This window comes from Spermophilus citellus (genome assembly GCF_964194105.1).
Source record: "Spermophilus citellus genome assembly, chromosome: 1".
Lineage (NCBI taxonomy): Eukaryota > Metazoa > Chordata > Mammalia > Rodentia > Sciuridae > Spermophilus > Spermophilus citellus.
This window is the reverse complement of record NC_138182.1, coordinates 93,184,678-93,256,766: the sequence shown is the minus strand read 5'-3', so window position 1 is coordinate 93,256,766 and position 72,089 is coordinate 93,184,678. Positions and strand designations below refer to the sequence as shown.

The window sequence follows — 72,089 nt, the reverse complement described above, 5'->3', positions numbered from 1 at the left end:
GAAGAAGCCATCAAAAGACTACCAACCAAGAAAAGCCCAGGACTGGATGGGTATACAGCGGAGTTTTACAAAACCTTTAAAGAAGAATTAATACCAATACTTTTCAAGTTATTTCAGGAAATAGAAAAAGAAGGAGCCCTTCCAAATTCATTCTATGAGGCCAACATCACCCTGATTCCGAAACCAGAAAAAGACACCTCAAAGAAAGAAAACTACAGACCAATATCTCTAATGAACCTAGATGCAAAAATCCTCAATAAAATTCTGGCGAATCGAATACAAAAACACATCAAAAAAATAGTGCACCATGATCAAGTAGGATTCATCCCTGGGATGCAAGGATGGTTCAATATACGGAAATCAATAAATGTTATTCACCACATCAATAGACCTAAATATAAGAACCATATGATCATCTCGATAGATGCAGAGAAAGCATTCGACAAAGTACAGCATGCCTTTATGTTCAAAACATTAGAAAAACTAGGGATAACAGGAACTTACCTTGACATTGTAAAAGCTATCTATGCTAAGCCTCAGGCTAGCATCATTCTGAATGGACAAAAGTTGAAGGCATTCCCTCTAAAATCTGGAACAAGACAGGGATGCCCTCTATCTCCACTTCTATTCAATATAGTTCTTGAAACACTGGCCAGAGCAATTAGACAGACGAAAGAAATTAAAGGCATAAAAATTGGAAAAGAAGTACTTAAATTATCACTATTTGCAGATGACATGATTCTATACCTAGAAGACCCAAAAGGGTCTACAAAGAAACTACTAGAACTAATAAATGAATTCAGCAAAGTGGCAGGATATAAAATCAACACGCATATATCAAAGGCATTTCTGTATATCAGTGACAAAACTTCTGAAATAGAAATGAGGAAAAACACTCCATTCACAATATTCTCAAAAAAAATAAAATACTTGGGAATCAACCTAACAAAAGAGGTGAAAGATTTATACAATGAAAACTACAGAACCCTAAAGAGAGAAGTAGAAGAAGATCTTAGAAGATGGAAATTATAACCTGTTCATGGATAGGCAGAACTAACATCATCAAAATGGCGATATTACCAAAAGTTCTCTATAGGTTTATTGCAATGCCAATCAAAATCCCAACGGCATTTCTTGTAGAAATGGATAAAGCAATCATGAAATTCATATGGAAAAATAAAAGACCCAGAATAGCAAAAGCAATTCTAAGCAGAAAGTGTGAATCAGGCGGTATAGCGATACCAGATTTCAAACTATATTACAGAGCAATAGTGACAAAAACAGCATGGTACTGGTACCAAACCAGGCGGGTGGACCAATGGTATAAAATAGAGGACACAGAGACTAATCCACAAAGTTACAACTATCTTATATTTGATAAGGGGGCTATAAGCATGCAATGGAGGAAGGATAGCATCTTCAACAAATGGTGTTGGGAAAACTGGAAATCCATATGCAACAAAATGAAACTGAATCCCTTTCTCTCGCCATGCACAAAAGTTAACTCAAAATGGATGAAGGAGCTTGATATCAAATCAGAAACTCTGCATCTGATAGAAGAAAAAGTTGGCTCCGATCTACAGATTGTGGGGTCGGGCTCCAAATTCCTTAATAGGACACCCATAGCACAAGAGTTAACAACTAGAATCAACAAATGGGACTTAATTAAACTTAAAAGTTTTTTCTCAGCAAAAGAAACAATAAGAGAGGTAAATAGGGAGCCTACATCCTGGGAACAAATTTTTACGCCTCACACTTCAGATAGAGCCCTAATATCCAGAGTATACAAAGAACTCAAAAAATTAGACAATAAGATAACAAATAACCCAATCGACAAATGGGCCAAGGACCTGAACAGACACTTCTCAGAGGAGGATATACAATCAATCAACAAGTACATGAAAAAATGCTCTCCATCTCTAGCAGTCAGAGAAATGCAAATCAAAACCACCCTAAGATACCATCTCACTCCAGTAAGATTGGCAGCCACTATGAAGTCAAACAACAACAAGTGCTGGCGAGGATGTGGAGAAAAGGGTACACTTGTACATTGCTGGTGGGACTGCAAATTGGTGCGGCCAATTTGGAAAGCAGTTTGGAGATTCCTGTGAAAGCTGGGAATGGAACCACCATTTGACCCTGCTATTGTCCTTCTCGGACTATTCCCTGAAGACCTTAAAAGAGCATGCTACAGGGATACTGCCACATCAATGTTCATAGCAGCACAATTCACAATAGCTAGACTGTGGAACCAACACAGATGCCCTTCAATAGATGAATGGATAAAAAAAAATGTGGCATCTATACACAATGGTGTACTATGCAGCAATAAAAAATGACAAAATCATAGAATTTTCAGGGAAATGGATGGCACTAGAGCAGATTATGCTTAGTGAAGCTAGCCAATCCCTAAAAAACAAATACCAAATGTCTTCTTTGATATAATGAGAGCAACTATGAACAGAGCAGGGAGGAAGAGTAGGAAGAAAAGATTAACATTAAACAGAGACATGAGATGGGAGGGAAAGGGAGAGAAAAGGGAAATTGCATGGAAATGAAGGGAGACCCTCATTGCTAAACAAAATTACATATAAGAGGTTATGAGGGGAATGGGAAAATAAACAAAGAGAGAAATGAATTACAGTAGATGGGGTAAAGAGAGAAGTTGGGAGGGGAGGTGAGGGGGGATAGTAGGGGTTAGGAAAGGTAGCAGAATAGAACAATTACTAATAGCGCATTATGTAAAATTGTGGATGTGTAACCGACGTGATTCTGCAATCTGCATTTGGGGTAAAATTGGGGGTTCATAACCCACTTCAATCTAATGTATGAAATATGATATGTCAAGAGCTTTGTAATGTTGTGAACAACCAATAAAAAAAAAAAAGGGCAGCTGTGGGCTGCGAGGGAGGGTCCCACTTCCTGGCTGGGGTGGGGAAATGGCCACCCTGTCCTCCAGCCCTACCCCCTTGTCACAAGCTCACGATGAGCATCTCACTACCCTGTCCTTCAAAAAGGATGAAATAGAGAACTCCTCCTTGTCCAGGCAAGTTTGGGACTGTCATCCACCCATGGCCAGGATTTTTCCCCTTGCCCCTCCCCCTCCAGGTCTCAGGCCTCCTGGGGACAAGCTGCCGACCCCCTAAGGGGTGCATTCTCCATGGTTGGGGTTTCTCCCCTCTTCTTCCTGTCTCCAGTCCTGAGAGGAACTTCTTTGGACAGACCAGACAGGATGCTGGTGTGGGCCCAGGAAGGGTCACTCCCAAGGCCCTTCCCTCTTCTCCCCCACCCCCACAAGGTGGAGATGGAAAGGTACAATCAACTAGGAACATAAAAATGAATAAAAAATGAACTTGAAAATGATGATCTATTAATTAAACAAATCTATAAAAATAGGACATAACTCTGTTCAAATAAATACAAAATAAATAGGCTCCAAGCAGTGTGCTGTGTCACATCAGTGGAATGTGAGCTGGTTTCACCTCACCCCCGTTGGGATGGACACGAATCCCTGGGGGGTCAGCAGACCTCACACAGTCCAGCCACCCACTCCCCATCTTCCTTGGGGATCAAGGAACAGGCCACTGCCTAACCTGCCTCTCCAAGACCCTCCCCAGCAGCACAGGACCAGGGCCTTCAGCCCATCCCTCAGCAGGGCGGATATGGGGCAGAAACTCTGCTCTTGGCAATAAAACATGACTGGGCACTGCCCTCATGCCACAGAGTGGGGACGAGGAGTTCGGTTCTGGTGCCAGTCCTGACAGTCTGGGCCAGCTCAGAGCACAAGACCCAGGCACAGAAGCCCAGGGGACTCCAGGTCCAGCACGAGCTCCCCAGTCATGCTGCAGACCAGGCAGGGTTCAGAAACTCAAGGGGGACCCCCCACCTTCCCGGGCCACGCCCTGTGCTGACACAGCAGCCTCTGCATTTATTTAACACTCCTTGCATTGTTCTCAGTGAGTTTGTATTAGTTCTCCGTGTTTGAGACTTTCTTTTTTTTTCCAGTTTTTTCTTCTTAAATATTTCTTATTTTATTCAATTACATTCTTCACAGAATATGAAAAAAGGATTCCTATACAAGCTCAAAAAAGACCCCAAATAGCCAAAGCAATTTGGATTAAAAAGGGACACAGCCACATCAATGTTTATAGCAGCACAATTCACAATAGCTAAACTGTGGGACCAACCAAGATGCCCTTCAGTAGATGAACAGATTAAAAAAAATGTGGCATATATACACAATGGAATATTACTCAGCAATAAAAGAGAATAAAATCATGGTATTTGCAGGTAAATGGATGGCATTGGAGAAGATAATGCTAAATGAAGTTAGCCAATCCCCCCCAAAAAAACAAATGCTGAATGTTTTCTCTGATATAAGGAGGCTGACTCATAGAGGGGTAGGGAGGGGGAGCATGGGAGGAATAGATAAATTCTAGATAGGGCAGAGGGGTAGAAGAGGAAGGGAGGGGGCCAGGGATTAGCAAGGATGGTGGAATGTGATGGACATCATTATCCAAAGTACATGTATGAAGACACGAATTGGGTGTCAACATACTTTATATACAAATGGAGATATGAAAAATTATGGTATATATGTGTAATAAGGATTGTAATGCATTCCGCTATTGTGTATTAAAAAATAAAATCAATTAAAAAATAAGAATGTGGGAAATATCACAATCTCTCATTTCCAGACACAGCAGAGCCAACCAAACAGCACGTACACAGACCAATGGAACTGAGTTCCAGAACCAAGCCCACATGGACAGCCAAGTGGGTCCCAACAAAGGTGCCAATGACACTGGAGAGAACACAGCCTTATTTTTGACTAGCTGGTGGCTTATTTCTAGGAATCAGTTTCTTTCTTCATGTTGACATTTTTTCCCCCAAACCAGTTGAAGCACTTAGAGAATTTTGGGGGTTATTCCTCGAAGCTGACTGAGGAGTAGGTGGAATCACCTCTTTTTGTTTTACTCCAAAGTGTCCTTTGGGAGATTTTGGTCTCCAAGGATGAAATTCCTACCTGTGAAGTCTCGAATCAGGCAGGTGCTGGTGATAGAACAGTCCAGATTTTGAGCTAAAGGACTGTGACGTCATCAGATCTACTCTGCCAAGGAAACCAGGTCACAGAAATCACCTCCTTAGAGCCCGATGAGGGCTGCCTGCTGCAGACCAGGAGAGTGCAGGGCTGCTGGTCCCACTCCCCGTGGCTCTGGAGCACCATGACATCCTAGGAGCACAGCTTGGAGGGCTACAGAAACAGTGGCCTCATCCTCCATCTAGAGCCCAGAGGTTGACACAACACCTGAGCTCACCTGCACTACTTTGGATCCAGAGAAGTGCCTTGTCTGCTTGTGTGTAGTTGAAAAGGTACCTGGGAGGGCTCTGTGGCTTTCTCTGGAACCTTCATGTCCTTCAGTCACCAGGACTGAGGCCACTGCTCAGGTGCAGGTGAGTCTGGCCCATGCTCCAGGGGATGCAGAGGGGGAGGAGAGCTGAGCCAGCACAGGCTGGGGAGGGACCTGCAGACAGACACTTAGGGGTGATGGGCCAGCACAGGCTGGGAAGGGAACTGCAGACCTCAGGGGTGATGGGTAGCACAGGCTGGGGAGGGACCTGCAGACCTCAGGGGTGATGAGCCAGCACAGGCTGGGGAGGGACCTGCAGACTTCAGAGTGATGGGTAGCATAGGCTGGGGAGGGACCTGCAGACAGACACTCAGGAGTGATGGAATGGAGGCCAGAGGTAAACTGCTTGGTGGTCTGAGGCAGAGGGGCTGACACAGGCTGAGGCTGTCCCTGTCTCTGAGGACTGTCCCTACTTGTAAGTGTAAGAGGAACACAGGAAGAAGGAGTCCAGGCCATCGTGAAATCAGCCCCCTGGAGCCCCAGAGCAGGGCTGCTTGGCTGAAGTCTCTCTCATCTTCCCCAGTGGCCTGAAAGAAGAAGGGCTGTGCATGCCAACTGATTTCCACTCTTGGCAATCTCTGCTCCATGCTGAGACTGAGTGTCTACATACTGATGGGTTAGTTCTAGAGCTTTCCCATGGGAAGGTCAAGGGGTAGCAGCTGCTGGGACCTTGCACAACTGTGAGCAGGAGACTATCCAGTCCAGAGAGGCACAGCTGGTGAGTCCCTGTCAGCAGAGTCAGGCACCCACATTCCAGCCCTGGGGATTTGAGAGGGTTGCACAGCAACAGCAGCCCCAGTGCACAGACCTTGGGAAGAGCCACAGTGCCCCCTGCTGCTCACCAGGCAAACATCAGCCTTGGTGGAAATGGTGTCAGGAACATAGCCTGGGAAAGCTGGCCCAAGGATGTCCATGGGCCACACTCCCCTGTTCCATCTCAAAGTCACTCATGTGAGTAAGCAGCCTTTGCCTCTTGGGAACTCCTGGACTCCCAGGAGGTTAGGACATGGGGAATGTGGTCCTCACAGCATGTGAGGAGGTTGTGGGGAAGAGGTGAGAAAGCCAAGGGGGCTCTGGGAGAAAAGATGAAAGGACCTGGGCAGTGGCTTCCTCAGGAAACCAGGAGCAGAGAGAAGAGAAAGTGTGCTTTGCTCACCAGGAATATAAATATAAATATAAACCCCAAAGGCGCATCCTCCAGCCACACCCCACCTGCCTGTTGTTACTGCAGGTAATCCATATCAGTGGATAAATCCACCAGTTAAGTAGCACCTCTCATAATCTAATCATTCACCTCTGAAATTCCTTGCATTACCTTGCACATGAGCTTTGGGGGGAGAGTTCATTTCTAAAACATAACATTCAGCAAATGTCCTCTACTGCCAAGTCTTGACAGATGGGTCACCAGATGCTTGATGAACCAAAGGAGGCCAAATAAATGATCTTATGTTGTTGTAATAAATATTTTAAATAAATATTTTTAAAAATATTTTTTAGTTGTATATGGACACGTCTATTTTTATTTTTATGTGATTCTGAGGATCGAACCCAGTGCCTCATGTATGCTAGGCAAGCGCTCTACCACTGAATTACATCTTCAGCCCATCTTCTTTAGAAAAAGATGTGTGTTCCCCCTTCTGAACAGTGAAGAGGATGTCATAGGTGATCTCTTTGACCAGTCTCTGGTCTGCTTCCCACGGCCCTTTCCTTAACTGAGCCCATCCTTGGCACAACTGCAGAGCCCAGGTTTCCTAAAAATTCTGCTGCTGAGTCAACACAGAGAGAACTCAACCCCTCCCGTTATCCTCTCACTCTTTTTTTTTTTCCCAGAGATTGAATTTTTATTCTTTCAATATCTGGTCAGAAATCCAAATGGTTAGAATTGTTAGATATTTGCTTATTATTAGGGTCACAACTTAACTTACACTAACAAAGCATCAGTTTTTAAATTAATAGTACTATAAATATTATATATTAAAAATCAATGGTACTCTTGCACGTCAGTTTTTCCCCATTTTTTCCTCCAATACCATCATTTTTAAAATTAATTAATTTATTTATTTTAATTAGTATGTATGGCAGCAGAATGCATTTTGATTCATTGTACACAATTGCAGCACAACTTTTCATGTTTCCAGTTGTACACAATGTAGTACCACATGTGCAGTCATCCATGTCCCTAGGGTAATAATGTCCATCTCATTCTACCATCTTTCCTGCACCAATGCCCCCTCCTCATGCTCCCTCCCTTTTGCCCAAAGTTCCTCCATTTTTCCCATGCACCCCTCCCCAATATGGTTCAGCATCTACTTATCAGTGAGTGGCCTTTGGTTTTGGTTTTTGGGGATTGGCTTACTTCGCTTAGAATGATAGTCTCCACCTCCATCCATTTACCTGAAAATGCCATAATTTTATTTTCTTTTAATGCTGAATAATATTCCATTGTGTATATAAATTTCTCATCCTCAACCCTTGGTAGCTTGTCACCCTGCCTGTCTTAAGCAAAGATCATCTTCCCTTGGGCCAACAAGAATCCCCCGACCACTGATATTTCATCCCAGTAATTTTCTATGCACAGAACTGCTCCATGCCCACCTCCCTTGGGCTATAAACCTCACTTATCCTCCCTTATTGAAAGTTGGGCCTGATCTAGCTCCCTGGATGGGATAGTCTTTACACCTCTCAATGGTCCTGAAAAAGGCTTTTAAAATAGTTTTTTTTTTCAAAAAAAAAAAAAAAAACTGGTATCAGTAGGGCTACTTTCCTTTCTGTATGTCCCAGGAGACAAACTCTTTTCTTCTCCAGTTTCTAGAGGCTTTCCACGTTCCTTGGATCATGGGCTCCTTGCTTATCTTCAAAGGGCAGTATTGGTAGGTTATGCTGTCATCTCTGTGCTTCTCAGACTGCAGGTGGGAAATACTTGCTGCTTTGAAGGATTTATGTAGAGAATTTGGGCCAATCTGTTTCATCTAGGATGGTCAATCTCAAGGTCTTCTACCTAAGTCATACCTGCAAAGTCTTTTTCCATAGATAGCAACATATTCACAAGTTTCTAGGAAAACTACCCTGAATGTGCAAATCCCCGACAATTTCAATACACACAAAATTGAGGTTTACTTGGTTTTGAAGGAAAAAGAGGCACAACTATAAAAGAAAAATGTCATACATGGAGAAATGATGGGTATCTGTGAGTCCTGGGGATCCTCTCAAATGCTAACATCTGTGTGACACACACCAAACACTTGAGAATGAGCCAATCACGCAAAGCATTCTTTAAAGAAATGTGTGCACATTTTTTAGTCATAGATTTTCACATATCCATCAATTTTTGATTAATTGTCCCTGTGGAAATTCAACTGCCCATGATAAAGCTACTTGTATTTTGGTTAGAGCTATTGCAGAAGGGTTATCATGGTCCATTGCTCCCAGAACAAATTAGAAGGCATCTCATGGCAATTGTAGGAACATTTTTAGACTCAGTCTGTTGAGAATTAAATTGACTCTGTAAATGCACTTTAAATCAATTTTAATTTTAGCAATGTATAGGTTTTGACTTGTTTTCTTGAAGGAATTTGAAACTTTCAGACTGCCCACTATCTTAAAAAAAAAAAAAAAATCTCTGTTCCACTCAAGATTGACATCGTGAACAAGACATTAAAAAACTTTTAAAACAGAGGCAATACAAAATTTTGTGTGAACATAAAGGATGTGGATCGTGTGCATTAATAATTTACTTGTTACGGAAACACGTGCCAAATGCCTACCACACAGGACTCTGCAGATGTGGGTGAACTGCAAGAATAACACAGTCTAAGGAGGAAGTCAAAAGCTTTGTGAAATGTCAAATGACAACCGAAGTAACTGCCCAGAAGCAGTGGCTGGCGGTGCCCAGAGGCATCTGACTGGACAAAGTGACCCTGTGAAGGGATCCGAGGAGGAAGAATCACACGGACCATCTCTGGACCAGCGGAGGAAGGCGTGCTCACTCAGGCATCGGGTCAGAGAGGAGGTTCCAGCAGAGGTGACAAGCATCTGACTTTCCCTTGGGTGGGTATCTCTGCCACCAAGGGTTGAAAGGCCTGTGGAGCTTTCCTAAGGGCAGCAACTGGTCCACGGTGCTCTCCGCACCCAGGGTCCCCAAGCCTCTTCCCTCAGCAATCCTGGCAATCTTTGAAGACAAGCTCACTGCAGTTCCCCCAGGGGACTTGACTCTCTTCCTCTCCCATCTCTGCTGTGTGGGCCTTCTTGTCCTCCAGCCTCTGCTTGCACTTTGGTCTTTTTGGTCTGCCTTCCTCCCCTACAGATTCATGCCTCTTCATCCCTGAAAGAAAAGCCCAGATATCCCCCTTTTCAAAAAAGTACAATGGCCTTCCTTCACCACATCTCTTGGGAAGTCTCTGGTTTGTTGATTTTATTTCCTGGACCCAAAGCCTCCTTTGGATATTTCTATAGGCATATGTATTGGTATATAGGAAATTTGAATTTTAATGTCTTTCTCCTCTCTTGAGACTGCAACCACACCAACTGTGCAGAAACCAGCATGTATCAGGGCTGGAAGACCAAAAAGGGCAACCTTCACTAGACATAAAATCAGGGATTTTAACTGGCATTTTAGCTTGGCCATTTCCTACATCCTTATGTCCCTGTAGCCTTCAACTCCAACACAGTCCCTTTAGGATGGTAATAAATTACACCATCCACATGGCGTTCCAAACCCCACCCTTGCCAGGGACCACCACACTTTTCCTGGGAGAGGCCTTCTCTATCTCTATGTCCCACCATCCTGTCCAGTGCCACTTGTCACAGACCAAGGAGCTCCACTGGGATGACAAGAGAAAGGCCAGCATACCTCAGTCCACTCACCAGTGGAGGCCTCAGTCCCCACCCACTTGATCTGGGCACAGAGATGCTTCTCAGTGTCACTGTAATGAGTATGACCTGATTCTCATCAGCTCCTTACTGTAAATGTCCAAAATCATGGCCAAATATGTTACCAGAGGTGCAGGTGATTAAGTCAGAGGGCAAAAGATGGTGATGTTGTGAGATCAACCCTTCTAACTGGAAGGAGGACGCCTGTTCACCAGCAGCTTCCTCAGCGCCACCTTCATATCCTTGTTCCTCAGACTGTAGATGAGGGGGTTCACAGTGGGTGGTACTACAGTATAGAATACCGAAACTAGCAAGTCCAGAGTTGATGGAGATTGCGGCAGGGGCCGTAAATAGGCAAAAAAGCCAGAAGAGAGGAATAGAGTCGCCACAAGGAGGTGAGTCAGGCATGTGGAGAAGGCTTTGGACCTGCCCGCTCTGGAAGGCATCCTCAGCACAGTGGAGAAGATGTGAATGTAAGAAATATCCATGAACACAAAGCAGACAAAGTCCAACAGCAGGCTCAGCCCAATGACCGTTAGCTCCCCAATGTTGTAGGAGCAGGCCAGGGCCAGCAGCTGTGGGACATCACAGAAGAACTGGTGAACATCAGGAGACCTACACCTGGGTATGGAGAAGGTAGCCGCTGTGTGCAGGATTGCATTGACACCTCCACTGACCCAGGAGGAGGCTGCCATCTGCATACAAACTCCACGGCTTGTGAGGATCTCATACCTGAGCGGGTGACAGATGGCCACAAAGCGGTCATAGAACATGACTGTGAGTAGGGCTACTTCTGTTGTGGCAAAGAGGAAGAAGAAAAATAACTGGGAAACACACCCAGGGAATGAAATGGTGTTGCAATTTGTCAAAGAGTTTTTAATGGATTTGGGAACAGTGATGGAGATGAGGCACAGATCCAGGAAGGACAAGTTCTTTAGGAAGAAGTACATGGGGGTGTGCAGCCCATGGTCCTTGGTGATGAGGGTGATGAGGAGGAGGTTCCCAAGGAGGGCATCCAGGTAAGCCATCAGGAAGAGCGTAGTGTGCAGGATCTGGAGCTCCCGGATGTTAGAGAAGCCCATGAGGAGGAAGGAGCTCCCAGAGGTGAGGTTGTCCATCTCTCTGGATGTCCCAGCATTTACTATGAAAAATAGAGAGTGTGAGCTCAGGCTTCACCCAAAGGCTTCACTCTTCTGTTTTCCTGATTCACTTCCTCTCACTCATCCGTGCATGGATCAGGAAATGTGAGATGACCTGAAACTGACACCAGCAAGCCTCCATGAGGCTATTTGAGCACCATATCCACACTGTGTGCATGATGGAAGAGGGAGGTCAGCCTAGTCCAAATCATGAGGCTGTCATCCAATCTGCATGAAGGTCTACAATCCACACCTGTCTCAAATGTCACATACTTGACACTAAAATAGAAGAGGCAGGGGCTTTGGAGCCATCAGTTCCAAATACAAATTTTCATTGAGGCACTTATTAACACCGAGACCCCCAAATAAATTATCCAAACATCATTTCCCTCAATTTACAGTGTAAATTTTTCCACCTGGTCTCTGATCCAAGTGAATAATGCACATAAAATATCTAACAGTTTGTGAACAAGAAGGTCTTTAACCCATACTACTTCCATATGGATTCAGCCTTCCTTCATTATGGCAAAGTCAGAAAAAACATTGAAAATGTGAAAACAATAGGAAAAATACTGAGTGTTGCATCTAGTTGCATGTTATTACTTTGAGCTACTTTACAGTGCTGGAGGTTTTAGGATGTTGTCAACTATGAAGATCATTCTTGTTCATAGAAACATAACTGATTCAAATTCTCATGTAGTGCAGTAGGTCGCTGCTCTGTGGACCATGTCATTCACATCCCTCTGTAAACCCCATCCTGCTCCATTTGCCTTGAGTGTGACACTTTGATTTCTCCTCTGAACCACTTGTGGTGTCTTGCCAGTCCCTCCTTATTTAATGAGTTAGACCAAAGTTTGTCCTGCACTTTTTATGGACATACAGTATCTGTGCATATCTTGGGGCACAGTATGAGTGATATGTAATGATGGAGTCAAAGTAACCAGCATTTGCTTCTCTCCAACATGAATCACTTCCATGTGTTGGGTAGGAACATTTAGACTCTTCTCAGTATTTTAAAATATGTTACAGACTGTTGAAGGCTAAGGTCACCCTACTAGACACAGGAAGACAACACCACACGTTCTCACTATTTGTGAAAACTGTAACACTGACCTCATGGAGAGGAGAGTGGAACAGTGTCACTGGAGACAGGGAAGAGTAGGGAGGAGTGGGCCCAAAGAGGCAGGAAGGGCAGGAAGACACAGTCAGGAGGAATTCATTCTGGGTTCCATAGCCTGTGCTAGTTTTATATTCACATAAGAGTCTTGATTTTACTGTCTGTCTGACTGTCTATCTATCTGTCTGTCTATCTATCTATCTATCTATCTATCTATCTATCTATCTATCTATCTATCTTATTCAGCACTTACCTGGATAGCAATTCCTAATATTCAAAGCCACACTTCATGAAAATACTTGATAGATCTTAGGGGACTAATGCATCAGAGACAGACGAGAGAAATGCAAAGATGCTCTTCATTTTTTTTGTCGTGTCATAGTTTACTAAACCCTGCTGCTCGGTAGCACTGGTCTGTTTACTGTAATATCCACACTAATTTCTTGCACATACAGGCCTTCTTATCCTCTCCAAAATCCTCAAAGTGGATGCCCTTGTCTTTCAGGCTACACTGCAGTGAATCCTAGGCAGTTGGGGCACCAATTCCCCCCTTCTGTTCAAAACTGCCTGCTGGCTCTGCTTTCCCCTTTGGGTCAGTCTGGGTGCCACAGCCTTCCAGCTCTCACCTGTCAGTGGAGGTGGGCTGCTTGTCACCAGGCTGAGGGTAGGAAACCCCTGCATGTCACCACCAAGCGCTCTCTTCTGGTTTGCTTTTATGTTCCTTCCCATGTCTAAGAGGAGGAAAGGCCCTCTCCTTCACAGAGTTGTAGTGCAGATTGCACTGGGGACACTGATGCTGTTTTGTAAAGTGAGTTTAACATCCATGTTTCCAAGTGTATTCTGAGGAGCCAACTAGGAAGGATCCCTGTGTGAGGGCTAGCAGCCACTCCAGGGTTCCCCCTAGACCAGTTCCTAACCCAGTGCTTATTCGGTAAAGGCCAACAATGTTTTTCCTGAACAATGCTATTAATTAGTCAAACTAAGCTTTTTGTTTTGTTCTTGATAAAACTTCTGCACTTAAAGACTTTTTCCCCCAATTTTTCCCCTTTTCTTTCTGCAGTTTGAATTTTTGTTATGTAAATAGATACATGAAAATTTAACAAATACCATGGTGCTGACTTTGTATAGGTACTTATGCTCTGTGGGAAGATACTGGCAGCTTGTCTTTGTCTAGATATGATTGGGAATGGTTACACAGCAGTGGAAATATGAAGTGGCATGGTGCTGCATGGGCACCTTACACTTCAGAAAATAAATGAAAATTGCCTTTCAAAATCAATTCCAGTGGAGACAGTGACCCAAACTGCTCTCTTTTCCTAAACAGAATTTTCTGTTTCCTGGGGTATTATCCTGATTTGTCCCTTTGTAAACTCCATATCTCTTAAAAGACCTACCCGCGCTGCCTTCCAGTCCTACCTGTGTTCCTCCTTTAGTCCCCCTATAGCCACATGAAGCTTTGGGTCATGACGTCAGCCTGCCATCCAGCCAGCTGGCATACGCACAGCAAACAAGGTAGCATACAAACAACCCCACTGCCCAAGAAGGGTGGCTTGTCACTCTTGTGTGACATTGACTTGGTTTTTGTTACAAGCTCTTTGCTCAACCTGACCAGTGGTCCCCAGAGTGTGGCTCTTGACCAGCAACACAGCATCCCTTAGAAACTTGCAAGGAAAACAGACATTGCCTCCTGCCTCCCAGATCTACTGAATCAGAAACCCTGGGACAGACCCAGGGCAGGAGTGGTGATGCCCACTCAGACGGACGTGGCACCTGCTGGTGCTGAGGCTTTTACTGGAGACCTTCTCGGTTTTTTTCTTAAAAGTATTTGTACCCATCACTTTCCGCTTTTCTTCTGTCTCCTGAGTAAACACAGACGTACTCTGTCGTTTCCAGCTGTCAAAATAAATTCTCAGCAAGAGCTCCTCTTCCTTCTGGAGACCCAGTCACTTATCTCAAAACTCCTACGCGGGAATTACATTTTAATTCTCCAAAAAGTGATAAAAGAATAATTTCCTGAACAGTACCTGGAATAAGCATGTACCATGGCACCCAGGGGGCCAGGCAAGGGCAGGCAGCAAGTGTGTCATGAGTTGGGAGGAAACAAAGAGGATCTGGTGTAGAGAGCGGAGGAAAGGGGAAGGTCCTTTAAACTCTGCTCCTCTGGGGTATGTGCTGAGGCTGAGGTCTGAGAGGTGTTGGAGGAGGAGGTGGGAGCTGGCGAGGAGGAGCGGAGGCTGAGAGAGGAGTTCTCACCTGTCCTGCCTCAGCAAGGGCATCAGGGCCTGCTGCAGGGCTGCAGAGAGGGGCATCCCTCGCACAGCTGCTGTCCACATTCAGCAACTTGCCAGCTGGGAGTTTGGGGGACAGGGAACCAAGTGAGGATGCTACTTTTAAGAGCACATGAGGGCGCCATCCCAGGAGGTTGGCAGGACAGGGTCACACCAGGTGTGAGAGGGAAAGAGAAAGCACAAAATAAGGAGGAAAAAATGCAGGGAAGGTCAGATGTGCTCTTCAACGGGTGAGGGAGAACAGAGGGCAGAACAGAGAGCTGGCTGCAGAGCCCTGGGGATGAAGTTCTCCCATTTGCTCCCAAACTGGGAGGGAATGAGAGGGACAGTCCCTGCTGGCCTCATGGTGTCTCTGCCTCTTTCTCACTGCCTCCCTCTTCCCAACCTAGCTGTCCCAGACCCAGGGCTGTAGGAGACTCCTGTGCTAATGGGAGACAGAGGAGCAGCCTGCAGAGTGTCCTTGCCTCAGGGAGGGTGAGCAGCAGCTTTGGGTGCACACGTGATTTGTCCGTGCTGCCTTGATTAACGTAACATAAAACAAAACATCACGGCTCCTGCTAAGAGTGTCCTGGCATTGCTGATGTGCAGTTAGAAGGATGCGCTTGGGGAAAGCCCTCCTCTGTCCCTGGAAGCACCCACAGCCTTCCCAGGGCTGGTGCCCCTGGCTTCCCTAGCTGGGCTCCAAGTGGACAGGAAGACCTCACAGTCCCTTTGGAAGCATGTACACACCCATCCATCTTTGATCACTCAACATATTCAGAAAATATTATAATTGTATCAATTCTGAAAGACCAGCTAAAGTGGATTCTAATTGAAACAAAGTGGAGGCTTCTTATATTTTTGGAAGTTTCTGAAAATATTTCTGGGCTCCAAAATAATTTTAATGTCTACTGTTCCCCTCTTCAATATGAATAACTCAGAAATTGGCTCCTAAGGTCCATGTGAGGAGAATGTGTCCAGTTTATGGAGCTCACCCTCCTGGACTCTGAGCTCCCTGTGATGGCTTCTGCTCTTTTCTTCAGAGTAAGGGAACGTGGGAAGGCTGCACTGTGGAAGGCTCGCCAAAGGCAGAACAATTCAGTTGAAGAAATTCACTACTGGGAAACTGAGATCCCGAGTGCTTAACCTCTACCAGCCACAATTGGAGTCTTTCCAAGTGTTACTATAATTTATATCTATGCTAAGATCAACCTGTAATATGCCACTATATAATAAGGTACATATTTTTATAAATATGCAATTTGCAGTGATATTTATACATAATACTTACATCTTTATAACAGGGAGGGAGTGCCTTGCAGGAAACCTGAGCTCTCAGCCCACCTCACATAGCCGGGGCAGGACCTGAATGCAGGTGGCCAGGCTCCACAGGCCTCTCAGTGTCGATAACTTACCTGCCCCCAGATGCCTTCAAGAACAGCTCTTTTTTTCCTGAAATTGAATAGAGAGACACTCTACCACTGAGTTGCTTCCCCCATCCTTTCTGCTTTTGACTTTGAGACAGGGTCTCTGCAATGCCCAGGCCTCCAAATTGCATCCTCCTGCCTCAGCCTCCTGAGTGGAAGGCCACCTGTGTGCCTAGCCATAAAAAAGTTTGAAGAAGTGACCTGGTAACTGGGCTCCTCCGCAGAGTGCCTCTCGTCCTGAAAACAGACTTCACATCCTAGCTTTCTGTTCCTGACCCACATGCAGTATATCAAGCCCAGGGTCTGGCATCTGGTGGTCCCAGGGGTCTCCTCCACTCTGTCTCCCTGTGGGCTGCCAGGAGGTGAGTTTAGCATGTGTTCTGACTTCCCTGCATCACCTGCTGCCTCTCCTGAGCTTCAGGGCAGACCCAAGGAGCACAATCCGGACACATGGGTGCAGCCAGCTCTCATAGAAGTGACTTACATCTGTGGAGAGCAGCCAGGTAGGAGACAGTGTGACCCTGGGGCCTGTTCAGCAGGGGGTGCCACCCCAGGGCCAGGACTGCTACCCACGCTGCTGCTGCTCCACAGGGCAGGTAAATACCAGGGGAATAGAGCCAATTAGCCACCACACTGTCCCTGGTGGGAAAGGGACTCCGCTGGAAGTGCCTCCTTCACTGCCCCAGTGGCAGCAAATCTCCAGACTGGCTACTCAGGCTCCTCACTTAGCTGTCACAATTCTTCATTTTATTGGTCCCTCTTAGTTATGCATGACAGCAGGATTCATGTTGACATAATTATAAAGGCATGGAGTATACTCCGTCCTCACTCCCCTCTCTCCTCCCTCCCCTGCCCCTACCTCTCCTCTGCTGGTCTTTCTGCTCTTTACTTATGGATCTCACTTATAGGTTTACTTATGGGTGTTTGCATGATCATCCATGATCCTCTGTGATATATGTCACTTGTGCTGACTCTCCCGAGAGCTGAGTGTGATGGTGAAGGACAGTGAGTGTCTCCAGGGCTTGATAAATGAGGGTCTCTGATATGATTTCAACCAAAGTTGTCAGAAATTATAATCATTTCCATAGATTCTCAGGAACCATCTCTATTTAATATTCCTTGAGTTTTCTGTATCTGAGCTTTGGTTCGCTGGTATATGAGAGTCTGGCTCTACCTTGCAGTCCTCTCTCCCACACAGTGATAGATACTTTCTCTCCTTCTACAGAGCACGTGTGATCCAATATCCTCATACTGGTTACTGTTTGGAGAAGTCCTACAGACAGGTGGACATAATGCAATCTAGTGTGCCATCAAAAGAGGGAACACTTAGCTCAGGGCATCCACAGTCTTTCTGGATATTTAAAAAACTGAATTTGAATGTGAAAAACAGGTTATAATCATATTTATTTTCCTGAAATGTCTTTTTAATATTTTTGGTCATATCAGGTTTTTAAATCCATCTGAGTGTTAATGCAATTAATATGTTAAAAGTCATAGTACTGAATTCTGTCTACCCACAGAGAACCAGGTTGACCGTACAAAAAGAACACCTTACTGTGCTTTAAGGCTTTAGGTGAAGCCCCAATAGGGTGGGCACTATTGACACAGATGGCAGAGTGTCTGCCTAGTGCCCCTCTGTACCACCCTTGCCATCCTTGCTCCTGGGTGCAATGAAAGCTCCATTTCAGTGAAGTGGATCCATATAGAGGGGGTTAATTGTTTTCTAAACACACAAAAAAATGGTTTTAGATTTATCATATTTTGCCAGAATTATTAATTAAAATAGGGGAAAATTTCTTAGTAAATTACTTGTTTTCCTTAATGTTCTATAAATCACAAGGCTATAATTGAGAAATTTTATTTCTCAACTTATCTTTTCCTTATTTATCTTTTCCCAAGAACTCTTTTCATTTAAAATTACATGATTTTTGTTTTTCTTTTTTCTTTTTTATTTTTTTTAGAGAGAGTGAGAGAGGAGAGAGAGAGAGAGAGAGAGAGAGAGAGAGAGAGAGAGAGAGAGAGAGAATTTTTAATATTTATTTTTTAGTTCTCGGCGGACACAACATCTTTGTTGGTATGTGGTGCTGAGGATTGAACCCGGGCCGCACGCATGCCAGGCGAGTGCACTACTGCTTGAGTCACATCCCCAGCCCCAAAATTACATGATTTTTGTAGCTACATTTCAAATTGTTCATTTGCCAATTAACAACTCTGAAATGTATGTCATCTCAAAAATAGAGGGAACCAGATGCTATATATTTCCATAATTTATTCTTACAAGCCAGATGCCCATCCTTTTCTGCAAATGGGTATACATAGTCCTTAAATAAAGAAAGAGGACTTCGCAGAAATCTTGTGATATGAAAATAAAGCAGCCATCCCCAATTGTTCTGGATGCTGTGTTAGCCGTAGCATCCTGGCACCATTTATTATATATATTTTAAAATATTTATCTTTTTATTACATTATTTAAATATGAACTATTTTAGTATAGCTATGAGGCAATAAGTTGTCTCACACCCACACACACACACACAGACTCACACATACACACACAACCCTGGGATGTGAGGGTAAGCATGACATCGACCCTGTCACCCAGGCCCTTTCCTACATACAGAGGCAAATAATGATTCTGGCTTAATTGATCTGATAACAGGAAAGTGCTCTGGGCCAAACACCAGAGTAATCTGTACTGAATCTTCCAGAAATGAGAAGCCAAACCCAGCTGAATGTCTCTATCCACCTCACTGTGGGACTGCACTATCTCTCTATCCACCTCACTGTGGGACTGCAGTGTCTACGTATGACTTCATCACCATGTTAGCACTTCATGTTTGTGTAGCTAGAGTTCATGAATGAGACGATCCTAGCACAAACACCAAAGATATTTTGAGTGTGTGATTCAGTTTTAGGGCTCTAGACATTGTAAGCAATACTATATTCTAATTTCTACAAACTTTACACTTTCTCAAGTGTCACATGAAACTCATATATATGTGTCAAGATTTATTCTACTGGATATGATGAGAATATGTCCTGACTCATGAAAAAGTAATGATAAAATTTATTTAATGCTAGTTTTGATAGTTTTTGTTGTTGTTGTTGGATCATTTGGATTTTCAAATTTTATGGCCATTCAAACATAAATATATTGCAGTAAGTAGATATATATATTGTTGCATATTAAAATTTGACAATTGGACTGGGGATGTGGCTCAAGCGGTAACGTGCTCACCTGGCATGCCTGGGGTGCTGGGTTCGATCCTCAGCACCACATAAAAATAAAATAAAGATGTTGTGTCCACCGAAAACTGAAAAATAAATATTAAAAAATTCTCTCTCTCTCTCTTTTAAAAAATTTGGCAATGATTTTCAATTTTCAGGACTCATATTTTAATTTATTCATTTAAATTAGTTATATATGATAGTAGAATATACTTATGCAGTTTTATATATGATACATAGATGGGATACAATTTCATTTTTAAGAGTGTACATGTTGCAGAATCATATTGGTCAGGACTCATATTTTTTATGAGCCTAGTGTTTTAATTGGATTGCATTGGTCAAGAATTCCAATGTACATGAAAAATAATGATGTAGTAAGCATCTGAGATTATTTTTAATTTAACAAAAATATTTTCAATGTTATCTAGTCCTCAAAATGTTGTGACTTTATATATATAAAATACATATTTATATGTATTTGTATATGTATACATATATATAAATATTATATATATATATATATATATATATATATATATATATATATAACCATTTTCTTTTGGGTGGGTGCATATATATTGGAGTAGAGAGTAGTTAGCAGTTAGTGCAGAATTTAGCAGCTTTCTTTACAGCATCTAAGAACCTGATCATTTGACTTTTATTTATAGATCTAAAATAGTAAATATGAGTGGATTTTATAATATTCATGTCTCTCTAAATATGTTGGATTATATCTGTGTATCACCACCCATCATATTAATTTTAGATTTTAGAGAATTGCTGATCTTATTTTATTAGAGTCAAGTCTGTGACGTATACTAGAGATTATCCAAAAAACAGACTTCAAAGGATTAATTAATGTGTGATGCTTCCCAACTAGTAAACAAACAGCTTCATGGTAATTTCAGAAGTAAACTCCATTCTTAACTCCATTATGAAGATGTGAATGTGCAGAGGAAAACATGTATTGAAATTTACTATGGATATGCCTGGTTCCAGATATTTGCATTCATTTATTTATTTTGAGAAAAAGAAGAAAGAAGTGTTGCTTTGCTAGCAAAGGAGAAACACAGGAGACTCCTGTCCCAAAGGCTGTGACTCTCTTGATCAGGAGGGACAAGGCATTTCCCAGATATTTGCATTTATTAAGAAGCAAGTCACTGAGAAATTGGGTATTGCCTAATGTTTCCAAAGGGTTACACCAAGATCAAGGTACATGAGTCCAAATAATTAAAGATGCAAGTAGAAATCAATTAATTTGGACACGGAAAAATCACAACCCCCCAAAAACTCCATGAACATGCTGTGTGAAAAGATCAAAATAATATTTTAATCTCTGGTGAAACTTGCATGCTCTCAGGATATGAAATGTACATTTTAAACATATACTTCTTAGCCAGATGTGGTGGCACACCTGTAATCCCAGCTCCCTGGGAGGCTGAGGCAGGGACCATGGTCACACCATGGGAAATGCTGGTGTTACAGTTATCAAGATGTGATGTTCAGGGCAGGTATAAACAGCAAAGTAGGAAAATGCTGGCAAACTTGTAGAATGTGTCTTCAGACTTTGCTTCCATGAGTGGATGGCAGCAGTTTCTCTAAAGTTAATTCAATGTCCTAATAAATTCCATTTCTATGTATTTATAAATAATATGAAAACTGATCCTAAAAAGCTTTGCTTGTATGCAAATATCCACAGCAGCTTTGTAAACAGAGACTAGTGTCCATCCTAGTTTATCCTGGATAAACAAACTGGCAAAACAAACAAAATCAAACTGCCACAACAGACCCAATTTCACAGGCACAGCAGTAAACAAGCCCCAAAGAAAGACAGCATATTCCTGATGCCATTCATCCAGTGCTCCAGGATGGGCTGAGCGTGCTTCTGGGGACAGAAATCAGAACACTGGTCACCTTGGGCCGGGAAAGTTAGCTGGACATTCCCACTGGGCAACATTAGGGGTGATGGGGATATTCTGTGGTTTGATCACATCATCCTTTTTCTAGGTCTAGGGGGGTCACCTCTAGATGTACAATGTACAATGTACAATCAACTTTGCCTGTAACTGACATCTCCCCACAGTGGCTGTGCTGACTTCCATTCCCCAGCAGAGCATGGGGCCACGGGCTCCTCTGTGTCCACATCCCACCAGCATCGTTGTTTGCTTGGTTGTTTTGATTAAAGCTATTCTGACTGGGGTGAGAAGGAATCTCAATGTAGTTTTATTCACATATTTCCAATGACTAAAAACATTTAGCTATTTTCATATATTTATTGGCCATTTATACTTCTTTTGTAAGTGTCTAGATTATTTGCCCACTTGTTTTTTTAATTACAATTAAATTTAATTAAAAATTTTATCAAATTTTTATTGGTGCATCATAATTATACTCACAGTGGGATTCAACATGCCATGCATTTGCTCATTTTTTTTTATTAAATTACTTGTTTTTTTGTTGTTACTTTTCTGCTTGTGTTTTGTCTCTAGTTCTTCACATGTTCTAGGATGGATCCTGCCATTGCAGAGGTCTTTCACTTCCTTGGTGAGGTTAATTTCTAGCTATTTTTGTGGCTATTATGAATGGGATTATTCCCCCCAGGTCCTTTTCCAACAGGTCAACTTGGGTTGTACAGCAAAGCTACTGGATTTTATGTGCTGATTTTGACTTCCTGCTCTGCGGGGTTTATCAGCTTCACCTGTCTTTTAGTGGCACCTCAGGGTTGTCTAAGGACTCATGTCATCTGGAAGCAGGACTAAAGTCACTTCCTCCTTTCCTGTGTGTGTCTTTCTCTTGCCCGACTGTTCTGCCTGAAATGTTAAGTACCGTATTAAAGAGGGGTGGTAAGAGTGGACAGCCCTGCCCTATTCCTGCTTCTGGAGAAACTTCTTTCTGTTTTCCTGCTCAGTACCATGCTGTCCATGGGTTCGCCCTGTGCACCCTTTATGTGGTTGAGGGGTGACCCCCCAAACCTAGCCTTTCATTGATCGCTTAGGACTCAGACCATGCTCCATCTCAAAGATGGCACTATGTGAATTTGTATAGACTACAATTTCTTTTGATGTCAGTCAACATTGTCTGTAAATGTTGATTTGATTAATGTGGTCAATAGTATTTTTCAGATCTGTATTGGATTATTTTATCTGCTGAATTTATTAATAACTGACATAAGGGTGTTGAAGTCTCCCAATAAAATTGTGAATGTGTCTATTTCTCCTGGAATTCCAGTAATTTTTGATGCCCTTGTGTCTGGGGTAAACATATTAAGGAATTTTACATCTTCTTTGCAAAATGACCTGTTTCGTATATCTAATTCTGTTATTATTCCTAATTACTTTCATTGTTCCAAAAGTCCTTGTCTGAACTCAACACAACTGCCCAATTTCTTTTGTTAGTTTCAGCATGGAGGTTCTCTCTCCATTTCTTTACTTTTAATCTACCAATAACTTTATATTTAAAGTGATTTTTTAATAAGTAGCATATAGTTGATTCTTATAATCAACTCTGATAATTTTCATCTTTTAAGTGTTCTGTTTTGAACATTTATTTTTAAAGTAATTATTGAAAGAATTAATTCAACATCTACAATGTTTTTAATTCTTTCATATATGCTTTTTTATTTTTCTCTTCTTTCTGACTTTTTTTTTTTTTTTTTTTGTACTGGGAATTGAACTCAGGGGCACTGGACCACTGAGCCACACATCCCCAACCCTATTTTGTTTTTTATTTAGAGACAGGGTCTCACTGAGTTGCTTAGGGCCTGGCTTTTGCTGGGGCTGGCTTTGAAATATCAATCCTCTTGCCTCAGCCTCTTGAGCTGCTGGGATTACAGGCCTGCACCACCACCCCTGGCTTCTCTCTCTCTCTCTCTCTCTCTCTCTCTCTCTCTCTCTCTCTCAAGTATTTTATGTGATTTAATTTGTCATGTCTTTTAGCATACTAACTATGCATCTTTTAAAAAAACTTTAGTGGTTGTCCTTGAATTCTAACATACATTCTATCTAACTTAGGTCCACTTTCAAATAGCACTGTGTCACTTTTTGTGCATTGAGAAACTTCAGAGAATGAAGTAACTCATAATATTCACACAATAACTGCCCAAACAGTACTGTTGTGGGACACAATAGCCTGCTTTATGTTTATTTGAATTTTGAAAGGTTACTAATCATCTCATTCCCCAAATTGTGATTGTCAGTTCTGCATGTCACTGCATGTCATCTTATCATGTAGATCACAAGGAAACTCTTTATTTTATTTTTAATTAACTTGATGTTATTGCAAAGAAGAAGCTGTCAAAAGCTAAACCATGTTTAAAATCAGATTATTGGGTCTAAGGTTCAAGCTCAATGGTGGAGTATATGAATAAGTTTCCATTTCCTTTTTTACTTCTATTTCAATATGGCTTTACTTTTTCAACAATTTCAAATTTCCAACTTTTTTTTAATCTAAAACTAGGGCTCATTTGTTTTGTTTACCAGATTATTTACTTAGGTTCCCCATTTCCCTTAATTTTTTCACCCAAGAGATCGAATTGAGTTATTTGATCTTTTCACAGTCACATTCCTTAACACCCTCAGGCTGAGCCTACACATGTCTCTAAAGCTCCAATTCTTCTTTTTAGTGGACTTATTCTCCTTCATATTGACACTGTGCACCTTTTATAAAACTAAAATAGCCATCTTCTAAACCCTGCAGACTGATCTCTTAATCAATTAGCATCTGCAAAAAAAACTAGATGATGAAAATACATGCTACATTCACATGCTTCCTAAGGATTTTTTAAATATAAAATCCTAATTTTCATAATAATTGCTTGAGGTAATAATGAGAAATTCCACCTCATAGAGGGGAAAATGGTATTTATACAACTATGCAGGATTATATAACCGGTGACTAATGATAAAAATATTATAATTTAGGAGGAATTAAACACTAGTGTTTTGGTTTGTGTTTGCTGTTTTAATTCAGAGGCAATTCAGTGCACCATTTCTTTTTGTTACTTCTCTTTTCCGTTTAAGCAGGCAAGTAAGATTTGACAATGTAGAGTACTTTCCATATTCTAATATGCTTCAGGTAATAAATGACCATGAATTCTCATCCTTTTAAAATTCATAACAGTTACATTCAGTTACAAGGAGAAAACATGGCTGAATACAAAGTGTGACTATGATCATAAAGAAAAGATCAGATAAGGAGAGTGGCCTAAATCAGAAATCAGGAGGAAAAAGTGTGCTACAAGTCGCCCCTGATAGAGCAGTGAGTACCGGGATATAAGCACTTAGTGGATGTCAGCCTCAGTGTTGTCATGTGTGAGGTGAGGTCGTGGCAGCGAGGGACCTCTCCTCAGAAGTGGAACTACACATCATGACTGCCGGGTAAACCTTTGACTCAGAACCTAAAATCCAGTGGAGCATTGATGGACAGTGAATGGATGGCCACCACAGGAAGACACTGGAGGTGGCCAACACAAAGCATGCCATGGAGCCACTGGAGTGTCCACATGATGGGATCTGAAAGCTGGAGGAGATGGAAGTGGCCACCTGGGTGACAAGCTGTGGGAACCAGGAGTGATGGCCATGGTCTCCAGTATTCACACAACAGGAAACAGAACCAGTAGAGAGCAAGGGTGGTGCAACAGGAATCCATGCCAACAGTGTAGGTCAAATGCACCAAGAACGTGAGTGGGAAAGCAGAGTCTCTTCAACCAGTTGTGCTGGGAAAATCACACAGTCAATGTAAAGAATGACAGATGCTTATCTCTCACCATGGACGAAAATCAACCTGAAATTAATCAAAGACCTAAGACCTGAAAGTACAGGTGAGGGTTTGGATCTTTGAGCATTTTGTATTTTTTTAATGCCCAGATGTTGGTTCCACATGAAATACGTGACAATATCTCAGAACCAGAAGATAAGATGATATCTGGATGTCAATCATGCCCTGCTGACTGCTGCAAATTAGCATTTGCTTAGAAGAGAAGAAGTGATGTTGAAAGTCCAAGTTCTGATTGCTCCATGTGGTGCTATTCACAGAGGATGAGAATGCAGAAACAGTCCTGGTGCCTTCAGTGTGGGGTGTGTTCAGGGCAGCCGAGAGAGCACGATGTGAATGTGCTTCAGAAGATGAAAGGTCATGGAAATCATGCTGAAAATCTTGATGTTTCAGAATAGATGTGGCAATAGTTCCTGAAGGATTTTTGTTTCTATTTTTTATTTAAAGAGAGAGTGAGAGAGGAGAGAGAGAGAGAGAGAATTTTTAATATTTATTTTTTAGTTCTCGGCGGACACAACATCTTTGTTGGTATGTGGTGCTGAGGATCGAACCCGGGCCACACGCATGCCAGGCGAGCATGCTACCGCTTGAGCCACATCCCCAGCCCGGATTTTTGTTTCTATAGAAGCATATAATATCCATGTGTTTAAGGAACTGAACAGACACTTCATGGAAGAAGAAATACAGGTGGTCAATAAATATATGAAAAAATGTTCAACATCTCTCATAACTAGATAAATGTCAATTAAAACTACACTGATATTCTATCTCACTCCAATCACAATGGAAATAATATTAAGAATACAAGTAAGTACAGTAAATGTTGGTGAGGATGTGGAGGAAAAGATTCATTGCTGATGGGACTGCAAATTGGTGTGACCCATCTGGAAAGCTGTATGGAGATTCCTCAGAAAATTTAGAATGGGACCCATTTGACTCAGGTATCCCACTCCATGGTATATACTCAACAGATTTAAAATCAGCAATCTACAGTGATACAACCACATCAATTTTTTATAACAGCTCAAATCACAATAGCTGAACTATGGAACCAAAAGATGAATGGAGAAAGAAATTCTGGTATGTGTACACAAGGGAATATTATTCACCCTTAAAGACAATGAAATTACGGTATTTTCTGGTAAATGGATAGATATGGACACTGTCATGCTAAGTGAAATAAGCCAATCCCCCCCTCCCAAAAGAAATGGTCAAATATTTTCTCTGATATGTGAGTGGCAAACACACAATGAATAGGGGGGTGAGGGGCAGAAGAGAAGTACAATAAAATAGACAATGGGGAATGGAGGGAAGGAAGGGGGATAGGAAAAGGAAAGACAGTGGAACGAGTCTGACACAATTTGCCCTGTACACACATGAAAACAACACAGTGAATCCACCATCTTGTACATCCACAGAAATGGGATCCTAACTAGAATAATAGATATTCTAACCTTGTATAATAACATCAAATGGATTCTACTGTCATGCACCACTGAAAAGAAACAATAAATTTTAAAAAGATTTTTTTTCTTAAAAGGTAACCTGGTACGTTATGTATGATGAAGAAAGGAGACAGCAGGAAGAGGAACCAAAAGAGTAGTTTAATTCTGCACCAGGGATGGAATTCTAAAGATTTCGCAAAAGGAAAACCATATAAAATAATGGTGGTGGAGAAGGACAGAGTCCTGCTTCAGCACCAAGGCCACCCACTGACCTCCTTAACCTGTTCTTTCTTTAGGAAAAAAGGGTGCTGGGAAAGCCACTGAATTGAGGACATATTTACTGTAGACAACAATAACATTTAGAAGGATAAAGGTGAAATCAGAATGGGTTCTACACTTTGGATGTCTAATCAGAGGATAGGCTGAATAGTAGAATCAGGAATGGTCAGGCAGTTTGAAATAGAAGGAAAGGAATAAGTAGATTGTAGACAGGTTAAAAATGTGGTCCTTATGTTATATTCAGGGAAATGATGTCAAGAGAAAGATGGAAATTCATGATTAGGGGCCACAGCATGAGAGTGATGATAAAGATTTGAGAATACCATTTAAGAAAAGATCAGAAGGAAAAAAAAACATGAATTCTTACAGATATACTGAATGGAAGAAGAATTATTTTAAAATGATTTTTATGGTTCAATCTGAAGAAATCAAGATTTGCAAAAAAAAAAAAAAAAAAAAAGATTTGCGTGTTTCTGTGGTGGAACTGTATGTAAAACCATTGAAGTGAAGGACCTTCTGGGGAGGGAGGAGAAGCAGCAGGTGGTGGGTGGGGACGTGGGCAGGGGGAGACTCAGCAGGAGGGCAGGGGAGGGATGGAAGAGGGTGTCTGCACCCCTTGGGCATAAGACACCTGGACCAGGGCCAGCTGTGCAGCACCCAGCGCTCAGACTCCACTGGCAGCTCAGCCTCTGCAGGGCGACCTTCATGTCTGGGTTCCTCAGAGAGTAGATGACGGGGTTCAAGGGGTGAGGATGGAGTAAAAGACGGTGCCAGGCGACCCTGGATGGGGGAGTACTGAAATGCAGACTCAGGTAGGTGAAGCCTCCACTGCCGTAAAACGGGAGGACAGTGATCAGGTGGGAGGAGCAGGTGGACAAGGCCTTCCAGCGGCCGTCCCCCGAGGGTATCCGAAGGAGGGTGGAGAGGATGCTGATGTAAGAAAGGACCGTGAGGGCGAAGGAGCTCAAGATGATGCAGCTGCTCACGGCAAAGCCCACCTCCTCCCTGGGGTGGAAGTCAGCACAGGAGAGCCTCATGAGAGCGGAGATGTCGCAGAAGAAGTGCTCCACTACGTTGGGCCCACAGAAGGGCAGAGAGAAGGTGTTGACAGTGTGGAAGGCTGAATAGAGGGTCCCGCCCACCCAGGCCAGGACCACCAGTGCCCAGCACCATCCGTGGCTCATGATGGTCCCATAGAGCAGGGGCCTGTAGATGGCCACACACCGATCATAAGCCATGGCTGTGAGCAGAAAGCACTCAGCTGAAGCAAGTGTGAAAAACATGTAAAGCTGAGCCACACACTCGAGGTAGGAAATGACCCCAGGGCCCTGCAGTGTGGTAGCCAGTGCCTTGGGGATGGTGACCGAGGTGTAGCTCAGGTCCAGAAAACACAAATTCTTCAGGAAGTGTGGAGGTGGCTGTCTCTAAGCACAGCTGTGATGATGGACATGTTGCCTAGGAGGCCAAAGGCATAGACCAACAGGAAAGAGACAATGACTACTGGCCTCCATTCTGGGATGTCTGAGAAGCCCCTGAGGATGAAGTGAGTCACTCTGGTCTGATTGGACATTTCTCCCCCTCTGAAGTTGTGTTCAGATGCAGTGGCCACAGATAGCTAAGAGGAGGTCAGCTGGGAATATGTCCAGAGAGGTCCTTTGTCTACAGAGGTTCATCTTCTCTCAATGGAAAAACATCCTAGAAGCAGCTTATATGAGAATCATAATCCAGGAAATTTGATTATTCTGAGGAATCACTCTGCACCTGTGCCCCAAGTCAACTGCTCTGATCACACTGTAGGAAAACAGTGTCTCATGGAAGAGAGGAGAGGAGGGGAGGGAGGGAAAGCAGAGAGGAGAAGATAACAGAAGAGACAGATGTCTGACAATTTTTCCTCCCATTCGTTGTGGGGGCTTCAGGTAAGAGGTCTCATGTATTTACTTCACGCATTGACCCAGGTCACCACTTGGGGTGTTTCAACATTAACCCAATTGGTGATGCTTTAGTGAATGGAGAGATGGGTCTTTTTTAACCCCTTCCTTCCTCATGGTGCTCCTGCCATAGATTTCCTCAGCCCTCCTAGGTTTTTCCTGTTATCACCTTCTCGCCCAGCCTCCTTTACTGCTGTTAATTTCTTTCCTAAACTATTGGCTTTCTTGGGGGATTTTTTTTGTCAAGTTGAAATATTCTACTTGTATTTTTGGTAGTTTCAGGATTTATTACCAGATATGGTGTTGACATTTTTTTAATTTATGAAATACAATTAACATCTTGATCAGGAAATATTTAGTTCATTAAAAACCAACAAGGACAACCCCAACTTCTAGCTAATAAGATCTAAAAAACACAATGAACAAAAGGAAAGGAGGAAGGAGGCACAGATCAGGAGGAGGAGTAGAAGAGGAGGGGTTAGGACAGAGAACGAAATGCAGTCTCTCTGCAGCAAACCTTTTAGCAGAGTGCACAGGAGAAGGACAGGAATGTGTTCCTGCCATTCGGGATTCCGTCTGTCTGTGAAGTGTGGCTGGGTCTCTATATACTGCAGACATCATCCAAAAGGAGATTGGAGGGGCTTCTTGTATATGAAAGAATAAAATAGAAGTCCACTCCTCAGAGCTCAGTCTGTGACCTGCAGAGGCAAAGACTTCTGTTTTAGAAGATGCTTGTTCTTTGTGCCATGTGTAATTCAGGTAAGAGGTCTCATGTATTTACTTGCAGCATGGAATAATACTTTGGAAAACACTAGCTATAATAAAAAACTAGGAATGGAACCCTGAAATGAAACTGCTCTCCAATTCCTTTGTATTCATCCAAAAGAACTAAAATTGGCCTAGTATAGTGACACAGCCACATCCATCCACGTTTACAGCACGACTCCCAAGAGCCAAGGTAGGGGATCAGCCCAGGAGCCTGTGAAGACATGAATGGATCCAGAAAATGTAGACTAATATGGCTGAGGTTGCTCAGCCACCAAGAAGAATGAAATGATGTCATTTACTGGTAGGTGGATGGAGGTGGAGAACTTCATGCTGAGTGAAATAAGCCAGAGTAAGAAAACCAATGGTGGAATGTTTTCTCTCTTATGTGGGTTAGAACAAAATAAGGAATGGGGGAAAGAGTGGACCTCAAGAAGGGAAGACAGTGGGAGAGGAGGAGCTGAGAAATGAAATTCACCAAACTATTCTGTGCACATGTGTAAACCCCCAGGGAAGGCTGCCCTTAGGTTTATCTGCCCACTGTTAATTTAAAAAACAACAAATAAATAGAAAGAAGTCCATTACAACAGGAAGGAGGTCAGAGAATAGGAAAGGGGAGGGGAAGGGGAAGTACAGGGGGCTGAAAGGTGGCAGTTTAGTTTCATGCACATACTAATATTTCAAAATAAAACCTACTATCATGTATAACTATAATGCACCAATAAAATCATTAAAATTATTTAGTAAAAAAATTAGTGTCAAATTTCTAAAAGGAAAGTCTTACATATATACTTTATTAATTTAATTTAAAATATGGAATATTTAATATAATTCACAAAATCTTATAGACTGTACTTACTACAGAATAGCATATTTAGTTAACATGGATATATTTTACAAACAAGGGAAGATCAAAAACACATACCTAGCAAATCTGAGGTTCAAACAGCTGCTTTTCTCTGCATAGATGTGTCAAGTAGTGCCATAGTGAAGTTCTGGCTCCTAACCCCTGTTGGGGGATGATGTCCCTCAAGCCTCATTTTTTAGACAGGACAGGACACTTGCTGTGATGCAGCAGCAGGAAGGTGCTGGGGAGTGGCCACAGCTCACCTCCTCCTGCAGGCCCATTCTTATTCCCAGGCCTCCTCACCTGAGTGACTGAGAATCCTGACTCAAGGCTTAACTCTTCCAGCCAGGCCCTATGACAAAGCTCTGACAGCTGCCCATCAACAACACTTTCATAGGAAATTCTTATTCACTTTGGAAGTTGGTTAAAGTTAGGAAATTTAAGTTTATTCCAACATTCAATAAAATTTAAATACATCCATGCAAACTTTTCTCCACTGTCACCTCCTGTGGAGGAGTCCTAGAATTGCTTCCTATCCTCAAACACATTGAAGTCAAGTTGAACACAATGAACATATTGAAATTAGAATACATAAAATTCAATTTTGTGGGATCTTTTATAAAACTGCTCTGCTAGGACCCAGGGAAACTGTCTTTGACTGAATGCAGGAACTTAACTTAAGCCCTGAGCCCAGGTGTGTGCACCAAATCCCTGCTCCTAGGGGTCTGGTTAGTGTCTGTTTCCTACTTGCTGTCTTCTCCCTCTGCGGGCCTGATCCTCCAGAGCAAGACAGGCCTCTTTCCCTATGTGCAGTCTGTGCTCAGCGGAGAATAAAGGAGGGAGCAGCCTGAGTGCAACATGGTGGAAGTTACCCTTCACACACTCGGCTTTAGACGTGGTTCTGCAGGAGCTAGCTCTAGTATTTCCAGCTGTGTGAGTGTGCAACCTCCTGCATAGGATAGTCAAGAACCCTGCAGTCATCATAACCCCAGGATGAAATATGCTTGAGACAGTTATTGAATACTATTGCCTGGTAGAAGCTCATCTGCCGCTCTGAGCCCTTCCTTTCCCAATTTACCCAAAGTCTAGAGAAGACATTCCCTATATGCTGCAGAACTGCAGAGCCAAGGTCACGACCCCATCTCTGATTCCCACAGCTCCCCTCAGTATTCAAAATTAGTAAGAATTGAAAGAGAACAGTTGGTCCTCCTCCCAATGGTCAGTGGGTAGGTAGAACTGGACTTGGAGGACACTAAAGAGCATTGATACAGGTGAGGATGATGCTTGAGTTACAACTCTGGGAATCTGTTGGAGGCAGTGCTGGAATTTTCCTTAGGACAGAGATATCTGTGCAATACTTGGGAAATGGCAACTTGCTCAGAGTTCAACCACTAGAATACCTATTGTGTGTGGGAGGTACCCCAGGGTCTTCTCCTACCTGGAATTCCTGATGCAGCTTGTCACATAATTCTCTGTCAGATGCAAGGAAAAGTAATTCAAGGAGTAGTGTGTGTATGAGCGAGCAGCAAGATCCTGGGGGAAACCAGAAGGGTATGAGCTCTTGGCTGGTCAGGGATTCAGCAGTGGTCAGCAGGATGCCCATACCGGCTCAAGTCAGAGAGACCAGGTGAGTCTGTGGCTCCTGCTTCAAGGTTCAAGGAGCAGGGGAGAGTGACTGTGCACCTGGGCTGAGGCTAGTCCAGCAGAGCTGGGGACAAGATGTCCCCTTTCTCCCTCCCTGAACCACCTCCCTAGTCCTCCCTCATCCCAGGAGGACTTGAGGAACCCTGGATGATAGAGGCCACCCCTGGATAAGGGAAGAGAGAGATGTCAACTCCTGAGTGTGGGATGTGTTCTTGGGTGGATGACCAAACCTTTTAACCAACTGTACGTCGAGGAGAGCAGAGTACAGTGGGTCTCACCAGGAGTCAGTGAAGTTCAGATGTTTGCAAATATCAGAAGCTCTGGAAATTAAGATTGTGTTGGGGAGAATTTCCAACATGACAATTTGTGCCTTCTAAACAGTAAAACATCATTCTATTTATTAACAAAATTAAACATTAACCCAGGGTCCTCACATACTCTGCTTTCTAGAGGATGCCAACCAATGAAAGCAATGTTTTATGGGAGCATGCTGCTGCTTTCCCTGGCCCATGAATGCATTTGTTCCCAAGGGTTAATAGCAGTTTGACCTGCCTTTCTGCTTCAATGTGTATGTAATTGCAAAAGAGAAAGCACTGTTTCCATTAGCACATAATAAATCATGAAAAACACATTTGAAATAATAGTTTGAAACAGGTGTGGCAACCCAGAGGGGAGCACCTCATGTTCCTGCACTTTTGGGAATCTGCACTTTCCTTCAGAGTGCTGCTAGGTGTTGGAGAGGGCAGGCAGGTGTCCCTGAACTGAAGCTGCTCAGAGCAGAGGCACATTCTTCTTATGGGGCCACTGCTGTTGTTGTCCCTGGAATCCCACCTGCCACCGTCCTGCCTGAATTCATCCTTCCTGTCCTCCTATGATAGCCCATTGCTCCGTTCAGACAACTCAGGCTGCCTTCCACCCTGTACCCACTTCAGCTTTACAAGGGCAGGCACAATCAGTCTTTTAATTTCTTTCTTCTTTTTTTTCAAATATCCCCACAAAGATTATCTGATGACCACAAACCACACAGAAAGACCATCTCTGCCTGGACCATAGCCAGTCATTCAAGGACTCCAGCCCTCCAGTGTCTTCATGGTTATTGATGTCTCGAGTGTCCAATGTACTTGTAGATAATCTCCTGCTAAACAGAATTCTATGTCTTCAAGGGCAGTTCTCTAAAAGCAGCTGGTGCATTATCTATGGTCACTAAGTGTGAGCACTTCATATCTTTTCTCTGCACATTTGGGGTTTTCTGGAGACAGGTTCACCCCATGCTTCCCCAGTGAGACCTGATTCTACTACAGCAGTCAGAGGTGCACATTAAGCAAATCAGTCCCCAACTTCTGAGGCATGTTTATTAGAGGCAGTGTGCATTAGGTCATAATTCCTAAAAACATGGGAACCTAAAACAGGGTCATTTGTGGACATCTTCAAGAAGATCATGATAGTGAAACACATGTGAATCTTTATTCTCATCTTTACACTGGAAGAGCCATTTGATGCTTTCAACATTCCAAAACAGAGATGAAATCATTTAAACAGCTGCAGAAATAGGAATTAGCAGTGATTCCCATCTGGAATATAAAAGACTGGTAAACTAGAAGTAGGTGTGTTGTGCTTGTGCATAGCTGGTGTGCAGATGCAACAGTGAATTTGAGCTCTGAGTGGTTGTAAAATAGAGGTAGTATACCCATTTTATCAGAGTCTGTCTAATCTCTAGCCCTGCAACATTCTATAATCAATGAAAGACAAACTAAAGACATCACTTGCAGTGAGGCAACCACTGAGGTTTTGTCTCAGTTAATCAGATCTCGCACGGAGCAAGACTTACTTTTTGTATGTAGACACATCCAGGTGAGGGCAGAGCAGAACTTCCTCATCAGCAGGTCAGCAAGTCCTAGGGAGGAGAAGGCTGGAGATGGGGGAGTTGGCTGGTTCTTCTGCATGTCTATTAAATAACAAGTACTGACCTTACTTCACACCAGCAGGGAAAATGAGATAATGGGATTGGAGCTCTCTAGAGAGTTGTCCTTGTACCACTCCATGGATATTTTATTTATAGATATTATGGCCTGAGATTTCTGGGGGCACCTTGGGAAATTTGAAAGACATTGAAACAGAACAATTCCTGGAAAACATGGAAATGCCAGTTAGTAATAGAATTTTTAATAAAATACATGGTAGAGGTTGATAATGCAGGAGTTTAAATGGCTGCAGAACAGGAGCTCATGTGGAGGGTCTATCAGATTCTAGGAGGGGAGGTGCTTAGGTATGCAGATGGTTTAGAGATTTACCTATGTACATACATAGGTGTATGTATGTATGTGCATTAATAAATTCCAAAAATTAAAGTCTCTCAGCTGTGTCTACTTTGCCAAAGAGGGTGTTTCTTGAGTGGTGCTAAATAAATTTGTCCCATAGAATAAAAATAAGAGAGAGAAGCACACAGCTGAGCCTGTGGTGTGTGTAATGAGCTACTTGGGAGCTAGGGAGGAATGTCACAAGTTTGAGGCCACTATGGATAATTTAGTGAGCCCGACTCAAAACATAAGTTTTTTAAAAAGCAATGGGGATATGGGTCCGTGGTAAAGTGCCCCTAGTTCAATAACAAGTACTGCCATAATTTTGTTATTTTAAAATATAAGATGTGGGATGGGAGATAGTGCAGATTGGTTTACAATCGAATTAAGTGGTTATCAGCTTGTAGGCAATTGTTAGAACAATATGAGGTTCCACTGAAACCTCATAGTAACCTCAAAGCAAATACCTTCAGTAGGAAGGAATGTAAAACATGCAAAGGATACCAGGACAGAAATATCAAACTGCAGGCAGGCAAGAAGAGAGGGTCAATGTTAGAAATCAGTCCTCTCCTGTCAATGATTCCTTGAGTGTAAGTGGATTTAGTTCTGCAACCTGAATAGAGGGGCTGAATTTATGAAACCATGAAGTTTAATTATGAGCTGCCTCCTGAAGACTCACCTCACTGTGAGGACAGAGTGAGGCAATGGCACAGGGAGGGTGTTGTATGTTATGAAGGCCAAAGAGAGCAAGGGCAGCTGTACACACCTCATCCAGACTCTAAGGACAGGCAGAGGCAAAGTCCAGTAATGACACGCCTTCAGCTCCTCAAGAGGATGTAACACCCAGCACACATCATGTCACACACCCACGCAGGGAAACACACATCAGGGATGGGAAGGCAGGAAAGATTAGTTCCTTGACAGCATGGGAACTGAGCACCTCAATTTCAAATATGCACAGGTCGCACTGCCAGCAAATCAACAGAAAAATACTAGATTGGAAAAACACTTCAGGCCAAGTGGGCCTAGCAAACATGGAGAGGTCGTGCCATGGCAGAGCAACAGAGCACACCTTCTCCTCAAGCACAGACAGAACATTCTGGAAGGCAGGTTGCATGTTAGGGCATGGCACAGGAACAAGTTCAGGAAGATTACAATAATATGTGGTTTCCTTTGAACCACAGTGGCATGAGAACAGAAACTGAGGACAGGAAGGAATTTGGAAAATCACAAATGAAAATACAGAGAAATTTTAAAATATACTTCTGAACACCTAGTAGGTTGATAAAACAGTAAAAGCCAAGTCTAAATACCGTGAGATGGATAAAAACGGAAAAGCATCATGCCAAAATATGGGGGTACCTCCAAAGCAAACTAAGAAGACAATTTACAAGGAAAAAAATGAAAGTATAAAAATTGTAAAAAAAGTATCTCAAGTAACTAGGAAATCAATAGACTAACTCATTCCAAAGTTAGCAGGACTAGAGGGTTTGAGAGAGAAAAAGAAGAGAAAGAAAAAGATATCAAAGCAGAAATAACAGAAATACAAAATATTAATAAAAATAAGTATGTTTTTGAAAAAGAAACAAACCAACACATCTATAGGTTGATTAACAAGTAGAAAGAAAGAAAATCCAAATTAATGCAATCAGCACTGAAGGGGAGAGCTCACGCCCTTTTGCAGGACACAAAGCCCTACAGGAAAGCAGCATGAAGGAATGCATGCTGAGGGGCAGAGGAGGAGTCCTGGAGTGAGGAAAGGAACCACAGGCTCATGCACTTGCCCCAGGCCAGGACAGAAGAACCACAACCTCTGCTCAGACTAGCAATGTGCAAAGGGGAGGAATCTTTGGGAAGTTTCAAAAGAGGCATGAAGGCACCTTCCTGAAACTTCTACCCAGCAAGGTATTGAAAGACTGCAGAACAAGCAGGTGAGATAAAGCAAGAACATGCATCCACATAGGACAGAGAGAATAAAAATTCTCATTGTTTGCTGAGGACACAGGTAATATATAGAATTCACACACGTGCACACACAAATTGCTAAATTGATATAGCCCTTTCAATAAAGTTGACAAATACAAAATAAGCATTCAAAAAGTTGAAGTATGCTGTAACCAAACAGCAAACTATCATAAAAATGAAGATAAATAACCCATTTATAATGGGTACAAAGCAATATGTAGTGATACATTCAACCAGGAGGTTAAAGAAGTTACTGAGAATTAAAAATTTTCACTGGAAGAATGAGTACATTATAATATATACACAACCAAAGGTCTGCGGATTTAATGAAATCACTGTATAAACTCTCCTTTTTCACAGAGAATAAACCATTTTAAAAATCATGTGCAAACACACACACACACACACAGAAAGGAAATAATGAGCAAAAACTACAAAAGCAGGGAAAGCATAAGACCTTATTTCTAACCCTAGCACAGAGCTGTACGTAACTAAAATAGCACAGGACTTAGAAAATCTGGGTCATTTGGACAGTGGATCAGAACCGAGAGCCAGAAATGAACCTACTCATGAAAAGGGAATTGGTTTTGAAAACATATGTCACTACTGCCATGGAAACAGGGTAGTGATTCCAATAAAGAAGGCTGGGCTAGTCTCTCTGGATTTGCAGAGAAAGCAAGGCCGTGGCCACAGACAGCCTGGTGAAGGTGGACCTGAACTTCACAGCAGCCCTGGGGAAGCCTCGCCCCTGGTCTCTCCCACAGGAACCTCAGTGACTGATGGAGTCCCGGGGCCTCACTGGCCTCTCTGGACCCTACTCCAGGGTGGGAAGCTGCTCCTTGAGAGGGCTGTCAGGGGAGAGGCACTGTGGCCACATCAGGGACAGCCACTGGGGGGAACAGGGTGACAGTCACAGTAGAGGCAGCATCTCCCTCTGGACCCATGCCAAACTCAACCTTCGGGTCAGGGCAAGACAGAACCCCCACCCTCCTCCTGGTGCTCACTCCTCTCCACAGCCCTGTTGACAGCACAGGCAGCAGGCAGCTCAGGGCTCCGCACCCCCAGAAGTGAGGGAAGCCACAGCCTCTGCACCACCACCAAGTTCCCCAGAGCCTGCAAGAGCTTTGGACTGCTCCCACGTCCTGCAGGACAAGGTCTTCAGTGAGTTCCGATTTTTCCTTATACTGTGGCTGACTGTAATTTTCATAAGACTTTCATAGGTCTGGAGAAAATTCTTATCCAAATGTCCTAATAAGAAATGTTTTTTTGGGTGATTAGACGTCAATTTTAAGATCTCTAAACCTAGTCTCCTTAATACAGATGACAGGGCATAAAACAATATTTTCTATGCTAATTTCTGAAACATGAACTCAGGATTTATTTCAAAGACCCCACTTTATTGTAGAATTTTGGCTTAAGGATATAGCAATATTCAAAGCAAATATCAACAATCTCATCATGCAAAACAGGATACTGACAACACTGTAATCAATGAATAGATTATTGAAAATATAAGGGAAAGTTTAATTCACTTATGAGGAAGAGCGTAAGACATGATAGAAAATAATGGTGAGCTTAATAATATTTGTTTAAATTGCCAATATGTGACCACTAAAAAGAACCAAGTAACAGTGACCTTAAGTGGTACAGTATCATTCATGAACAGTTATTATTGTTGGTTTTGTGACAGATTAGGATGCTGTGAATCAGCATTTAAATTAAAGCCTGGCAGGAATTTCTGCCTCTATCGCCTTTGTATTTTTGTAGAAATATAAGTCTCAAAATGCAGTCTACAGCTGTCCCTCCAAAGAAAAAAAGAAAGAGACAAAAATCAGGAAAATAAAAGAACATGAAACATGAGAAGAAAGGTGAGGAAACAAAAGCCAAGGGCAGGATCTGGGTTAAGACGTTTAATCAGTCACCAAGGTGACCAAATGGACTCAGAAAAGTTAAAGGAGGAGGAAAGCACATTCACACAGAGAAGACAGAAACACACACATTGTTACAGAAACTGACACAGTGGAAGAATATTCAGAATCAAAGTCCATTGACTGGGAAATAAGTGTGCACGTGAGTAGTGGACAGTGCACATCCTTGTCTTCACTCCTCACACGTGAGTAGTGGACACGTGAGTAGTGGACACGTGAGTAGTGGACAGTGCACATCCTTGTCTTCACTCCTCACACGTGAGTAGTGGACACGTGAGTAGTGGACAGTGCACATCCTTGTCTTCACTCCTCACACTTCAGCAGGACCATTCTCTGGAGGCCCGGGCTGCTTGGCCCTTCTCCTGTGACAGTGTCTGTGTGCTGCTGCATTCTATTAGGACATTCAGACTTTGTGAAGAAAAACTCAGAAAACATGATAAGACACCATGAAAAACGTGATCAACCAACTGGAATTTTATAGAAAAACTTTATTGTTACAGCCAACATTGAATCCCCTTTCCTGCCAAGATCTCTCTCTCTCTCTCTCTCTCTCTCTCTGTCTCTCTCTCACACACACACACACACACACAAATACACACACACACACACACACAAACACACACACACACATTAAATAGGAACAAATATCAAGCCTGATCTTTCCATCCAACTTGCCCTTTTTATTGCAGAACATTTCATCAAGAATGAACAGAACGTCAGGGCTCATGGGCTTCCTTCTCCTGGGTTTCCCTGGCCCATGCAGCCTTCAGCTCCTATAAGCTGGGGCTCTCGCTGCAGCCTACCTGGCTGCCCTGGTGGGGAATGGCCTTACCATCACCATCACCTCCCTGGACCCGGGCCTCCATTTGCCCATGTACTTCTTCCTGAGGAATATCTGCCTCATTTCTGCTGTGGTGCCCCAAGCTGTCACTAACTCTGTCACCCACTGCTACTCCATCTCATTCCTCGGCTGTGTGGCCCAGGTCTTCCTGGTGCCTTTCTCTGCAGTTGCAGAGCTGAGCCTCCTCACAGTGATGTCCATGGACCGTTATGCTGCCATCTGCCATCCCCTGCACTATGAAGCCATCATGAGAAGGGACACCTGTGTGCAGATGGTCACTCTGTCCTGGCTCAGCAGTGGCTTTGTATGTGCCATGCACACTGTAGCACCTTTTCCTTTTCTTACTGTGGAAACCGTCAAATTCAGCAGTTCTTCTGTGACATTCCGCAGGTGTTGGCTATTTCTTGCTCCCAGAACGTGACTGCAGAAGTCGTGCTCATCTTCATAAGTGCCATCCTGGACACTGGCTGCTTTTCCTGCATCGTCGTCTCCTACGTCTTCATCTTCTCCACTGTCAGGCGGATCCCATCCACAGCAGGGAGGGCCAAAGCCTACTCCACCTGCCTCCCCCACCTGGCAGTGGTAGTGCTTCTCCTCTCCACTGCCTTCACTGCTTACCTGAAGCCTCTCCTAGGGTCCTCCTCCTCCACTCACCTGGTGCTCTCTGTGGTCTCTGTTGTGCTGCCCCCATCCCTCAACCCCGTCATCTACAGCCTGAGGAACAAGGCCATGAAGGCAGGATTGGAGAAGCTGGTCACTGGGAAGCTCCTGACAAAGCAGCACATCCTCCTGTTCCTCCATGGATAGAGCAGATCCCTCTCCATGTTTGTGCATGTCCCGGGCTGCTCTAAGCTGGCCTGTTCTTGTCTCAGGGTTCCTGCAACCTTGGTGCTGATCGTGATCCAACTGGAGTGAAAGACACTGACGGGTTATCACTGAAGGGGGGCCTGGTCTGATACACTGCAGTCCAGGAGAACTGCCAGGGGGGTACTGGGGGTCTGCCCCTCTTCCCATCATGCTCTCTTGTCTTACGCTTCTTGGATGAAATCATATATCTTGGGTTCAGATATTTTCAAGTTAGTTGTTTAAATGTCTTACTCAACTAAGGCTGTGGACTCTCTGGTGTCACTGATTGAAAGCCAAAGAGGAAACGTGCCTTGGGTGACCTCAAAGTCTCCTGGTAAATGGGCAGGAGGTCTGGACCTCCCTCACATGGTAGGACACTCTTGATGCTGTTGTGTTGTATCTTTGCCTTTGTAGCAATTGTTTCCTGAGTCATTTCTTGTACCTTAAGATGCAAAACAACACCTAGTAAATAAAGTATCCCTCCAGCTAAAGAGCATATGTTAAATACCAATTGAGCAGGAGGCAGGTGTGACCTGGAGTCGCGTTCTTCACACACAGGCAGCTTTCCCACCACTATAGAGGCATGTGCACTGGCAATGCGCCCTGGTCACAACAGTACACAATTTTGTGTTGTGGTAAATTAGAAGAATTTCTTTAAAAATTTTTGTGCAAATGTAATGGCTATATTAAAACAATTCACTTTTCTTAACACTTTGAAAATATATTTATTTTATTCCATTAACCACTGCTTGGAACTACCAAGTGACATTGTTAAATATGTGCTCATTAATATCTCTCTTTCATCACTGAATGTTCATATCTTTCCATTTACCTGCACGGAAAATATGCTTCAAATCAAGCTGAGTTACTCCCAGCTCCTACCTGCCAAGAGAGAGATGGGAGAGGGAGAAGGGGGGTGTATGGGGAGAGACATAAAGAGAGAGAGAGAAAGAAAGAGAGAGAGAGAGAGAGAGAGAGAGAGAGAGAGAGATATATTATAACTGAACTTCTTCATTTTCTGTCTGATGACTTAAGATACATAACGATGTGCGGCAACAAAATTCTTTAAGGAAACATCTTCATAAGTGTTCATTGGAGAAGAAGGGAAGATTGAAGCATGCCTTGTTTTACTTTTTATTATCTTAAGATATCATGTTATCTTTTTGCTTTTATTATCTTATCAACATTCTATTTTTACATAAAACTACCATATGTTGTAGCAGACTTGCTGCTGAGTACCTACGCAAAGGAAATGACATGAGGGTGCAGAAGGAGGTCAGCAGGACCACTGTCCTGCAGCTCCATTCAGGGTATCCTAGAAATGGATGCCAGAGTGTCCACCAAACACTTGAGAAATGGGCAGGCCAAGGAGGTTCGGCCTCCAATTCCAACATCCAGGAAAGTTGAGTAATGAGGATAGAAGATACAAGGCCAGCCTGGGAAACCTAGTAAGAGCTTGAGTCACAATTAAAAATGCAAAGGTTGGGGGCCTGTTGCACAGCTCAGTGGAGAGTGCACTCAAGTTCAGTCCTCAGTGTCACCAAATGTATGATGAGTGGATGACAGTGCTGGTACATTTATATACAGAATAAAACTGAGCCTCAGAAAGACAAGAATCTGCAGTCTGTGGCAGCATGGGTGAAGCTGGAGGTCACTGTGCTTGGTGAAGTAGCCAGACCCAGACAAGCAAGCGCTGCCCAGCGCCCTCACACTTGGAACAAAAACAGCTGCTTCACTGAGTGCAGAGCTGCAGGGTGGTCAGCAGAGGATGGAGAGTGGGGTGGGAGGAAGGAGGGTGGCCCAGGATGTTCAGTGGGTGCAGTTACACAGGAGCAAAGATCTGCCCTGCTACACTGCAGCAACTATCGATGACAGTGCTGGAGGGTCTATTTCTAAAACCTGGAAGAAGGATTTTGGAAGTTTTCACTATAAACAAATGGCAAATGTTTGAGGAATAGATGTGTCCATCCTGATTAAACATTATGCAATGTTAAGGAATGCACACATCACATGGTGCCTCAGAATATGTACAATGTCCTTTTAATGTATCAACCAAAGTAAATTTAATTCAACTACACAAAATAGCAGAATATTGTTTACTTTGACTTTGGGTGGTGCTGTAGGCCACTTTTAACCACTATTATCAGTCACTCATATCCTTGGTGCAGAAAGAAAGTTAAACATAGATGGAGAACTTCATTGTCTTTAGATCTGTAGTAGGTCAGTGCAGGCGCGGTTTGGCCATTACTGGACTCATTTCAGGCTTCACATTGCACCTCAGATGTTGGTTCATTATCATATGTACAGCTGCTCATGCTCATCGTGAATCATATTCAATGCTGCTGAACACAGTGTGTGTTAACACACTCTAGTATCTCTCTGTGTCCGTCTTCAGCACTCGATGCTTTGCTCACTCGGTGTCACATGGAAGCCAATGAGGACCCGAGGGTCTGTTTTCTTTCCCTCCTGCTGCCTCCTCACTTTGTCTCTCTGGAGATGCCACAGGTTGCTCTAAGCCTCGGTGCTCAGGTCAGTTCTGATTCACTGCAGCCTTGGTCCCAGGGTTTGTAGGTCTGGCCCCTTCCTGTCTCCATGCACCGTGTCCCTGGGCACCTGGTCACTCACCAAGGGGCAGCATGGACCTCAGGTTACTCACTCAGCACATCTTACCAGTGTTGTGCATAGGGGTGAGCTAGTGATGTATAGAGTCTGAAAACCCTTTAACCCTAGCAGGTTTTCCAGATGAGACGTACATAAGATCATAGTTTAGGCTTTCAATTTCATAGTTTAGAAAATCCCATGGAAATCCTATCATTACTTTGAGACATACATTTATTGCATTTTGGAAGCCAACAATAAGTATGCACGGTTGTGAAATTCCCTACGAAGACACATGGTGTATGAATAAAATTTATCAAATGATGATGCATTTTAGAGCAAATAAGCGAAACTAAGTAATTTAAGGTATTAAACAGAAATTAATATATATTACATTACATCATGTTTCCATTATGCTTATTACACTTTAAGCTTCCATGTGGGGCTGGAGTTGTGGCTCAGCCGTAGAGTGCTCGCCTAGCACATGCGAGGCCCTGGGTTTGATCATCAGCACCACATAAAAATAAATAAATAAAGATATTGTGTCCAACTAAATTTTTTTTTTAAAAAAGCTTCCATGTGTTACCCTAGTTTAATTATACAGAACATGTGGATCGTAAGTATAGCATCTTGTTTGAGTTGTTTAAGTTTAGGATGATAAATTGAATATAAAGCATATACTTTTTATCTTCAATATTTTACAAGGAAAAAACTGTGAGTTACATACAAAATAAGCTTTTGATCAATGTAGACTTCATATCTTTTAAATAATATGAAGAAAGAACTAAAGTTGAGCTCCAGCCTGCTCCCCACTAAAGTTGAGGAAAATATGCTTCCTCCTTACTAACCATTTCCTACACAGTGTCAGCTGCAGGTGGGCACCCATTGGCACCACTAGTGTGGGCCATCCTGGCCAGAGCTGGCCTCATGCTGCATGGTCCAAGACATCTCTTCCTATCTCCTGTTTCTAAATATCTGAAAAATCTCTGCCAAATAACTTATAATAAATTACATTTATAATACATTACACATAATACTAATTCCTTCTCAAGCAATCCATTCCATGACACCATTGTGAAACTTTAAATTTCCTTGCAGCTAAATACTGATTTTGATGTAGACTATAATGTTCATGTGAAGTCCACTCATGAACCTATAGGTACAATAACAAAATCTTGATTTTAAAAAATTTTTATGTTGACTTTTTTCCCATATTGCAAATTTCTCTTTTAAGTGACTGAAATTTTATTTTACTTTTTGGAAATCATTTTTTAATATTAATGCATGTTATAATTTCCCTACCTACACAATGCCTAGGATGTAAAGATTGCAGCAAATATGTTGATCATATAAATGACAATGAGCATGTTTATCCTGAATTCAAAGGATTCAGAATTTGTTTACCCAGAAAATTTGAAGAAAAGCAGAAGTCCTATCCTTGAATATTCTCAAACCTGCATCAACCAAGGCCCTTGTAACTCACTGACAAGCATGAGGAGCTGCCCCTCCCCAGAGGAAAGTGCACACCCTGATGATGAACAGAAGGGGGCGCGAGCTTGGCATTGGCCTAGACTTTCTTGGTGTCTAAATCTCCACTAAGCAAGTTTCTAAGCAGTGGCTTGAGACTGCGCAGGTTGCTTGATTTTATAGGGGTCACCATTTACTCTTGGCCTCTCATTTTACCCAGAGGTCCAAGTGACAAGCTCATGCCCCAGTGTTTAGAAACAAGCAAGCCCAGTGTCTCTATAAATCTTATATCAATAATTCAAGTGCCGGGAAGGGGCCCTCAGCAAATCATGTTAGTCACCCCTCAACTGTCATTGACTGGGGACCTACTGCTGTGCAGACACTGCAGCTGAAGCCACCGTTGCACTGAATAGATTTATGCAGATTCTTCTCTGGGTGCTCTGTGTGGTTTTAACTAATGTCTTCCCACATAATCTCCCTGAGCAGAAAATAAAAACTAATGAAAAATAGGAGTTCCTGGAGCACTCCTGTGAGAAAGCATGGTCCCAGGGAGCAGGGGAAGGTGAGGCCCTGTGCTGGGTGCCCACGCCCCTATAGTGGTGGTGTCTCTCTACAAGACTGGTCTTCAGCAGGCTGGCTTCCTGTGCACCAGTGATCAGGGCTCTATTTTCACATATAGCCCAGTCATTAACTATATATTCCATTTGACACTTATGTTTATATTTTCAAACAGTAAAATAAATTTGGAAAAATCAAATATTTAAAATGACAGCATTTTATACACTTAAAGAATGTGCAATTATATTAAATATTACCTTTGCAAAAATACATGAAAATTAAAGGACTAATGGAAATTAAGTGGAAAAAAATATCAGGTGTAACCAAAGAGTAGAGATAAAAGTTCATAGAAGAAAACTACAAAATTGTTCAGGCTAAGATTTTTAAAAAGTAAACTATATTTTTACTGGAAAAAATCCATCTGGTGCAACAATGGATGAAAACAGGAGAAAAAGCAACTGAAGATAATGACTGACAGCCAGAAGTATCCCATCTCCTAAGTCCATGGCTCCAGTCCAGTGGTGATAGAGCTTCATCAAATGATTTTCCTTCAAAAATTACAGGCACTAGATGTGTTTTTGCACATGACAGTACATTGGAAAGCTTTCTTCACACATTAAATGTGACTATAGAATCCTGATATCCCAATGAGACCAGATGACATCCAATATATAAAAGTATACAGGGAAGAAACTCACTTATGAGCATCAGTAGAATATTCTACCAAACTTCTAAATAAAGTGGGGGATCCACAATGACTCATATACAGATAAATGACTACACACACACACACACACACACACACACACACACCAGCAAATTGGAGATTAATCTGCAAAAAGAAGAGGTGGCTGAATATAGAGTCCAATACAATGTGTACCTAGGATTCTAAGACAGTGCCTGTCTTCCACATGCCCAGTTTCCCAGGACTGGAACAGTAATCTCGCTTCATCCTGAGGATGAGATCACAGGAATTACTAAGGGCAAAGACTGAGAGGGGTACAATCTCAATTGAACTTCCAGCTCCTTTGAACATATATGTATGAATTCCAGAAAAAAAAGACATTTAGATATTGCATCCAGAAGATGTGTTGCAGGAAGTTGTGGGAACAACAGTGAGCAGAATCAAAGCTCAGACTACAATCTCCATGTGGGTTTATCTCAGGTTAACATCTTCATATTCACTTGCTTTACCAGCTACACACCACAATGACCATTCTTTATATTCAACAATGCACAAGTAAAACTCTTATGTGGAATTAAAATTTTTTTTAAAAATGAAAGATGCTGGGTTTGTCTTGTGCTTATCAAATACCATCTACATTGCTGTTACTTTTCATTCATTTCCCTAATATAATTAAACACAAATAATGCTCTGTTTTGAATGTCTTTTGAGTATTTCCTTTAAGGTTTTATGTGCTAGAGGAAGGCCCCCAGTTTAACAGTATGGTTGGTGTTTACTCTAAAGCATTAAAGTCAGCATACTGTACTGATAGATGAATACCCATGTTCTTAGTAGCACAATTCATAATAGCCAAACTATTCAAACAATGAAGATGTCTGTCCTTGGATGAATGGATACAGAATATGTGGTAATACACATTTTTATTCAGTCATAAAGAAGCATGAACTTATGTCATTTGCAGAAAAATAAATGAGCTTGAGAAAATTAGATGGAGAAAAATAAGCCAAACGCATAAAGTCCAGAGTCATATATATGATCTCAGATGTGAAAGCTAGAAAGGACAAAAATGTGTGTGGGGTGGACCTCAGAAAAATCACAGGGAGACAGTAGAGTATAGGAAAGTGTCCAGTGGAGAGAGGAGGAGAGGGGAAAGTGGAAAAGTGGGGAGTGATGGGGGCATATTATATTGTTTTATGTGCACATGTATGAATATGAACAATGAGTTTCATTATTTACCACTATAATGCACCAATAAAAAATATGAAACAAGAACAGTCCTGAGGTGGTGAGGCCTTGAATGATTCCACATGGGAGCAGCACCATCTGAGAGACTAGTGTGGCTCTGATAGGACTAGATCCGTTCCTGTCAGACCAAGTTGTTGTAAAGTGTGACCAATGACTTCCTCCCTGTCCTCATGCCTCCTGGCTCACACAGTGCCCCTTCTTCACATGGCCAGTTCTCTTTTTGATTCTCCATTGTTTTACTATATTCAATGGTGGTACCATGATGTTTGCACTTCCCAGCCATCAAAATGGTCAAATATTCTTCTTTCTTTAGACATTACACAAAATTAGACATTCTCTTATGGAATACAAACACCAGGAAAACCCTCCTTTAGCCAAAATTATAGGAAGTCAGCAAGATCATGGGTTAGGCAGTAACAAACCATCAATCCCCATGAAAATATTGAAAATCTATAGATTGGCTAGCCTTTTGAGAACTATAGACATTCTTCAATGACCCATATGAATCCTCTGGATGTCCAATCAACAAAAACTCACATCCAGTTAGTAGGGAAATTTGTAAAGTCTTTTCATATTCTTTTTTTCCTTTTAAATCTTTATCACATTTATACATCATAACATACAAGAGAAAGTAGTCCTATTCTCAATTTCCTCCCTTGGGATGGAGGGAAAGGGACAGAATTTGATGCAGTCTGTCCTATCTGTAGGACATCATAGGAGCTATTTCCGTATCACTTGACTCAGATTTTAAAGAGCAATAGCAGCAAAATTGTTTCCCAAAGTTGGAAATTGCCAATTTCTGTGGCAGGCACCATGGGAATTAAAGATCAAAGGAGAGAGACCTGAAGATATGTTGGGGCAAGATATTTTAGGCCAAGGAACATAAAAGAGCATTCAGTCACTATGAAAAAGAATAGATAAGAATCACAGGAAAGTGAATACATATAAAAGCATCCATGACCTTGGGAGGATTGTGGGGAGACACATGCACAGGGAAGGGAAGACACAAGCTGAGTAAAGATGCCTCTCAGTGAGCCTTCAGATCAATGATGTTTCTAGCACACATAGAACCAGCCTTAAATGGAAGAATATAGTTGATGTCTTATAAAAAGCCCCCTTGTCAATAAAAGATCATATGACACACAAAGAAACAGGGAAATGTGTCTAGTTAAAGGAACAATACAAATCTACAAATACTAAACATACCAACTCCAGATTTACTAGACAATGATTTAATATCCATTGCTTTAAATACATTCAAAAAGCTAAAGGAAAATACTAAGAAAGCAAAAGAGAAAAATTATACCTGGAAAAAGTGAAAGTACCAACAATTATATAGAGATTGTAAAGTAAAGGAAATGGAAAAATTCTGAAGCCACAAGTCAGAAATGAATTGAAAATGTACTTAAATGTTCAATATCAAACTCAAACTCACCAAAAGAAGAATCAAGAAACTGGAAGACAGTTAATTTGAAATTATTAAGTCTAACAAAAAGAAAATGAAAAAAGTAAATATTCTTAGAAACTTACAAGATGATATCAGATTGTAGAGAAAGATTTGAGACCTTCTGTAAAAACATACAAAAACTATACATACTTAAATAAATATATATGTAAATATACCTGCAAATCCAAGATGCTCAATGTACTCCAAGTAAAATAAATCCAAAGAGATGAAGACCAAGCGTCATTATTATCAAAGTGTCTAAAGAAAAGGCAAAAAAAATATTAAAAGGCACAAGAGAAAAGCAACTCATCACATGAAACTAATCCTCTAGAATATTACTGCTCAGTCTCTCAGTAGAAACTTTGCATGCTAGAGAACAGTGGTTTGATATATTTAGCATTGGGAAAGAGAAACTAACAGCTGAGTATTTTATATATGGCAAAACTATTCTTTAAAATAAGAGAGAAATAATGATATTCCAGAAACAATAAAAAGTAAGCAAGTTAATTAGCACTATACATGTCCCACAAGAAATTGTTAAATTAAAATAAAAATGACAATAGACAGTGATATATAGTCATATAAAAATAAAGTTCTCTGATAAAGGAAAATATAAAAGCTATTAATATTGTTATTTCAGTTGATTTCTCCACATTTAACTTTTCTTACAGTTTAGAACCAAATGATTTTAGGTTTGTTATTTGGGAGATAACATATTAATATATAATTTGTGACATTGTTAATGCAGTAAGGTGAAATCTAAGAAAGTAGAAATTTTGTGCATGATCAAAATTAAGTTTGTGACTTTTTAAAACAGAGTGTTATGAAGCAAGATAAACTTAGGTTGATAGATATCATTCCCAAGCTAACCAGACACTCACACACTCACACACAACATGTATTTATATTACTTAATAAAAAGGAGAAGTGAATCAAAATATGTCACTACAAATAATAATCAAACTCAAAGGACATCAATAAAAATATAAATAAAAATGAAAGAGCTCAAAGACACATAGAAAACAACAAGTGACAAGAAGAAGTCCTCTGTCATTAACATCATTAAATGTAATTGGATTAGGTTTTCCAATCAAAGTACACACATCAGTAAATTGAATTTTTAAATTTTTTTGGTCCTGAAGATTGAACACAGGGTCACTTAACCACTGAGCCACATTTCCAGCCCTATTAGAGACAGGGTCTCAACGAGTTGCTTAGTGCCTCACTTTTGCTGAAGCTAGTTTTGATCTTGAGATCCTCCTGTCTCTATCAAACAGCTAGAATTACAGGTGAGTGTTACTGCATTTGGTGAGCAAATTGGATTTTCAAAATCATACAACCTTTTACTGTCTCTTAGAGTAGCTACTCAGATTTCAGTAAACACAAAGGCCAAAATAAGAAAGATAAAGAAATGCATTCCATTTAAAAAGCAACTGAAAGATACCAGGGTGCTATAAAAATATAAGAATGCAAATTAATTCAAAGTCAAAAACTTAAAAATACAATGTCCGTTACATAATGATAAAAGGTCATGCACATGTGGGATTAACAATCATGAGCACATATTCACCACGCATCAGAGCTTCATAATAATTCTTACTAAATGCAAATAGATGAATACTAGGAATAGGTCTATAGTCCGCCTAAGCCCTTAACTCCCCCCAAGTACTCTTGTCTATTCTCTTGTTAATACCCGCCTGCATTTGAGCAACCACCCAAAGAAGCTAACATATACTAACCTCCATACCATCAAATCGCCCGACCTTAACATAAAATCCTAAGTCCAAACCTCAATTCTCTATATGCCATCAAAATCTGAAGGCCTTTAATGAAACTAATGAATTTACCTTAAATCACAATTAAATCCAACATCTCTAAACATTGTCTCCTAACACAAAGGAGAGATAGTGGAACTATAAAAACCAAAACAAATTTAAAGGAGAAAACAGAAACACAGCAGTCAAACAGAGTTGAAAAGTAACTTGAGCACCATGAAAAAACAAGGGAAAAAGGATTACAAACAATGCAGGACAACTTAAATACACAGGAGAACCTAGAGGCATCAGAAAAATGGACAGAGAAAGAACTCAAGGCATACCTAACTCAGATGGAAAGGAATCTTAGAGAAGACATTAGACAGCAAGTTCAAACAATGAAGTATATTTTGAAAACGAATTAAATAAGCAAATTCAAATGGCAAAGAACCAGCTCTACCAGGAAATAGAGATTTTTAAAAAAATCAAACAGTTCTCCTAGAAATGCAGGAAAACATAAACCAAATTAAAAATTCAAATGAGAATATTACAAATAGACTAGATCAAGTAGAATCCAGATCATCAGATAATGAAGACAAAGTTTATCAACTTGAAAAGAATATAGCCAACACAGAAAGGATGCTTAAAGCTCACGAGCAATCCATCCAAGAGATATGGGATATCATAAAAAAAAACAAACTTGAGAATCATTGGCATAGAAGAAGGCATAGAGGTTCAAACCAAAGAAATGAACAATCTATTGAATGAAATAATCCTAGAAAACTCCCCAGATATGAAAGATGGAATGGATTGCCAAATCCTGGAAGCCTACAGGACCTCAAAAATTCAAAACCATAATAGACCAACTCCAAGATATTATGAAGATATCCAATATACAGAACAAGGAGAGAATATTAAAAGCTATCAGAGAAAGGAGGCAGATTACATTCAGGGGTAAACCAATTAGGTTAACGGCTGATGTTTCATCACAGACGTTGAAAACGAGAAGATCCTGGAACAACGTATTTCAAATGCTGAAAAATAATGGATTCCAAGCAAGAATACTGCATCCAGCAAAATTAAGCTTCAGATTTGACAATGAAATCAAAATATTTCATGATAAACAAAAGTTAAAAGAATTCACAGCCAGAAAACTAGCACTACAAGGCATCTTGAGCAAAACACTACAAGAAGAGGAACTGAAAAACAGCACACAAAACTAATAGTGGGAGGAAACTCAGTAAAGGGAAGGAAAAAAATAACCAAAAAGGAAAAACTAGCCATATTAAAATAAATAAATAAACAAGCATGATGGGAAGTACTAACCATATATCAATAATAAACTTAAACGTTAATGGCTTAAATTCACCAATCAAGAGACATAGGCTAGTAACCTGGATTAAAAAAAAAAAAAAAATCCAACAATCTGCTGCCTTCAGGAGACTCATATGATAGGAAAAGACATACACAAGCTGAAGGTGAAAGGTTGGGAAAAGTCATACCACTCACATGGTCCTCGGAAGCAAGCAGGAGTGGCCATACTCATATCGAATAAAATCAACTTCAAACCTAAGTTAATCAAAAGGGATAAAGAAGGCCACTATATACTGTTAAAAGTAACCATCCACCAACAAGACATAACAATTATCAATATGTATGCACCAAATAATGGTGCTGCAACGTTCTTAAAACAAACTCTCCTCACGTTCAAGAGTCAAATAGACCACAATACAATAATTATGGGTGAGTTCAACACACCGCTCTCTCCATTGGACAGATCCTCCAGACAAAAGCTGAATAAGAAACTATAGAACTCAATAACATAATCAATAACCTAGACTTAACCAACATATATAGAATATATCAACCATCATCAAGTGGATACACGTTCTTCTCAGCAGCACATGGATCCTTCTCAAAGACAGACCATATATTATGCCATAGGGCAACTCTTAGTAAATATAAAGGTGTGGAGATGATACCATGCATCTTATCTGATCATAATGGAATGAAACTGGAAATCAATGATAAAAGAAGGAAGGAAAAATCCTACATCAGCTGGAAAATGAACAATATGTTACTGAATGATCAATGTGTTACAGAAGACATAAAGGAGGAAATCAAAAAATTCTTGGAGATACATGAAAATACAGACACAACATATCAGAATCTATGGGACACAATGAAAGCAGTTTTAAGAGGGAAATTCATTTCCTGGAGTTCATTCCTCAAAAAAAGAAAAAACCAACAAATAAATGAGCTCACACTTCATCTCAAAACCTTAGAAATGGAAGAGCAAAACAACAACAAATGTAGTAGAAGGCAAGAAATAATTAAAATCAGAGCAGAAATCAATGAAATTGAAAAAAAAACATTGAAAAAATTGATAAAAGTAAATGTTGGTTCTTTGAAAAAATAAATAAGATCGACAGACCCTTAGCCATGCTAACGAAGAGAAGAAGAGAGAGAGCTTAAATTACTAACATATGTGATGAAAAAGGCAATATCACAATGGACACTACAGAAATACAGAAGACAATTAGAAATTATTTTGAAAACCTATATTCCAATAAAATAGTAGATATCGAAGATATTGATAAATTTCTTAAGTCATATGATTTGTCCAGATCGAGTCAGGAAGATACACACAATTTAAACAGACCTATAACAAAGGAGGAAATAGAAGAACCCATCAAAAGACTACCAACTAAGAAAAGCTCTGGACCAGATGGATATACAGCAGAGTTTTACAAAACCTTCAAAGAAGAATTAATACCAATACTTTTCAAGTTATTTCAAGAAATAGAAAAAGAAGGAGATCTTCCAAATTCATTCTATGAGGCCAACATCACCCTGATCCCGAAACCAGACAAAGACACTTCAAAGAAAGAAAACTACAGACCAATATCTCTAATGAACTTAGATACAAATATCCTCAATAAAATCCTGGCGAATGGAATACAAAAGCATATCAATATAATTGTGCACCATGATCAAGTAGAATTCATCCCCAGGATGCAAGGCTGGTTCAATATACAGAAATCAATAAATGTTATTCACCACATCAATAGACTTAACCATAAGAACCACATGATCATCTCGATAGATGCAGAAAAAGCATTCGACAAAGTTCAGCATCCCTTTATGTTCAAAACACCAGAAAAAGTAGGGATAATAGGAACTTACCTCAACATTCTAAAAACTATATATGTTAAGCCTCAGGCTAGCATCATTCTGAATGGAGAAAAACTGAAGGCATTCCCTCTAAAATCTGGAACAAGACAGGGATGCCCTCTCTCACCACTTCTATTCAATATAGTTCTCGAAACACTGACCAGAACAATTAGACAGACAAAAGAAATTAAAGGCATAAGAATAGGAAAAGAAGAACTTAAATTATCACTATTTGCGGTAGACATGATTCTATACCTAGCAGACCCAAAAGGCTCTACAAAGAAACTACTAGAGCTAATAAATGAATTCAGCAAAGTGTGAGGATATAAAATCAACACACATAAATCAAAGGCATTTCTGTATATCAGTGACAAAACTTCTGAAATAGAAATAAGGAAAAACACCCCATTCACAATATCCTCAAAAAAAAAAATAAGATACTTGGGAATAAACCTAACAAAAGAGGTGAAAGATTTATACAATGAAAACTACAGAACCCTAAAGAGAGAAATAGAAAACCTTAGAAGATGGAAAAATATACCCTGTTCAGGGATAGGCAGAACTAACATCATCAAAATGGCGATATTACCAAAAGTTCTCTATAGGTTTAATGCAATGCCAATAAAAATCCCAACGGCATTTCTTGTAGAAATAGATAAAGCAATCATGAAATTCACATGGAAAAACAAAAGACCCAGAATAGCAAAAGCAATTCTAAGCAGGAAGTGTGAATCAGGCGGTATAGCAATACCAGATTTCAAACTGTAGTACAGAGCAATAGTAACAAAAACAACACGGTACTGGCACCAAAACAGGCGGGTGGACCAATGGTACAGAATAGAGGACACAGAGACCAATCCACAAAATTACAACTTTCTTATATTTGATAAAGGGGCTAAAAGCACGCAATGGAGGAAGGATAGCATCTTCAACAAATGGTGCTGGGAAAACTGGAAATCCATATGCAAAAAAATGAAACTGAATCCCTTTCTCTCGCCATGCACAAAAGTTAACACAAAATGAATCAAAGAGCTTGATATCAAATCAGCGACTCTGCGCCTGATAGAAGAAAAAGTTGGCTCCAATCTACATATTGTGGGGTCGGGCTCCAAATTCCTTAATAGGACACCCATAGCACAAGAGTTAATAACTAGAATCAACAAATGGGACTTACTCAAACTAAAAAGTTTTTTCTCAGCAAAAGAAACAATAAGAAAGGTAAATAGGGACCCTACATCCTGGGAACAAATTTTTACTCCTCACACTTCAGATAGAGCCCTAATATCCAGAGTATACAAAGAACTCAAAAAATTAAACAATAAGATAACAAATAACCCAATCAACAAATGGGCCAAAGACCTGAACAAACACTTCTCAGAGAACAACATACAATCAATCAACAAGTACATGAAAAAATGTTCACCATCACTAGCAGTCAGAGAAATGCAAATCAAAACCACCCTAAGATACCAACTCACTCCAGTAAGATTAACAGCCATTATGAAGGCAAACAACAACAAGTGCTGGCGAGGATGTGGGGAAAAGGGTACTCTTGTACATTGCTGGTGGGACTGCAAATTGGTGTGGCCAATTTGGAAAGCAGTATGGATATTCCTGGGAAAGCTGGGAATGGAACCACCATTTGACCCAGGTATTGCCCTTCTCGGACTATTCCCTGAAGACCTTAAAAGAGCGTACTACAGGGATACTGCCACATCAATGTTCATAGCAGCACAATTCACAATAGCTAGACTGTGGAACCAACCCAGATGCTCTTCAATAGATTAATGGATAAAAAATGTGGCATTTATACACAATGGAGTATTGCGCAGCACTAAAAAATGACAAAATTATGGAATTTGCAGGGAAATGGATGGCATTAGAGCAGATTATGCTAAGTGAAGCTAGCCAATACCTAAAAATCAAATGCCAAATGTGTTCTTTGATATAATGAGAGCAACTAAGAACAGAGCAGGGAGGAAGAGCAGGAGGAAAAGGTCAATTTTAAACCGAGACATGAGGTGGGAGGGAAAGGGAGAGAAAAGGGAAATTGCATGGAAATGGAAGGAGACCCTGATTGTTATACAAAATTATATATAAGAGGTTGTGAGGGGGAAGGGAAAAAAACAAGGGAAAGAATTAAATTACAACAGATGGGGTAGAGAGAGAAGATGGGAAGGTAGTGGAGGGGGGATAGTAGAGGATAGGAAAGTAGCAGAATACAACAGTTACTAATATGGCATTATGTAAAAATGTGGATGTGTAATCAAAGTGATTCTGCAATCTGTATTTGGGATAAAAATGGGAGTTCATAACCCACTTGAATCGAATGTATGAAATATGATATGTCAAGAGTTTTGTAATGTTTTGAATAACCAATTAAAAAAAAAGCCCAGGGCACTACACAGAATAAATGTACTGCTCTCCTATGCTCATGTCCCAGATGTGTCAGAGGTGACAACTGAGAGTTGGAGGTGACAGGGAGAAAGAGTTAAGTTTGGGGAGAGAAACCATGGGACTCTGCCTTCATCAAGGTCCACGGCATTATTTGTAGTCTTTCTCAGGGAACTGGGTAATGTAAAGAAAACTCAGCAAAGGGGGCACTTGTATACTTCACTGTGGTGCTAGCCAGCTGGCCAGCAGCTGCAGGGGTGTTGGATTTGTGCTCAGTGAGATGGGAAACCAGCTGCTTCATCTCCACAGCGACATGAGAAAGGCTCACTTCACTCAGGCCAAAGGTGGAAGGTACAGCTGGGCTTCAAATCACTTAGGTGAGGTCTGTAAATGGACCACAAGGAAGCAACTCTATTAATCAAGGACATGAGAATAAAACATTCAGGAATTAACTTGGACAAGGAGGTGACAGGCTCCTGTACAGAAAATTACAAAACACTGCAGAAAGAAGTCACAGTAGTCACGGATGAATGGAAAGGTATTCCACATATAGTCAGTTGAAGACTTGAGCATTCAGAAACCAGATAGAGATGTTCAAGTGAGCTAAAGACATTCCTGTAGGTGAGATACACAGAGTAATCATGCAGAGTTCAAATAATAATAAATGTTGGAGAGGAAGTGAGGAAAGGAACACTTTTATACTGTTGGTGGGACTGTAAATTAGTATAACAACTATGGGAGTCAGTATGGAGGTTCCAAGAAAGACTCTGCATGGAGCCGCCATTTGACCCAGCTATACCACTCCCCAGTATTTATAAAGAATTAAAGTCATCAGACTACAGGGATACATGCAGACCCATGTTTATAGCAGCACGATTCAAAACAGCTTCCAACTATAGAACCAGCCTAGGTGTCCATCCATGGAAGAATGGATAAAGAAAATGTGTTGTATGTATACAATGATGTTTTACTCAGCCACTCAGAACAATGAAATTGTGTCATTTGCAGGAAAATGAATGAAACTTGAGATCATTATGTTAAGTAAAATAAGTCAAACTCAGAAGGTCAAGTGTATAAGTGGAAGTAGACTGAAAAAAGAAAGAAAAGATAGGGAGTCTCCAAAAATAGAAATGAGATCAGTAGAGTAAAGTTTGCATGGGGAGGGAGGAGGGGAGGAAAAAGGGAAGTACTGAGGAATGATATTGGCCAATTATATTGTTATAGTGTGTGCATGTGTGAATATGTAACAATGTGTCCCACTAGAACACAAAATTTTTGTGTGCACAAAAAATGCACACACAAAAGAAGAATAAATAATATAAAGTCAAACACAATCCTAATATATAAAAGTATGTTTAAAACCCCTTATAAACAATTGGATTAATATGTTATTTTAAAATATAAAATATTCTTTGGTCTTATTTGAGAGAAGACATATATCATAAGGAAATAGATAAAGAGGACATCAGAGCTTCACCAGCCTAAAGTGAATGAACATCATAAAAAATAACAGAAGAATGTTATACATGTAGAAATATGTGAAAAGACACATTTGTATTAATAGAAATTGAAATGCATGATGGCATTCTAAATTTTTTTTTTTCCTTTCAGGTACTAGGGATATACCTCAGTAGATTAAATGTTTGCCTTACATGCACAAGGCCCTTGGTTCAATCCCCAGCACCACTAAACAAACAAACAAACAAACAAACAAACAAACAAACAAACAAACCAAAACCCCTTTTAAAAATGCAGTTATAATACACACAATTTCTGAAATACTAGTAGGAGGATTAAGAGTGGTATATGGACAACCAGATTTCTACATGCAGAATAGCACTGAAAATTCCCAGCACTTCCTTGATGTACCAACTCAACGGTATTAAAGACTTTAACATAAGGCTGGATACTGCACTAGAACAAAGGGAATCCCACTCTCACAGCTCTTCCTCCCAGAGTACTGGAAGTACTAGGAAGAAGTATCAGAAAAGAAAAAGGAATAAAAGTCATCCCAATCAAAAAGAAATATATAAATGATTTCTATTTGTGGATAACATAATTTATATGTAGAACATTTCAAAGGCACCAAAAAATTTAGAACTAATAAATAAATTCAGGAAAGTAGCATGATACAAAATCAACATACCATGGTGGAATGAGATGGACATCATTATCCTAGGTACATTTATGAAGACATGAATGGTGTGACTCTACTTTGTGTACCACCAAAGAAATGAAGAATTTTGATCCTTTTGTATACTATGAACCGAAATGCATTCTGCTGTTATGTATAACAAATTAGAACAAATTAATTATTTTTTTTAAAAAAAATGGAAAAATCAACATACAAAAGTCAGTAGTACTTCTCTACACAAATAATTACCTGGGAGAAAAGGAAATCAAGAGAATAACCACACATTTGATTGCATAAAAATAACTGTAGAAATCAATTAAGCAAGGAAGTGAAAGATTTGTACACTCAAAACTAAGCATTGGTGAAAAAAAGTAAAGAAGGCATAAATAAATGGAAATATACCATATGTATATTTATATATTATATAGAATTTATATATTATATAGAATTTATATGGTTAAAATATCCATGCTACCCGAGTAAATGTAGATTTGATGGAGTCTTTATTAAATCTCAGAAACATTCTTCACAAAAAAAATGGAAAAAAATTTTTTTGAGCCACAAAATTTGAAATGTTCATAGCAACGCTGAGAAAGAAAAACAAAGTCGGAGGCATTACACTTTCTAATTTAAGATATTTTTACAAAGCCATAGCAATCTACAGTATAACACAGGCACAAAACTAGGAACCTAAATAAATGGAACAGAGAGCTAAGAAATCATCCAAATATATGTGGTCAGGTAGAAAGAATCTCAACAAGGGCACCAAGAAGACACATTGAGAAAGAGGAGTCTCTTCCAGACATTGCTGAGTAAAAAGGAATATCCACAAGTGAAAGGATGAAACTGGCTCCTTTTCTTACATCACATGTATAATAATCTTGAAATGGATAAATGACATAAAAGTAAGACCTGAAACTATCAAACTTCTGGAGACAAGCTTAAGGGAAAATATTTTCAACACTGGTCTTCATGGTGAGATTTTTGGATTCCAGCCCTGGAAAGTTGCAGACAGCCTGCACTCAGAGCAAGCACTTCTAACCCCCTCTGGGCACAGTTAGAGGGCCACACAGAACAGAGGCACAATAATGAGCAAATCACAGAGATAAGCAATGGCTGGAAAAATGAGGGAAAGTTTTGGAATCTGGCAAATGAATTTTTTGAAGAATAGTCATGAGACTCATTAAGCTAACAAGATGGCAGATAACCTCTGGGAGTTCATCTTCAGAGTTCTGCCTCCTGAACATCCCTCCCACATGAACCTTGGTGCACCTAGCAAGCAATACCCAGAGGCATCTGATGTAAGCCTCAGGTGTCTGATGCAGGCAGTATCTTTGGGGAAATTAGGTGGTCAAAAGAACTGGGAAAATTAGTTCCCCAAAGCATGTTGCAAGAGCAATGTGCCACAAAAGAAGAGAAAGTACTCAAGATGTTGGGCTAATTGTGCTGCCAGAGGGAGAACTCAGCTCCTGGCATGAAGAGGCAGCACTTCCCATGCTTCTGTGAGAGAATTCTGCTTACCTTAACATGATTTTTTTCCAAATCATGTGAAACTAAAACTTTGATAGTTTAATCTTTTAGAAAGATGTTTTTGATTGGCAAATCTTCCCTTTGAAAAATTAATCTAGAGAGATGACTTACTAGATAATTCTAGAAAACATTTCAAGAGTTTACAGCAATCTGTCTCAAACTCTTTTGAAGAACTGAAGAGAAAGTAGCCCTCCCAAACTTCATTCTGAGAAGGCAATAATTGCCCTGAAACCACAAGGAGGGACATAACAAGAAAAGAAAACTAAAGAGCTATATCCCCAAGGGACTGGTAATACAAAAATCCTGGGAAAAAAGCAAATTGAATTGGACAGCACATTAAAAAAAAGTCATACACTTGAGCAAGTGGGATTTATAAATGGGATACGAGGGTGGTGCAACTTACATCAATCAATCAATGTAATACATCAATTAACCAAATGAAGAACAAAAACTATGATCAATGGAGAGACTGAAACCAGTGCATCTAAGATCAGGGATCTGGCAAGGTCCCCTGTCTCAGCACTAGTATTCAACAGAACACTAGGATGTTACGTTCTATCCAGAGGACAGAGATATGAAGAAGAAGCAGGTGACATTCAGACACATTAGCACATTTACCACTTCACATATTTATCATTATTTTTTTATGTCTGTAGTGAGAAAATTTAGGATCCTCCCTCTGCAACCATGAAGTATACAATGCCCCAGAGTGCAGTCTACATGCTGGGCAGTAGCTGACCAGAACTTATTGACCCCAGCCAACCTCAATCCATTTCTGCCCCACATAATTCTGTGGGCTCAAAATTTCCAGAGTTCACATTCTAAGAGCCTTATTATGATTATCATTTTGTATGTAGTACACATATGCCTCCTATATACCTGAAATATATATATATATATATATATATATATATATATATATATATATATATATATATCATATACATACCACATATATATGTATATCATCATACAAAGTAAATGTAAGCAAATTTTGTTGTTTCATTATACCTCTATAATATAAAAATAATACCACTCTGAATATTCTTTTTAATAGCACTCTTTGTTTTTCTTTATTTCTGCTTAATGAACCCAGGGAATTAAACTGAACTATGTTCAGAGCAATTTTAATTTTTTAACTTGAGGCACGGTCTTGCTACATTGTCCAGGCTGGCTTAGAACTTGAGATTCTCCTGACTTGGGCTCCTTGTGATGAACCCAGCCTAATTCCTTTTTAAGATTGGGAGCCATCTCGACACAAAGTCATGAAAAGTTAATTTCTGTTTTACTATAAATTACTGCAATTTCTAAACTTATATGGGATTCCTGCCCATGTCTTGAACTCACCATGCCTGGCTTTCCCTGACCAGATAACAACTCTTTCTAAAACCTCAGTGATGCCTCATAAATTCTGATGTTGGGGTCAAAATTTATTCCCTACTTTGAAATGTTAATCCATGTAGATTATTAACTTACTATCTTCCTTTGTATTATGCTTGTCAAAATCCTGTTATCTATAAGTTCTCATGACACATGCTTTGCAACTTTTTGTGTTATAAAACTGTGGTCCTAGAGAATTGGGTGCTACTCTCTAGCCCGGGGTTTTGGGAGAGATAGTCCTGGCAAGTTCCTGTGTACACAAAGATAAGCTTGCTTTAATTTGATTCACAATTCAAGTTGGTGGTCTTTTCTTTGCATCATCATTTAACACTGGGTCACTGGGATTACAGGTGTGCACCATCACACCAGGCCTCAACTACACCCTCAAAGAGAGAGAAACTATTTTAACTCCTCACAGTTGCTATGTTCTTTAAAGTCACTGCAAATGCTAACTTAGTAAATACTGTCCCATTGCTCTCATGAGAAATGCAGTTAGACCACAACAACCCTGATCAAAACTAATCATAGCCTTTTCACCAACCACACAGACCCTGTTCTGGGAACAGAGCTATTGTTCAATGCACCCTGTGGGTTCTTTCATCAGCTCTGAGATCATCACCATCAATGTGGTGACACAAACCTCTCAAAGCTCCTCACAGACATGCATTCTCCTAGTAAGACATATCAGAACCGAAGGGTTCTCAGGGACACTGGACATCACCTAACACCACACCTAGAGGGCATTTTGAACAGCAAAGCTCCAAGAGCAGAATAATGACAGCAGTGAGACAGGACTTTGACAGAGAAGAGGACATAAGTGTATGAACTGAGAGCACAAACAAGAAGGCAGAGTCCTGCTCCATCCTTCCTAAACCAGGAGTGTGCATTGGGGGTAACTCAAATAGTGCACTGTTGCTGCATTTTAGGAGCTACAAATGCTCCCGCTGAGTAGAGAAACAACTCGTCGGTTCCTCCGTGAACCTTTTGAGGTGATACCAACCGAGCTTTCATAGGCAGCGGGCCCAGGATTGAGACAGGACCTAGGAGAGCCAGACAGGAACCACCCTTCACATGGGACACCCGGCAAAGAGAACGAACAGCCGCCCTTCGCATTGGACACCACCATGGTAGAGAACTGAGGTCACACAATTTGGCAGAGGGGATAGCTTCACTGAAACCAGTGTCTGCAGGTGTGTGACCCCCCCGGGCCCCTCTGCTCCACACAGCAGGGAAATATCAAGCCCCACCCCAGCTCTCCCGTGAGCATGATCGTCAGACGGAGGGAGTCAGGAGCGGCACATGACCCCCAGCTACCACTCCCACCAGCGCTGACAACCGAGGTCTCTTGTGCCAGCTCCCAGGGGCATGGCTACCGGAGGGCAGGCAGAATAAGCTGATGGCTCCCAGCCCGCGCTACACAACCTTAGGGTCTGGGGGAATGGCAAACAGAGAGAGTGTGCCCATTCATTCAAGAAAATAGGGCTCCCGATAGCGGCTGACCTGGCGTGTAGCCAGTTTTGTGGTGAACGTCACAGGTGAGTGGGGCCTGGCTGGAGGAAAAGTGGGGAAGTGACTGGAGACCAGAAAAGGCCCTGGGCACCCAGGATTAGAGAGCCGCCCAGTGGGGGAGGAGGAGCCACCTCACAGGGATTGGTTCCTGCGTATTGAGAGGAAAATCTTGGCCTGGTGGGCACAGCTCCACCTACTGGAAGAGAAGTTAATCAAACTCTAAGATTGCATTTTTAAAATTTATTTTTATTTTTATTTTTTTTAATTTTTAAATTTAAATTTAAATTTAAATATTTTTGGCTTTTCATTTCTTTTCAATTTCCTTATTCCTCTTTTCTTGAATTCTACCTGTTTACACTCATTCTCTTTAGTGACTTCTTCCCTCCCCTTCTAATACCTTTCCTCCCAAGCTTTACAACGCTGTTTATGTGTAATTTACTAAATGTGTATAGGTAAATGTTATGAGGCGTTATATAGTGCTACCAATTCCCTAGCTACCTCCAAATACTCTGGACCATTCTCCTGTTAATATCCCTTGTCAGTAGAGCAATCTTCCAAGGTTGACAAGATATGTGAGCCTCTATACCATCACATCACTTGACCTAAATATAAGTCCCAAGACCAAATCACAGATTGCTATATGCCATCAGAATCCATATGCATTTTATGAAATGAATGAATCTGCTTTAAAGTGCAACAAAATTCATCATCACTAGTCATAGTCTCCCATCACAAAGGAGAGACTCCAGAGATACACAAAACCAAAATAAATTTATAGGAGTAAACAGTAACTCAGCAAACAGAACCAGAAGTAACATGAGCAGCATGAAAAAGCAAGAAGAAAAGGAGTACAAACAATGCAGGACAGCCTAAATCTACAGGAGAACCTAGAGGCATCAGAAAAATGGTCAAATAAAGAACTCAAGGAATAACTTATACACATGGGGTGGAATCTTAAAGAGGACATGAGACAGCAAATTCAAACAATGAAAGAACACATTGAAAATGAATTACATAAACAGATTCAAGAAGCAAATAAGCAACTTTACCAGGAGATAGAGATTATAAAAACAATCAAATAATAATCTTAGAAATGAAGGAAACTATAAACCAAATTAAAAACTCAAATGAGAGTATCACTAGCAGAGTGGAGCAAGTAGAAGTCAGAATGTCAGACAATGAAGACAAAATATATCATCTTGAAAAGTATGTAGCCAACTCAGAAAGGCTGGTAAGAAACCATGAGAAAAACATCCAAGAGATATGGGATAAAAAAAAAAAAAACAAACTTAAGAGTCATCAGGATCGAGGAAGGTATAGAGTTTCAAACCAAGGGAATGAGCAATCTGTTGAATGAAATAATTTTAGAAAACTTTGCAGATATATAAAAAGGAAATGGATGTACAAATTATAGATGCATACAGGACACTGAGCATACAAAATCACAGTAGACCAACACCAAGACACATTGTTATGGAGATATCCAATATACAGAACACAGAGAAAATATTAAAAGCTACAAGAGAAAGGAGGCAGATTACATTCAGGAGTAAACCCATAAGGTTAACGGATGATTTTTCATCACACACTGAAAGTGAGAAGATCCTGGAACAACATATTTCAAACCGAAAGACAATGGATGCCAACCAAGAATTTTGTATCCAGCAAAATTAAGCTTCAAGTATGACAATGAAATAAAAATCTTTCACTATAAACAAAACTTAAAAGCATTCGCAGGCAGAAAACCAGCATTGCAAAGCATCTTGTGCAAAATACTACAAGAGGAAGAAATGAAAAACAACAACCAAAACCAACAGTGGGAAGTACCTCAGTAAAGCAAGTGTGTGTGTGGGGGAAAGCTAATAATGGAGAAACAAACCAAATTATAAAAAAAGATGAATAATCAAGCATAACTGGAAGTACGAACCATATCTCAATAATAACCCTAAACGTTAATGGCTTAAACTCACCAATAAAGCGACATAGGCTGGTAAGTGGATTAAAAAAAAACAGATCCAACAATATGCTGCCTTCAGGAGGCACATCTGATTGGAAAAGACATACACAGGCTGAAGGTGAAAGGTTGGGAGAAATCATACCACTCATACAGTCCTCGGAAGCAAGCAGGGGTGGCGATCCTCATATCGAACAAAATTGACTTCAAGACTAAGTTAATCAAAAGGGATAAGGAAGGACATTATATACTGTTAAAAAGAACCATTCACTGACAAGACATAACAATTATCAATATTTATGCACCAAATAATCGTGTGCTGCAATGTTCATAAAACAAACTCTCTTCAAGTTCAAGAATCAAATAGACCACAACACAATAATTATGGGTGACTTCAACACATCTCTCTCACCATTGGACAGATCCTCCAAACAAAAGTTGAATAAAGAAACTATAGAACTCAATAACACAATCAATAACCTAGACTTAACTGACATATATAGAATATATCAACCATCATAAAGTGGATATACTTTTTTCTCAGCAGCACATGGATCATTCTCAAAAATAGACTATATATTATGCCATAGGGCAATCCTTAGTAAATATAAAGGTGTGGAGATAATACCAAGCATCTTATCTGATCATAATGGAATGAAACTGGAAATCAATGATAAAAGAAGGAAGAATTAATACCAATACTTTTCAAGTTATTTCAGAAAATAGAAAAAGAGGGAGCTCTTCCAAATTCATTCTATGAGGCCAACATCACCCTGATTCTGAAACCAGACAAAGACACTTCAAAGAAAGAAAACCACAGACCAATATCTCTAATGAGCTTAAATGAAAAAATCCTCAATAAAATTCTGGCAAATCAGATACAAAAACACATCAAAAAAATTGTGCACCATGATCAAGTAGGATTCATCCCTGGTATGCAAGGCTGGTTCAATATATGGAAATCAGTAAACGTTATTCACCACATCAATAGACTTAAAGATAAGAACCATATGATCATCTTGATAGATGCAGAAAAAGCATTCAACAAAGTACATCATCCCTTTATGTTCAAAACACCAGAAAAACTAGGGATAACAGGAACTTACCTCAACATTGTGAAAGCTATCTATGCTAAGCCTCAGGCTAGCATCATTCTGAATGGAGAAAAACTGAAGGCATTCCCTCTAAAATCTGGAACAAGATGGGGTTGCCCTTTCTCACCACTTCTATTCAATATAGTTCTCAAAATACTGGCCAGAGCAATTAGACAGACAAAAGAAATTAAAGGCATAAAGATAGGAAAAGGAGAACTTAAATTAGCAGTATTTGCCAAGGACATGATCCTATACCTAGCAGACCCAAAAGGTTCTACAAAGAAACTACCAGAGCTAACAAATGAATTCAGCAAAGTGGCAGGATATAAAATCAACATGCATAAATCAAAGGCGTTCCTGTGTATCAGTGACAAATCCTCTGAAATGGAAATGAGAACAACCACTTCATTCACAATATCCTCAAAAAAATTAAAGTACTTGGGTATTAACCTAACAAAAAAGGTGAAAGACCTACACAAATAAAACTACAAAACACTAAAGAGAGAAATAGAAGAAGACCTTAGAAGATGGAAAGATATACCTTGTTCATGGATAGGCAGAACTAACATCATTAAAATGGCCATATTCCAAAAGTACTCTATAGGTTTAATGCAATCCCAATCAAAATCCCAATGGCATTCCTTGCAGAAATATATAAAGCAATCATGAAATTCATCTGGAAAAAAAGACCTAGAATAGCAAAAGCAATTCTAAGCAGGAAGAGTGAAACTGGTGTTATAGCGATACCAGATTTTAAACTATACTACAGAGCAATAGTAGCAAAAACAGCATGGTATTGGTACCAAAACAGGCGGGTAGACCAATGGTACAGAATTGAGGAGACAGAGACCGATCCACAAAATTACAAGTACCTTATATTAGACAAAGGTGCTAAAAGAATGCAATGGAGAAAGGATAGCATTTTCAACAAATGGTGCTGGGAAAACTGGAAATCCATATGCAACAAAATGAAACTGAATCCCTTTCTCTCACCATGGACAAAAGTTATCTCAAAATGATCAAGGAGCTATAGATAAAACCAGAAACTCTGCGTCTGATAGAAGAAAAAGTTGGCTCTAATCTCAATTTCATGGAGTCGGGCTCCAAATTCCTTAATAGGACACCTATAGCACAAGAGTTAAAATGAAGAATCAACATTTGAGACATACTCAAACTAAAAAGTTTTTTCTCAGCAAGAGAAACAATAAGAGAGGTAAATAGGGAGCCTACATCCTGGGAAAAAATATTTACTCCTCACACTTCAGGTAGAGCTCTAATCTCCAGAGTATACAAAGAACTCAAAAAATTAAACAACAAGAAAACAAATAACTCAATCAAAACATGGGCCAAGGATCTGAACAGACATTTCTCAGAGGAGGATGTACAATCAATCAACAAATACACAAAAAATGCTCATCATCACTAGCAATCAGAGAAATTCAAATTAAAGCAGCCCTAAGATATCATCTCACTCCAGTAAGTATAGCAGCCATTGTGAAGTCAAACATTAATAAGTGCTGGTGAGGATGTGGGGAAAAGGGTACACTTTTACAATGCTGATGGGACTGCAAATTGTTGCAGCCAATTTGGAAAGCAGTATAGAGATTCCTTGGAATGCTGGGAATGGAACCACCATTTGACCCAGCTATTCCTCTTCTCAGACTATTCCCTGAAGACCTTAAAAGAGCATATTACAGGGATACAGCTACATCAATATTCATAGCAGCACAATTCACAATAGCTAGACTGTGGAACCAATCCTGATGCCCTTCAATAGATTAATGGACAAAAAAATGTGGAAATTATACACAATGGAATATTACTCAGCATTAAAAAATAATAAAATAATAAAATCATGGCATTTGCAGGGAAATGGATGGCATTAGAGCAGATTATGCTGAGTGAAGCTAGCCAATCCCTAAAGAGCAAGTGCCAAATGTCTTCTTTGATATAACGGGGGCAACTCAAAACAGAGCAGGAAGAGCATGAGAAGAAGATTATCATTAAAGAGGGATGAGAGATGCATGGGAATGGGAGAGAGAAGGGGAATCACACAGAAGATGGAATGAGACCCCCATTGTTATGCAAAATTACATATAAGATGGTTTGAGGAAGAAAAAAAAAGAGAGAGAGAAAAGTGTCATAGAGTGGGTAGAGAGAGGTGATGGGAGGGGAAGGGAGGGGAGGGTGAAATATGAAGGGTAGCAAAATACAATAGACAATAATATGGCTTTATGTAAAAATGTGGCTATAAAACCATTGTGATACTGCAATCTGCACAGGTGGAGAAAAAGAATTCATACCCCACTTGAATCAAATGTATGATATGTGAAGATCATTGTAATGTTTTGAGCAACTAATAAAAAAATTTAAAAAAGAAAGTGAATGGAGAAAAAAGAATCAATAAATGGAATGGATTCAAACTGAAAAGCTTCTTCTCAGCAAATAAAACAATAAGTGAGGTAAATAGTCTACAGAATGGTAGCAAAGTTTTACTACATGCACATCAGATAGAGCACTAATATCTAGGATATATAAAGAACTCAAAAAACTTAATACCAAAAAGAAATCCCAACAAATAACCCTATCATTAAATGGGCTAAGGAACTGAACAGAAGTGCAAGTCAAAACTACTCTAAGATTTTATCTCACTCCAGTCAGAATGTCAGCTATTATTAAGAAAAACAACAATAAGTGTTGTCGAGGATGTGGGGAAAAAGGCACACTCATACATTGTCAGTGAGACTGCAAATTGGTGCAGCCAATCTGCAGTATGGATATTCCTTGGAAATCTTGGAATCGAACCACAGTTTGACCCAGCAATCCCACTCCTCAGTTTATACCCAAAAGACTTTTTAAAAGCATTCTACGGTGACACAGCCACATCAATGTTTACAGCAGCAAAATTCACAATAGCTAAATTGTGGAACCAACCTAGATAAAGAAACTGTGGTATATATACACAATGGAATATTACTCTACATTAAAAAAGAATAAAATTTGGCATTTACAGCTAAATGGATGGAGTTGGAGAATATTATGCTAAATGAAGTAAGCCAATCCAAAAAAACCAAATGCTGAATGTTTTCTCTGATATGTGCACATTGACTCATAATGGGGATGCAGGAAGCATAGAAGGACTGGAGGAACTTTAGAAAGGGCAAAGGGGAAGGAGGAGAAGAGAAGGGGAATAGGAGTAGGAAAGATGGTGGGAGATGGACATCATTACCCTAAGTACATATTTGAAGACACAAATGGTGTGATTCTATTTTGTAAACAACCAGAGACATGAAAAATTGTGCTCTATATATGTACTCTGAATTGAAATGCATTCTTCTGTTATGTATAATAAACTAGAATAAATAAAGACATAAAAAAACATTAACCAGAGTGATCAGGCAAGAAAAGGAAATCAAAGGATTGCATATAGAAAAAGGAGATAATGATGACATGATCCTATATCCAGAAGACTAAAAAAATTCCACCAAAGACTTCTAGAGCTTATAAATGAGTTCAGCAAAGTAGAAGACTATAAGACCAACACCCAGATATCGATATCAATATATTTCTTGTACTCTAACATTTATTTAGCTTTACAGAAAAGAGGAAAACCATCCCATTCACGATAACCTAAAGTAATATTGAGAATTAATCTAACCATGGAGGTTATATAACACTTTACAATGAAGGTTATACAACACTGAAGAAAGAAATTGTAAAAGTTCTTAGCAGATGGAAATACATGCCACGTTCTTGGACAAGCAGACTCAGTATTGTCAAAATGACTGTGCTACCAAAAACAATATACAGATTCAATGCAATCCCCTCAAAATGCAATGACATTCTTCAGAGTTAGAAAAAAATTCTTTAAATTATTGGGAAAAATGAGAGACCCAGAATAGGCCAATTGATACTGTGCATGAAAAGTGAAGCAGTCAAACCTGATCTGATATTATACCTTAGAACAGGAGTAAAAAATCCAGCATGATATTATATTGGCAACAAAATATAAAGTCCAAAGGAAGAGAATAGAAGAGACAGTCAAATTCACATACTTGTAGCTATCTAATCCTTTACAGAGGTGCCAAAAATATATTTTGGAGAAAAGAAAGTCTTTTAAACAAATGTTTCTAGGAAAAATGTATAGCTATATGTAGAAAAATGAAAATAGATCCCCATTTCTCACCCTGTGCATATGGATTGGAGAAATATGAATTAGACCAGAAACATTACAAATTGTGGAGGAAAACTTGTGGTCAAAACTCAAGCAAGTTCCAGGACTAACTTCGTTTAAAAAAATGCCCAAAGTGCAAGAAATAAAACCAGGTATCAATAAATGGGCTATCAGTAAATCATAAAACTTCTTCACAACAAAGAAAATAATTAAAAATGGGAAGTGAGTCAACAGAATGAAAAAAAAAACTCTTCATTGGCTAACAACAAATAATCAATCAATAAATGAGCAAAAGAACTAAACAGAAAATTGTCAAAAGAAGAAACTTAATTGACCAAAAAATATATGAAAAAAAATTTTGAATATCTTTTGAAGGCAGAGAAATGCAAGTAAAAGCTATATTAAGAATCCTTCTCACTCCAGTCAGGAGGATATTGAATACATATATTAACAAATGATGGTGAGGTTTGGGAAAAAGGTACACTTGTGTGTGTGTGTGTGTGTGTGTGTATATATATATATATATATATATATATATATATATATATATATATATATATTTTTTTTTTTTTTTTTTTTTTTGGGTGAGACTGCATACTAGTACAACCACTCTGAAGAGCAGGAAGGAAATTCCTCAGAAAAACTAAGGATGGAACTTCCAAATGACCCAGCTACTCCATTCCTCAGTATTTTTCCAAATGATCTTAAATTGACATACTAATAATGATAGAGGTATTTCAGTGTCTATAGCAGCAAAATTCAAAATAGTAAACTATGGAATTAACCAGGTGCCTGTAAATAGATAAATGGGTTAATATAGATATATATGCATACAGATATAGATAGATACAGATAACAGATATAGATATAGGTAGATATATTAGAGATATAGATAGATTTGATAGATAGATTTGGTAGATAAATTAGATAGATCGATAGATAGATGGATAGATAGAGTTCTTCTCAGCCACAACACAGAAAGAAATTATGGCATTTGCTGGTAAATTTGTGGAAATGGAGAATATTATGCTAAGTGAAGTAAGCCAAACTCAGAATCACAAAGGTCAGATGTTTTCTTTCATATGCAGAAGCTAGAGGAAAATAAAGAAAAGATGGCAGGAATGATAGAATAACATAAAGGTAATGCAAATATTAGTAATGTAGAAGGAGATCTACAGATTGAGAGGATGAGTAAGCAGAGGCAATGAAAAATGATTTTAAGAAAATTATGTCATTTATTATCTAAATATACCACAGGGAATTTTATATTTATGCAAAAAGGACCAGTGAAATATGAATAGGTGAGTGATCGGAAGTCTAGTGGAGTAGAGGAAGGAGAATGGGGAAGAGAGGGAGGGTAGGAGGGAAAAGAGGTGAATTAAACTGAAATCAAATTCCATTTATGCATGAGCTTGTTGCAATGTTGTTGTATAGCAACAAACATGTATAGCTAGAAAGCTCTAATAAAAATAAAAATGAATTCTAATTGTTATATATTAATTATGATTACTTTGTTTATATGCTTAGTGCACAGTATGCTCATTCTCTTGGTTTGTATTTGCTAAGACTTTTTATAAACTAGACATTTATAAAACCCCGATATTCTTCAGTATTAATAATACCTCTGTTTAATTGTAATTGCCGAAACATGAGAGAAAATATGATGCTTTTCTGTAAGTAACTGAATAAACAAACTGTGTGTGTGTAGTACTTGCAGAAAAAAAAAAGAGTCAGATGTTAAAAAAAATCAGTTAGTGCTGGGGTTGTGGCTCAGTGGTAGAGTGCTTGCTTAGCATATGTGAGGCACTGGGTTTGATCCTCAACACCACATTAAAAAAAAGTAAATAAAAGTTTAAAAATGTTTCTATTAAGAAAATCAGTTGTTTTAATCCTAGGATATAATACTGAACACAATCTCATGTAAAATAAAAATAATATGCTATGCTGCAATAAGAAATATGTTCTTTTGAAAAATATTAGTGGCACAGTGCTAAATAAGAATATGATTTTTAAAACATGATTAAAGTTCTTTTGTATGGACCAAGAATAAATACTTTATGTTATTCTGGAAATAAAGACAAGCTAAGTAAAAATTGTTTTTCATTGCATTAATGCATAAAATATTTAAAAAATTGTTTTTTTGAAAATAATTATATTAGGTCCATCAAAATAACACAAACAGTTGGTTAATCTTAATATATATTTCTAAAGCTTTCTTATGTTTTAAAAATTGTTTTAGAAACACCTTTCATTCTCAAAATGCTCCTGTTTTGTGGTAATTGTATGGTTGTCAGAGTAGTAATTGTTTTAGATTTACTCTATTAGTTTTTTTATTCACCATCAACTCTTGAGAAATGTTTGAAATTCATAATTGGATGTCTAACACACGTTTGGTGTTGGACCCTCAGAAAATTTTAGGGCTGAGAAAAATTAAAAATAATGTTACCAGAATTTCACATTTTATTGTTGAGGGTGTTTATCCTAAATGCCCCAAACCTGAGAGCTACATGTTTAATCCAAAAATATATGGTTCATCATCAGTACAGAGGGATTGGAATTCAGGACCCCAGGAGTCAGCTCAGCCTTCTTTTCAGCACACCCACTATGCTGTGCATCAGCTGCTGGCAAAACTCAGGTAGTCCCATAAGTTACAGCTAAAATGATTATGGTTTCTCTTATGCTCTTTTGTTAGTTTTAATTTATAGATTTATGAGGTCATATTATGTTTCTACCAATTTATTTCTTCTTATGAACTTTCTCATGTATTGACCAATAAAGCATAACTGAGCAAAATTAATCAGTGCATAGTTTGAGTTAAATTTTTAAAATTAACACTTGCATCAAGTAAAGGTTATCATTACCAAAGTACCTTCCCTCATGTTCCATTCTAATTAGTATCTCTTTCATCCTGAAGTAACAACCATTCTGACTTCAGTTGATAGATTTATTTTTATGACTTGTCAGCTTTTATGAA

General features: G+C 40.1%; 1 protein-coding gene and 2 pseudogenes across 3 annotated transcripts; 1 reads left to right on the top strand and 2 right to left on the bottom strand.

The window, feature by feature from the left end:
• Positions 1-10,465: 10,465 nt before the first annotated feature.
• LOC308645048 (olfactory receptor 14A16-like) lies at positions 10,466-11,398 on the bottom strand (the record flags this gene model as incomplete). Its single annotated transcript, XM_081286930.1, has 1 exon — positions 10,466-11,398. One exon carries the CDS (start codon positions 11,396-11,398, stop codon positions 10,466-10,468), a length of 933 nt encoding a protein of 310 aa, XP_081143056.1.
• A 13,366-nt stretch (positions 11,399-24,764) lies between these two features.
• On the bottom strand, positions 24,765-28,527 carry LOC308644962 (olfactory receptor 1E16-like; annotated as a pseudogene). Its single transcript has 2 exons — positions 27,589-28,527; positions 24,765-24,856 (listed from the first exon to the last, which is right to left on the bottom strand). The product of its transcript is annotated as an olfactory receptor 1E16-like (transcript).
• A 6,553-nt stretch (positions 28,528-35,080) lies between these two features.
• Positions 35,081-39,979, top strand: LOC308644903 (olfactory receptor 14A16-like; annotated as a pseudogene). The gene is made up of 3 exons: positions 35,081-35,134; positions 37,432-37,564; positions 39,130-39,979. The product of its transcript is annotated as an olfactory receptor 14A16-like (transcript).
• Positions 39,980-72,089: the final 32,110 nt, after the last annotated feature.